The sequence below is a fragment of the Musca vetustissima genome, unplaced genomic scaffold, assembly GCF_032173495.1.
Source record: "Musca vetustissima isolate MV318-11 ecotype Yass unplaced genomic scaffold, APGP_CSIRO_Mvet_v1 utg38984, whole genome shotgun sequence".
Classification (NCBI taxonomy): domain Eukaryota; kingdom Metazoa; phylum Arthropoda; class Insecta; order Diptera; family Muscidae; genus Musca; species Musca vetustissima.
The window spans coordinates 27,836-99,924 of NW_026879887.1; the positions used below are offsets into that span (position 1 = coordinate 27,836).

Here is a 72,089-nt window from a genome sequence, read left to right on the forward strand (position 1 = left end):
TATGCCGTCCTTATCAATGATTTGACCAAGATACTTGATTGATGGTTTGAAAAATTGGCATTTTTCGAATTTGAGTTTAAAACTATAATCTTGTATTTTCTGTAATAACAGGTTAAGATTAGTCTTCTGATCATTTAGTGATGTACTCGCCAAGACTATGTCGTCTATGTATGCTCGAGCTCCTTGGATGCCTGTGCATAGCTCATCCATGATTCGCTGAAAGGCTCCTGGTGCGGATTTGATTCCTGGAGTGAGGCGATTAAATTTGTATAAACCCTTGTGGGTGTTTATTGTAAGTAAGTCCTTACTTTGATCGTCGATTTCCACTTGAAGGTATGCGTCGGAGATATCTAAATGTGTGAATATCATGCAATTGTGACAGTCGGCAAGAATTTCTTCGGCAGTGGGCAAAGGGTATTGGTTTGGTTCAATTGAATTGTTGAGGCCCGTAGAGTAGCCTGCACAAATTCTGATTTTACCGTTCTTTCTGCTCACGACTATTGACGCTGCGAATTTCGAAGAATTGACTGGTGTGAGGATATTTGCTTTTTCAAGTCTATCTAGCTCTGTTTCGATATCTGCTCGTACGGTGTATGGAACTGGACGTTTTGCAATGAAAACTTCTTTTGCATCTGGTAGAAGTTTAATGTGGACTTTAGTTTTGGTGCAGAGACCTAAACTGCTGTTGTCGAAAACTGTTTGATACTTGTTTCTCAGGTTAGATAAGTATTCGTCGGTTGATATTTGGCGACACCAAGCTGAAATTGGTGTGTCCCAAAGGTTAAAACTTTGTATCCAGTCGATGCCCATTATGTTTAGGTGATCGATGTCCGTTACGTAGCAGTGTAAAGTTAGCGTTTTGTCTGATACCGTTATGTTGCATTTCCGAGAATTCTGATGCTGTTTGAATTGACGTCGGTTTCTGTATCATTGGTTTCTGATAGGTGAGGCTGACCTATCGTTTCCCAAGTTGATTGTGATATTATTGAAATATCTGAAGCTGTGTCGATTTGTAATCGAACTTTCTTGTTGTTTATCTCAACGGTTGTGTATTTTCGCAATTGCTCCAATTTGAGTTGCTTCGATGAGAAAACTGCATTGGCGTTGTATTTTGCCTTGTCCGATTTGACAATGTTCTTGTCTGTGGATTTACCTCTTTTTGCACTGTGACAAAAGTTATCCTTGTGACCTGTCTGTTGACACTTTGAGCATTTGTGTGTTTTGAAGGTACAATATTTTGTGTAATGCATTTCTCCGCAAAACCAGCAGGGTGTTTTGAAGGTACAATATTTTGTGTGAAGGATTCTTATTCTTGGAGAATTTCTTGACTGCGCAAATTGATTGCGGCTGATGCTCGATCAGTGTGTTGTCTGTTTTGAGATCCATCCATGTCGTTGAGTTTCATCTACAAGTGTGTCGAGAGTTGTGGAGTCTTTTGCGTCGTCTAGCAGTTTAAGTATACGTAAGCGAATGTCGTTGTCTTTGCTGGATTTTAATCCTAAGACGTAGATTAGACACTTGAATTGATCCACTTGCATTTGATTTAACTTGAAGAGTTCGCACTGTAAGTTGACCCTTCCGGCGTATTCCTTATAGTCTTCTCCTTCAAGTTTCATCAATTGTAAACACTTGTAGCGTTGTGACACTTATGTTTCTACTTTACCGAATAATTTGTTAAGTTTCTCCAGGGTGTCTTTGAGACACATTTCTGTTGGATTATTGGGTAAAACATAGTTTCTGAATCTGTCGTGAACACTGTTTGACATTTTTCTTCAGAGTAACGCGACTTTGGGACTTAATGTTGCATCTTTGGAGTTTCCAGTGCTCTGTGCCTGTTGTAGGTTTGCTAGTTGTTGAAGTAACTGCGATTGAAGATGCATAGCTGCTTGTTGTTCAGCTAGTTATTTTACGATGTTCTCGCTTGATATTTCTGAGCAGTTGATTTTGCTTGGGATGAATTGAAATTAAAGAAATTTATTTCTTAATTCGCCGTTTTCGTCGCCTGTTGTTGGGATGAATTGGAATCAAAGAATTGTATTTCTTTATTCACCGTCCTCGTCGCCAGTTGTTGTGCTTTTGCGTGGAGAAAAATGCGATTTGATTGCTTTTATGTTGTGATTAAAAGACTTTTTTGTGATTTAACAAACTTAGGCAAGATTTATTCTGGAAACTAAAATACGTTACAAAATGTTGAACGTGCTACGACAGGACCAAGGTAGATATACAAGGTAGCCGCATCGGCGAATTTCTACAACAAACATCGGTTGTTGTATTTTGATATGTAAAAATATTTTGCCAAAACAAACAGATTGACAAGATTTTTTATACAAATTCTTGCTGAAAATGTTAATAAAAGTTTTGCCAAAAAAGCTCTTCGATATTCGGAGATTTTCATTTATAATTTTGTTCTTTAATTTTTTGGTTCAACATTACAGCTGGGCCGACGCGGCTACCTTATTAAATATACCTTAGACCAGACTGTAAGAGTCTAAACGCAACCATAGAGTCTAGAGTCAGCGAAAGTCGTTTGCCGTGTGTTTCTTATTGGCAACGGGAAATCGCGACGGCTGACGTTCGCGTCTAGTGGCATGACGCTAGAAAAGATTTTATTCATTTTTGCTCAGCGTCATACTCAAAATTTCTCTCTTGCTCTCAATTGAGTTGCCATATTTTATGTTAAAAATGAACAGTGCTACCAAATTTCAATGAGAATTTATATCAAAACATATGGCAGTGCTGTTAAAAAAACAATTATTTTAAGGATTGTGGACGTTTTTTTTAACGAATTAATAATAAAATGGAAGAAAATTAATTTTTTCAATAATATTATCCAAGTTCCTTGACATTATTGTTTATTAAATAATAAATTGATTTTGGTTTGCACAACGTAAAATTTTCTGTCGAAAAATGAAAACAAACAATTGACATTTTGTACCGCTAACGCTAACTCTTTCGTTTGGTTTTCACGCCGGCGAAAAAGTATGACGCTGACTCGTGACTCTCTGGTTGCGTTTAGACTCTAAGACAACTCGTACGCGAAGAGACTATGAGTCAGCGACGGTCGTTTACCGTGTATTTCTTATTGGCAACGGGAACGACGGCTGACGTTCGAGTCTAGCGGCTTGACACCAGAATAGATTTTATTCATTTTTGCTCAGCGTCATACTCAAATTTTCTCTCCTGCTCTCAATTGAGTTGCCATATTTTAGGAAAAATCAGCAGTGATACCAACATTTCAGTGGCAGTGCTGTTAAAAAAAAAAGAATATTTTCAAACATGTAGACGTTTTTTAACGAATTAATAATAAAATGGAAGAAAATTTTAAAAATAAAATGGAAAAAATAATTTTCCACAAGTTCATTGACATTATTGTTTATTAAATAATAAATTGAATTTGGTTTGCACAACGTAAAATTTTCTGTCAGAAAATGAAAACAAATAATTGACATTTTGTACCGCTAACGCTAAGAGTCTAAACGCAACCAGAGAGTCACGAGTCAGCGTCATACTTTTTCGCCGGCGTGAAAACCAAACGAAAGAGTTGGCGTTAGCGGCACAAAATGTCAATTATTTGTTTTTATTTTCTGACAGAAAATTTTACGTTGTGCAAACCAAAATCAATCTATTATTTAATAAACAATAATGTCAAGGATCTTGGATAAAATTATTGAAAAAATTATTTTTGTTCCATTTTATTATTAATTCGTTAAAAAACGTCCACAATCTTTGAAAATATTTGTTTTTTTTAACAGCACTGCCATATGTTTTGATAAAAATTCTCATTGAAATTTGGTAGCACTGTTGATTTTTACCTAAAATATGGCAACTCAATTGAGAGCAAGAGAGAAATTTTGAGTATGACGCTGAGCAAAAATGAATAAAATCTATTCTAGCGTCATGCCGCTAGACGCGAACGTCAGCCGTCGCGATTTCCCGTTGCCAATACGAAACACACGGCAAACGACTGTCGCTGACTCTAGACTCTATGGTTGCGTTTAGACTCTAACTCTTTCGTTTGGTTTTCACGCCGGCGAAAGAGTACCCCGCTGACTCCTGACTCTATGGTTGCGTTTAGACTCTATGTGAGTGAATGAATGAACAAGACTGAATGAGATGTGTTCTTGTATTAGTGTGTAGCACGAAACAATGATGCCAGATCTATGCTGATTGGCAGGGTTGCCCTAACATTAATAAAGAACAATTTCAAATTGTATGCATTCCCAATTTACCTGTTAGGTGTTTTTTAAAAACATAATTTGTCAAATTCATATTGACACTAGTATTACGTTGGAATCAAATCAGCTGGGGTTTGCTGTTGTTACGAGCGTGTCACTACTGGGGAATATACATGTTTAAAAGTTCATCGATAAATACCAGTCAAGGGCATGATTCAATTTTTGTCGGCTAGCTCTGCCGTGGAGAGGTTACTTGACCCGGGTTATCGACTCGAAACATTAGAGTTTCTCATACCAATAATCAATAAAACCACCTAATTATGTATAAGGAAACAAAAGCAATTTAGGCTAGGCATGAGAAAGAAAAAATATCAACAAATCTATAACTGACCGATAAAAGTGTCACTGGAGTGCATTTCTCCCGCCCTTTTTAACGCCTTTGGTAACCTGTACACTCTGAATTTCTTAGTTACCCCTAAAGAGAGAGACACTACTCACTTACATATCAGCTATAACGTTACCTTCTATTGCTGTAGAAATAATTAGAATATCATATTCATTTCTAGGCGCATTTATTATAATACATATCGTAATATCTAAATAATATTTATATTTTCAAAACTATAGTAGGTTAGTATATGATATTTGCAATAAAATAAGTGTATGAGAGGATGCACACCTAAGAGTCATTTTAAGAGAATGCAATGTTTCAGCTGTTTAATTCATTAGGTAGACACTCTTAAATGGCAACCTGCTCTGGGATCTTATTTCTACTAACGACTTATATAGGTACATAAAATGGATGAGTGGATGAAACAGCAACAATTTTGATAACGGGATGGAATACAGCAACGATGAATAATACAGCAACAACATTGGTGAATGAAGAATTACTGCAGCGACAATGATGAATGAAAGATTACAGCAGCAATAATGATGAGTAGTTAGAGCACCAAAAATTAATGAATGGAGAACAAATCATATAAACGGTTTTAAAGATTTTTTTCGGCTTCTTAATTTTGCGTTTATGTATTTTATCACAGTTCAATTTGTTTTTCTTTTTAATATTATTTTCTCATAACACTGTGCAGCACTAAAATCTTGAACCAATCGAGACCCCCAAAATCTTGAAGCTTGTGATGGTGGAAGAAAATCCCTAGCTGGGTTTTGCATTATTAGCTAAGTTTTTTTTTTTAATTAATTTTTAAAATATTCGACTGGGGGTGGATTTTAGCACAATTTTCGAATAATACTATATCTATATCTCGTAAACTATTCGAAATATTGCTTTTCTCTCTTAAGCAGTATTTTTCCTCTTAATTGGATCTAAAAATTTTCTTTTGAGATAAAATCAATAAAACAACACAATCATACTGAAAATAGCACAACTGCAAGAAAATTAAAATTTCGACTTACTTTTTCCATGTTTAATTTTTACTTCAATTTTGTACCTATTTATTGAAAAAAGCATAGCAATTTTTATTTCTATAAACATACAATTGGGAGTGAATTTCTTTGGTTCATTTTGATGAATTTGTGAGGCTATAACTATGTGAAGGAGTCAACCAATGAAATCGGGGTTTTAAGAAGAGTTGTTTGATTTGCTATTGGCTATCTTTTTGTCATATATTTTTTGTCCGAGTCAGTAGCAGTTTCTGAAATAAGTGTAAAAAACATGGAAAAAGTATGTCTAAATTTTAAATTTTTTTACAGTTGTGCTATTTTCAGTATGATGTTGTTGTTTTATTGATTTTATCTCAAGAGAAAATTTGTAGACCTAATTAAGAGGAAAAATATTGCTTAAGAGAGAAAAGCAATATTTCGAATAGTTCACGAGATATAGACTCAATAATAAGTACGTATTATTCGAAAATTGTGCTAAAATCGGCCCCAGTCGAATATTTTAAAAATTAATTTAAAAGAAATCCTTAGCTAATAATGCAAAACCCAGCTAGGGATTTTCTTCCACCATCACAAGCTTCAAGATTTTGGGGGTCTCGATTGGTTCAAGATTTTAAAGTTGAAAAATGTGTCACTGTGTAATTCCATAACCAATACTTCATTATATAATTAATTAATTTTTCATTTCTTATCGTGGTATAATAATAGAAGGTAACAGCAAGTGTTGTTGTACAAAAAACGATACAACAACCACATGGAAATTTGTTGTTGTAAGTTCTACTAGTGTCAACTCATTTGACAGAAAAATGTAAACAAACAAATTATCATCAAATTATTTTTATTTTGAAAATGGAATATTTTCGAATCCTCAAAATAAAAATTGAAAAACATGAATGAAAATCTATCAAATTTATATTTCTATCGCTTCCACATCTTTCCTATAATTGATTTTTAATTTTAGTTCATTTTTGAAGCCGATAATTAATTTTTAATAAAAATATTCAATGTCGGGTAATGTGGAACACTATAAAAAGTGGGACCTTTTCATGAGGACGAGTTCGAAACATGGACGCATTAATATGCGAGGAGGTATTCTATCCTCTGAAAACGTAAAGTTTTTTGAAATATAATGCAATAACATTTTTATAGACAAATATGTATAATGTTTGACCTGGAATATATTTAGCCAACAAGTGTTCTATGTTGTGAAAATAATTTGTTTTTATTTTTTACCGTTGTTACGCCCACAATATCAAAAAAAGAAAATGATGGTCCACATTACCCGAAGTTAATTAGAGTTCTGCACTCAAACTATATATGTTTTCATTTTATATACTGGCGATATGAAACGTGTAACATTGCTCTCTCTGTTGTTATATAATAACAACCATAAAGCCATCTATTGGAATTTTTCGACGTATCAACTGTCGTATCTTTATACTTTTATGTCTTTGCAAATGTATTTTTAATGTCTAAATATCGTTGTACATCCATAATCCACTAACAACATACATTATTTCAGTTTCTTTAATATTGAGCATATCGCGTGTGCTGTTTTTTATTTACAAAAATTTACGTTTAGAGGAATAAGTCTCCTTCCCATCGAATATAAAGTGCTATCCAGCGTGCTGTGTGAAAGACTGAAGCCAATGTTCAATGACATTATTGGACTATTCCAATGCGGCAATATATGCGAAAAGACCAAGCGCAAGACGTCCAGTAGACTCGGACCAACTGTGGAACTAGAAAACTACAGCTTCGAGGTTGTAAACGATTTGATATACCTCGGTACCGCCATAAACAAAACTAATAACATCTGCTTTGAAATCCGGAGGAGAATAGTGTTGACCAACAGATGCTACTATGGTCTGAGTAAGCAACTTAAAAGCAACGCCGCCTGTCGCCAGAACAAACTCACACTTTACAAGATGCTGATCTTATCCATGCTGTTGTATTGCAGCATTAGTACTTGCGCAGATGTGGCAGCGCCTGGAGTGTTTGAGAGAAAAATTCTCCGCAAGATCTATGGGCCAATCTGCGTCGACGGTGAATATTGCATTCGAGTGAACCATGAGCTATACCATATGTTCTCTGAGATCGACATAGTCAGACGTATCGAGCTGCAGCGACTACGTTGGCTAGGCCATGTTGTGCGAAATAATTTATCTTTCCACTTTTTGTCAGAGAGCGGTAAGGGCTCTTGTCCTCCCTTCGATTCTATATAGCTTTGAGATCTCAGATACGACACCATGTCACTTGAATTTGGTGCAGCTGTCGTTGAACCGAGATGTACGCTACATATATGGAATTAATCCTCTATCCCATATTTCGCCCCATATGCACACAAATTTCTGAGCTGTTCGATTCAGTCTTTTTGAAATTGTCGTTGTTTTTCAAAGTCCGCATGGTCAAAATTTTTCATTTATGGGCTTCGTGCCCCGTTCGCGCTCTTATCGACACGTTTTTAATTGTTCAAACATTGTTCATTGTTCTTTCTCGCCTGACAATCTTTGTTTAGCCAATGCTCACCGCTTGGATTTTGGTAATGAATCTCGGCACACAACACTACTCCGACTTCGGGTACTTCACCTTGTTTGAACAAATTGAAGAATCCTTCATCGTCGGAATCATCGTCATTTCGTCCGGTCAAAATCCATTTATTTTTTTAGACTTTAAGATAGATTTTTTCATTCTTGTTTACATAGATTTTTGTTACTAGATCAGTATCACTCCTCCCTAAAACTCCCAGTCTTCGATGCTATCATACTTTGAACGTCAACCATTTATATTCCTACTTTTTTGTCAATTTATTAATATTCTTGAAGAATTCGTTCAAGCGACTACAATTCAGAATGGAAATTAAATTAGCTTACGTATCACATATGTATTTCATTCTCCAAAATTATTCGTGTTCCTTGAGAAAATAAACTCAGTTCAGTTTATGGTTGTCATTCCTCGGAAAAATATAATAGTCGCACCTCCTCGATATCTAATCAATACATTTACTAACTAATAATATTTACTTGAATGGCCCAAACTAAGAACTACAACATATTCAAATTAGCTAACTCGTGGTATAATAGATCATCCAACAATTACTGTTTTCTTTTGTCAAAAATAGTTACTGAAAATTACGCAGTCTTATATTAAATTACACTAAAAAGTGCTCAAGAAAACTAAACAACTACACCTATCGTTGCTTTTAATTCACAATGCAACTACTAACCTAGGATAAGTCGCGAATTTAGTCTAACGCATTTTGCATGACAGGTCGGCGACAATGTTTTTGTTCGATACATTGTTTCCAACAATGAATATGTTCGATATGGTGTTTACCCCTTCCGTAGCATACCTATTATTTACATAAATTGAGTCAATGGGGGAATCTCCTCCACTTATCAGTTGTGTTCTGACCGTCAACGTGAATATACCTAAGCGGAAAAATGAAAAGTGTTTAAGTGAATAAAAAAGTGAAGTGGAAAAACCTCCCATGGAAGGCCAGCTACCTGGGAGGCACACACAAGAGGAGGATTCGTCGTGTAGCTCATCAGACGACGATAGTTACGCAAGCAGCAGCGAGCGGTTGAACGAAAACCGCAAGAGGAGGAATGTTACCTGCGGATGTGAGGAGGCCAACAACTTCCAAATATTCAGGTTAGTCAACACGGTAAAGAACCTAAATGGGACCATCGACATGCTCGAGGACAAGGTGGTGTCCCTGACGGAAAGCAATGCGCGCTTAATGGCGCAGTTGGAAGCGGCGAATCTGAGGGCGGCTGTATATGCAGCTTGTGACTTGGACTCGTCGATGGAGGTGGAAGTGTCGGACGGTCCTTCAACATCTGCGGCGGCGAAGACGGTTGCTAAGGTCCCGTCTATATCGACTGCAGCGAAGGCCGGAGCGAAGCCTGCTGCGAATGCTACTGGAGGGAAAGGACCGGGGAAGAAGGCGGCCCCGGCGAGTGGGACAATGGCTGGACTTGCATCTGGCCAGGCGAACGGCGGTAGAGTGGGCAGCTCGGCACTGCCGCCCATCACCACCTACGACGTTGGAGTGATGGAGATGACGGCGATGCTGCGGTCTACCATCGACTCCAGGGAGTTCACCCTTACGATTGTCCGTAAGGGAGTCATCTCCGTGAGGGTGCGGAATTTGGAGGCTTTCGACAAAGTGAAAGTCATGCTGGAGCAACGTGGGTATAAGCACCATACCCACACTACGAAGGACCGTCTGCCGTACAGCGTTATCCTCGATTAGAGCATTTGGGACCACCTTTAAGCGCATCTGCGCGGAGGAAGGAGAGGCCAAGGCTTGGTGGTCGCTGATTCTCCATGTGGCCCTAGCTTAAGTTTTCTCCCCATCAAAATTGTACATATCATAGTTTTAAGGTAGTTCTATGGTATTTCTAAGCTAGGTTAAGTCTTTCATCGCCCTTTTTTAATAAATCTATTTTTCGGGGCATAGTTTTAAAGATGATTTTTATGTATATTTAAGTAAGGAAGTTGTGTACACAGCACGCTGTTGCACTATTATGTTAAGATTTAAAGTAGGCTACTACACATTAAACATGTTTATTTATAGATTAATATAAGGTTTAGCTATTTATCCTAACATGTAAGTGATGTATATGATTAAATAAAATGGCATAACCAAAAAGACAAAGTGAAATCTTCTCTACATTTCTTCTAGGAGTCAACTACTGCTCGGATGTTACGCTCTCTCCTAGAAGGCACTTTTACTAAGTTCGTATGCATAGGGGACTTTCCAGATCTACAGCCGTCGATGTTGATCACGACTTTATTTACGCTACTTCACTTGTTATCTCGCTTTTGATAATCACACGCGTATTAATTTAAAATCACCCACTTTACAAATAAAGCATTGAAAATATGTTCTTACACAAAACTCTTTTTTTACGCCCATGTGCTGCATTTCGAGTTTGCTCGAATGTGAAACATTTTCCCAAATTTGGTGTGCTCCATTCCGAATTCCCAAAAAATATTGGGAATATAATTCGAGCACATATAGCCTTGTGGATTGAAAACGAAATGAGATCGTACGTGTTTTTCTGAGCACGTACCCATTAAAAAAGAACTCTGAAGTAATATTTAACGTGTTTTTACAATATTTATTTAAAAAATACAATACTTACATTAGTTTTATAGTAAAATTAAAGAAAATAAAAAAGGGCTCATTTTATCAAAAACAGCGCGTAACATTTTTGAGATCAATTTGGCAACTCAACCACCATATGATCAAAATAAAAATAGAATCTATAAAAAATCTACTTTTAAGATTTCCAATAGTCCTTTTAATAATGTTTCTTGCAGATGTGTGCCCTTTATTATATCGATGTTGACAAGATCCATGCTCCACTTGTTTATAGGGCGTCATCAAAAATGTTTCTAAGGCGTAACCACTGTCTCCTAGAAGCCAACTATTTTGCATACCATTTCCTCTTCTGCCTACCTGCACTCGTATGCCAAATAAAAGCATCATGCCTGGATCCTGGTCTGCAGCTGTCCACAGCTTGCACACACTTTGTCAGCTTGCACACACTTTTGTCTTCCAGGATTTTCATTACTCTCCACAATATTTTACACATTGTTCTGCGATCAACACCTATGTTTAAATCATTTGCCACTACCCTCTGAAACCCACCAACAGCCAGAAATCTTAAGGTAGCTGCTAACTGCAGGCTTTCGGGAATGGTACCCTTGTGTATAAAAGGACCAACTTCTCTCAAAATATCCATAAATGCTTATTTTAACACGTTCCAGTATCATTAGAGTTTTTCTGGTAGAAACCAGGACAATTAATAAGCCAGCAGCCATATTTTTTTTCTTAATTTTGTTGTTAAACAAATTGCAAATTCCAATGAAACATATTTTTTTTATTAAACACATTTCGTAACATATTGAACACAGCTATGTTTTCGAGCCGCACTTTCGCTCGAAATTGAGCACACCATTTTTCACAACATGGGGATTTAAAAAAGTATGGGAATTCAAAAACTCTCGGAACATGTCACATGGGCGTTAATTTTGTTTTTTGTTTTGTATTCCCTCTCGTCGGTATCACGCTAACACACCACATGTAGTGTGTTTGTGTGATACCGGTCATAAAATGCAAGATAGAAAATATTTTTTTTATTTTTTCTTCAGTTTTGTAATATTATAAATCAGAATAAAGTTATTTGGGCACATCAAGTCGAGAGAGAAGAAAAATCTTAAAATCACAACAATGATCTTCCGCCAACAGACAAAACATCAACAAATAGAGACCCTTTAACACAATCAAAAAAAACACATCTCATGTACGTTTAAATTTGAAAGATTGTTACTTTTATTAGTTTAATGAATTGATTGTAATTATAATTGAATTAGATTTATGTTATTCCATATTCAAAAGTTCTTGGTAAATTGATGATTAAATAATAGAAATTGTAATTCAATTGAATGCTTTTAATCATACATTCGTCCACTTTTTTTATAAATTCTAGTTTTGTATTATTATAATTGGTAATATTTATAATCCACTTTTCTTGTAATCTTTTAAATAGTTTTATATCGTAATTTCTATGCTAGCTCATCAATTAAACTAATTAAATTTTGTCTTGTTAATTATAATATTTTTTAATATAACGATAGCTTTCAAATGATAAAACCAAAGAAACTCAAAGGGAATAAGATAAAATGAAAATGTTGAATTGCAATCAACGCAATAACAAATTACAGCTAAGTATAAAATAAAATACTTATTGTATGCATATTTTAGAAACTAAAGAAACTTATAACTTACTTTTTCAACGAAGTTAATTTTACTAAAAAGAAATTTACTAAAATATTATTTTGAAGTTCAAACATAAATATATCTTCGTGAAATTCTATTTATTAAATTACAAGTATTGCACTTACATTAGGACAAAAATATAAATGTTGTTTCATAGTAAATTCAGCGTCCATCGACCACATACCGACAACATCCTGTCTCACGCTTTCTTCTCATGTGTTGTTTTAAAACGAAAATGAAGAGTAGTGACATGTTGGAAATATGTTGGCACATCATCAGTAGCAACATATGCAAGGTTTCGTCAAAGCTTATTGTGCGGTTGGTACACACGGTGATTAATATAGTTCGTAAATATACAAAGTTTCGAATATGATGGAATGTCTCTTTATACATATAGGTCGAATGCCAGATGTATTCAAAAGAACTTTTTAAAATAATTTTGAAAGTAGTAGGAAATTTCGTAAGTATGTATATTATTGGGAATCTAATGGCAGAAACTACTAACGATATAATATTCCTTACCAACACATCCGAATTTTATTCAACACATATTTTTCATCATTTTAACTGTCGAAAATGTATGCAACCATCAGGTGACTATGTAAAAAAAGAAATTAACTCTTTATATTTATGGTGGATGTTTGCTAATTTATAATTAATACATGAAGTTGTATAATATTCTACTAGCCATATACAATCAGAACTCAACTAACATACACATACTACGATAAAACAACCACGGCATCCATCGGACAGATACGCAATATCGTACATTAGATCTAAATATAATTTATCCCACATTCAAATCCGGCGAATGATTAAAAAAAATACTTATGCTGCACACACAATATATGTTTAGACTTCTACCGTAAAAGGATCTCGCGAATGGTGTATTTTTAAATGTTTGTTGTGATTTGTTTTTGTCGTGGAACTTTTGCCACAAATTGTACATTGGAATGGCCTTTCTCCAGTGTGTATTCGTCTGTGTTCTATTAGGTAGTAGTGACGATGGAAAGATTTCTTGCACAAATCACAGGTGTACTTTTTATTCCCATGGTGTTCTCGCCTGTGACGCATATAATTGTACTTGCGTATAAATTTGCACCCGCAAACTTCACAGGTATATGGTTTGATCTGTTTGTGTGAGTTCATGTGGTTTTTGAAGTCAACTTCGCGCACAAATGCTTTGGGGCAGTGTTCACACTTAAACGGTTTGGCGGTACGATTAGCGTGCACCCACGAATGAATTTTTAAATTCCATTTGGTGGAAAATGATTTATTGCAAATCGCACAATCATATTGGGTCTCAGTTGAATGGGTAGCCATGTGAGCCTTCATGGATGCTTTGGCGAAAATTTGTTTACAAATGGGACATTCCATGGGCTCAGTGTAATCGAATTTATCTGAATGTGCGAGACGAATATGACGTCTGAGCGAATTCACGTGTACAAAACGGTCGCAGCAATGGGGACAACATTTCGGTTTCGAATCGTGTGTTTCCTTGTGCCACAAGAATCGAGCTTTTGAGGGTAAAACCTCACCACAGTAACATACGTATTCCTTTCGACGTACTACCTGTTTTGTGTGCCGTTTACGATGCTGAGTAAGATTAGAGTACCGTTTGAAGTGTTTACCTGTAAATAATAGAAACAAATCAAAAAACCAGAATAAAATTCAAATATACGATATAATTTGTAGTAATGTTTTAAACATACATACATACATATATCCCGTAAGAACTTGCTACTTTTTACTACGTTGACAAATGAAAAATAGTAAAAACTAGTAGATTCTTGCAGTACGGGCACATCCCAATTATTATTTATTTTATGATCACAATTTAGATTTAATTTCACAAAGTTGTTCTATAATGAAGAAATATATATAATACGTCAGAATTGACCACAGATGCGAGTGGGTTAGCACCAGTGTTGCCAAAACTTTGTTGATAAAAAATGCTAGATTTTGTTTGTTTAATAGTGGTCCCCTTAATTTGATATTTTGTATTCTCATTAGGTAAAATGTCCCTACCAATAACACTGTGCTACAAAATAACAAACATTTTTTTTTCAGGGGTTCTAATGTACCAATTCTGTTTATTTGGAGTCTCTGGACCACGAAAATACCTTTGGTTTTTCTGGGTCACTTTGAAAATTTATTTTATAACGGTAAATATAGAGAAAAACGTGGTTTCATGGATTTTCAATTTAAAACTCGAATAACTTATTTACTTTTTAACAGATTTATATTGTTCTTTTTTTTCTTTCGAAGAGTACAATTTTTCCTTTCAAACAAGATATATACTTGGTAAATCGGTTGAGGATTGGCTGAGTTGCAGCGGTTGAAATGTGAAAAAATACGTATAAAATGACAAAATTTACTTTTCTTCGGGCTGTACGATGAAATTATGGCATCAAGCCATATAAGTATTATTGTATTTCGGGGAAGAAAATTAAATTAGCTTTCGAAGATGATAAAAATCAGAAAAATCGGTTAAAAAATGGATGACTTATACACATTTTTGTATTGAATCTATGCATATTCTCTAAAGGAAATATGGGTCTGTATCGTTTCCTGTTACAAACCGTTATGTTTGCAACAGGCAAAGGGAAACGAGATAGACCCATAGTTCCTTTAGAGAATATGCATAGAATCAATACAAAAATGTGTATAAGTCATACATTTTTTAACCGATTTTTTTGATTTTTATCATTTTCGAAAGCTAATTTAATTTTCTTCCCCGTAATAGAATAAAACTTATATGGCTTGATATCATAATTTCATCGTACAGCCCGAAGAAAGGTAAATTTTGTCATTTTATACGTATTTTTTCACATTTCAACCGCTGTAACTCAGCCAATCCTCAACCGATTTACAAAGTATATATCTTGTTTGAAAGGAAAAATTGTACTCTTCGAAAGAAAAAAAGAATAATATAAATCTGTTAAAAAGTAAACAAGTTATTCGAGTTTTAAATTGAAAATCCATGAAACCACGTTTTTCTCTATATTTACCGTTATAAAATAAATTTTCGAAGTGACCCAGAAAAACCAAAGGTATTTTCGTGGTCCAGGGACTCCAACTAAACATATTTGGTACATTAGAACCATTGAAAAATTTTCGTGTCGCACAGTGTAATTATCGATGTGATAATTAGAGAACGGCATTTGGGGTCGTCGAGCAAGTTTTTCATTAAATTGACTATAATTTGACTTTTTATCAGTTTTTATGGGGTTTCGGAGAATGGCATATATGCAGAAAATTGTTAAGGCACATAGTACAGATATTAAAGTACTGCTCTACCTTCTTTATGTGGAAGGTTTTAGACGCATTATCTGTTTTCTCGTAGGGTAGGATATATTTATGCGGACAATTTTCTACATAGGTCTACGTTTGGACATATCCCCCATATAAAGGTTCTATCCTATTTGTGTCCTTTAAGAATTAGAAGCTTTTCCGACGAAGTGTAGGTCCATCTTTTGACATAACACCATTATAACGTGGGACGCGACCCATTTTCTGTACTCTGAAATTGCTATAATTTGGCATTCGGGATTCCCGATGAATAAATAACTCCTTTCTCCTCTCTGATTTAGGTACATGATTTTTACATTGCTCTTAATTTTCATTTTACCTAATAAACAACTTAATATCAGGCGATGCTATAGTAAGCATATGAAGTACCCGACCATTTTTTGAGACAAAATTAATACACATGGTTCAGGGTAAAAACACTTCTTACCGCCCGAACTTTAATACTTATTTACTAATGTACTGGCACTTTTTTACATTGGAAAATTAAAATCATAGCGTGAAACATAAGGACATTTTAATCCGTCAATGTGAAATCGAAATAATACCCAAAATTTCAACTAATTCCAGAAAAAAATAAAAGTGCTAAAAAAGGTGCTAGGTGCTAGGATCAATTTTTTTGGTGCTAAACGAGTTTCAAAAGTGCTAAATGTAGCACTAAAAGTGCTAAATTGCAACACTGGTTAGCACACATACTATACGCTAAGTTAGGTAATGTTGGCAACATAATAGACCGTGAGTATTCGACATCCCATTGCTTCGATCGATGCTTTCCAATAAAAACTTTCGAGCAGAAAACCCAAACTAGAATGCCAGTAAAGAAAGGATCAATGCCGGACTGGGCTGACTGTATAACACAATAAACCACTTTGATGTTATCCTTTCCACGACAGAGGGGTCTACCAACCCGAAACGACCCGAGTCTTACTCGGCCAACGACTGTCACCTCAACCCATTGTGTAAAAGCAATAGGGCTGCTACAACAACAACAACTTTGGTTTTATTCAAGTAGATTATATGAAATAATAAATGGGTGATTCCAACGGAACGGGTGTGACATTGTTACTGACTATTTTCATTATTTTGGGATATTTAATTTATAATATCAATTCACAAAGAGTGATTTAAATAGATATATTTAGTTGTTACAGACCAACATAAAAGGAAATTTAATAATATTTTAAGTAAAAAAGATATGGCTCGAATATCAACGTAACGGGTGTGACCTTAAGTTTTCATTAAATCTTGAACCGCAGCTTTGTGTATTGCATACTGCAAACTTTTTGTATGGTCCGTTAACAAAGTATATTTTTCGTGGATTGTGGATAGTATCCTGTTTATTATATACATTATTCTAAATCTTTTCCACTATTATTTTGTTTGATATAAATATATTAATTAGTAACGGGTGTGACATGCAAATGTAACGGGTGTGACACAGTCTCAATCTTCATGTGTTTACTTATTACACATGAAGATTGAGACTGTGTTAGAAGAAAAACGGAATAATGATAGAGAGCGTCACCCTTAGTTTTTCTCGTTGGGATCACCCTTAGTTTTTCTCGAATATAAAGAAGATATGTGGTTTTCTGGGTTTCTTTAACAAAAATATACGTAATTTTTGAAGCCGATAATTATATTTAAATAAAAATATTCAATGTGACCTTTTCATGAGAACGAGTTCGGAACGTGGGGGCATTTAATATGCGAGGAGGTATTCTATCCTCTGAAAACTCGATATGCGAAATTGTAGGTGCTTCGGTTGGATAATGAAGCAAGGACATTCAAAATACAGCACATTCGGGCGGTACCCTTAAATTGGGGCTATTCCAAAACATGAACCCATAACATTTTTATAGACAAATATATAATATTTGACCTGGAATATATTTAGCCAACAAATCTACCATGTTGTGAAAACAATTTGTTTTTATTTCTTACCGTTGTTACGCACACAATATCAAAAAAAGAAAATGGTGGTCCACATTACCCGAAGTTACTCTATTATTTCTTTCATCTTAAGGGATATGCAATCAGACGAAGTACATTTCAAGATATGGGCCTACTATCCCACACATCCTGAGGATGTACACATACATTATACTAATCCTTCAACAAAATTGTGATTTTGAACTTACCACAGATTTTACATTTTAATGGCGATAGACCAGAGTGCATTCGCATATGCTCGACCAAGGCGCTGCGCACCACGAACTTTTTATCACAAACAGTACAGCCGAATTCTTTCCATCCAAGGTGTCGTTTCAAGTGCAGTGAGAAGTTTTTCCATCTTTGGAATTTTTTTCCACAGGTAAAACACTCGGCTGGATGTTCAGTTAAATGAGCATCATATAACTTTACAGAGTTGAAATTTTCACGACAAACATAGCAAAAGAATATGGAGGATTTAATAAGAGTTTCATCAAACTCGGACATTCTTTGACTTTGCTTGAGAGTGGTCATGTTGTATGTAACCAACATTCGATAGAGTGTCGTTAATTTATTGGAGGGTGTTGTTACTGACAATGTTTGACAATGGTTTACTGGTACCAAAGACAAATTATTCTTATCGTCCTCAACATATTCAGTTTTTGCACTCAAATCAGCAGTGATATGTTCATAAGCACCAGCGTCGCGTTGGATATTTTCATTTTCGATTTTTATGATGCCTTGCTTAAAATCGCCATCTGAATTTATACCTGATGCTACTGCCATCACATTGGTTCCTCTACTTGTGGTAGCAATGGAAACAGGATCTGCCATAGGTACGGCTACTCCATTAGTTAAACACACAAGTCGTCTGTTTTGACGTACATAATTGTGAGCGTCCACTAAATGAGCATTTCGGTCTTTAAGTTTTGAATATTTGGCATTACAGTGGCCGCACTCATATATTTTAGTACGAATTCTCTGCTGTTGTTGTGATCCATTCGAAGAAGGTGTTGCTTCGAGTGCCTCAGCGGTCGATGGTCCAGCCAAGAGCGCTGAGGATGTACTGGGTAAAGGCTCTTGTGGAATATTATAATCCATGGGCTGCATTTCCACATGTCCTTCCATAAGTTGTTGCGAAGTGATGGTTGACGTTGGCTGTAATCGTCTTGAACCAGTTGTCAAAGTTTTTCCATCTTGAGAATTACGTTTTCTGCGTTTTCTCACTTTGGCTGATGTCGAGGGCATAACATCCATATTGCAATTATCATTGGAATTTTGAGAGAACATGGTTAATCCGCTACTCGCACAGTTCCCAGCCACGACTGCACTATCATCCGTAGGTAGACGGAAATCAAAACTAGAATTTAAATGAAATACGTAGATAGAAACATGTTACTAAGTATAATGCAAACCAAATGAAGGATTAAACACCTTTTTGTTCTGTCCGTTTGAGAAGTCGTGGAGGCGCTTAAATCTTGAACAGTAAAGTATTCTTCGTGGTTCCAGCCATTATCCTGTTGAAAAATTCCGGGAAAAGTGGTTTTAAAGAATCGTGCTGAAATGTCTCCGTAAATCTGTGGAAAACATGTTTAAAAAAATTTAAGTAAGATGAAATGTTTGGCTGAAATACTTTAAAAACTTACCGGTTGGCTCCAAGAATTATCAATGTCACAATTGCTTTCCTGCTCGGAAATCTCGCCTTTAGCGGGCATTTTTTCATCAGTACGTATATTTAGGGTGCCTGCAGTCGAGCAGATACCAGCCATGCTATTTTCCGTGAACGAGCAAGATGTTGACGATGATGGGGGAGGCGGAGGTGGTACAATTGCTTTTTCACTACCCGTAGAACTTCCTGCAACGGCCTCAGCAGTTCGTTCACGCTTACATTCGTCCAGGTCCAAGTATTTTCCAACTTCATTTGCATTTGTTGCTGCATTGCATTCAGCAACAGGTATATGTACATTTGGTTGGTTTGATGAGGGTCCTGCTTCTGCAGTCGTTTGGTAATTATGGTACCATTGACTTTGATTCGTTGTTGCAGCTGTCTGCTGTTGGTTGTAATCTGAATAATTTTTGCTGGAAGATGAATCATCTAATACCATTGATGAACTTGCCGTATGGTTGCTCCCAGTAGAGTTGTAGTACATTGCACACATTTGCTGTGTTGAATTCTTTACGTCCCCTGTTTGATCATTTGAAACGTGGCTGTTATTATTGTTGTTACAGAGATAGTTAAAAGGAAAATCTGGAAATATTTCAGAACAATCATTATTTTCGCTAGACGGGTGAGAGTGGTGAGAAGTAGACGTGGAAGTTTTATTATTTTCTTCGATTTTGCCAATAGTTTCGACGTGCGATGAGTGTGCCGGCTGAGTCACAGCTGCCGAATGCAAGTTTTTACCATCAGAATCAACATTTTTTGCAGCGTTCACCTCGTTTATCCTCTGATTCTTCGAAAAGAGCGAAGACGATGATGGAAATGTTTGCGTATTTGCAGTTGTCAGCGCCTTTTTGGATGTTGCAAAATCATAAAGAACTCGGGCGTCCTCGTTTACGTTATTTTCAACTTTCATATCGGTTATAGCTGTCGAAACACTCGTTTCTTGAATGCACGGCTTCTCCGGTTTGCACAACATAATTGGCTCTTTAGAAGTAAGTTGTTGTTCCAAAATACTGCTATAACCAGTTTGTTGTTGACACTGATTATATTCAAAAGCTATCGAAGCTATGGGTTCGTTCTTCACCTGAACTTCAGTCTCGCTGACGGATTTTTCTTGAGTACGCATCATTATTTTATTATATTCTTCTAGAGCTTTGGCAGAAGTCGATGGTTGTTGATCGTCCATGTTCGATTCAGCGGATGAGGGCTTTGAGGATTTTGGTTTAATGACAAGCTTTTTTGGCCCCTTGCGTCCCAATCCGTTTAGTCCTAATGAATTATTTTTATTCTGTCCACTTGTAGGTGCATTCCTCTGATGTTGAGATAAATCTTCCGCCTCGGTTATATTTGTATTACAATCTGAAATATTTTCATTAGATCTATTCGTGGTCTCTTGTGAATTGTGTTTCGTTTGCTGAGGATTTTGTAGACTAGTTGTTGCCATACGTATAACACTGGTAACTTGACTGGAGTTTTGTATTAATGATGATGATTTTAATTTATTATCTGGAACATTTTCTAAAACCTGAGGCTTCTTTTCATCCTTTTCCAGTACTGTTTGATCGTCTAAGCTTATATTATTGCATTTACTACTTGTACTACTACAGCTAGGATTATCAGTTAAATCTTCAGTCTCTTGTTTGTTGGCCTTCAATGGTGTAGGTGGTAGTGGGTGTTGTTCTACAGTATCAGCTGTCGTCGAGGCATATTCGTCCATCGGCTCCTCTTTTTCAATTTTCACTAACGGTATGGGTGCAATGGCTGTGAAAGTTCTGCGCTGTGCTGCGACCTTGCTTGAAGCGATAATATTACCAACCAAATCTAAATACTCATTCAAGTTTAGCTGAACGTCGCTCAAAACGGTAATAGTATTTTTTGATGATTTTTTGCGTGTGGTGTTACTATTTTGGTGTACTGCCGAATTACTTGATGTATTAGAACTAGAGGTTGCCGAAACCGAATGTGTTTCGGAATTAACTGGAGAATGTTGGGCACGCGACGCAGATGCTGAAGTTGATGGAATTGGCGGCGGTGCTTGTTCATTTATCTTTGTCTTCTCGGTGGTATTTTTGTTCGATTGTCCATTTTTTTCGTGTGAAATAAATTCCTCCTCGTCGCTGTCGCTCGAAATACTAACAAAATCTTCAACCTCATTATCCGATGACGTTGAGTTTTCGCTCTTCGATTTCCTACTTTCCGACTTATTATCAATTGAAATTTTATTAGAATTTATTGTTTGTAGGTTGTTGTCGTTCTTCGTCATTTGAGAAGACGTGACTTTTTTCTTCGGACACGCCTTTGTATTGACGTCTTCTTTCGATTCTTCTTGATTAACTTCATTATTATTACAGCTATTCGCATTATTTCCATTTACAGAACTCTCTGCTTTGTCATCATCTTCGTCGTCATCGGCATCGTCGTGAATGTGTAAAACACTAGGTGGAGATTGGTATATGCGTTCAATTACTGAAAACTCGCCGTTATCTTTTTCAACACATTCAACAATATGCTTTGGTGTTTCCTGGACAATAAAATCACCGTTATCCCTTTCTAGGTAATGGGCCACTGGAGATTCCGCATATCTTAATACAGATGATGACGTGGAAGGCGATGCAGCAGCTAATAATGCCGCGAATGGAGAATTTGTAGGACGACTTAATGTTGAAGCTGCAACAGCAGCCATTGATGCAGATGCTACCGATGGTGAGATGCCCACATGGGTCTGTACAGAATGAGCAATTTGTACAGACGAGGCAGTAGAAGTCATTGTAGAAGCTTTGACCGTTTTATTTTGTTTGTCGTTAGCCGTAGTAGAATTGTTATACTGATTTGGATTTTCTTCAGTTAAAATAATTTGTTCTTGGTTCTGATGTTGCTGATGCGAGGCTAAAAAATATTTTCCTTGTTGATGTTGCTGTTGGGCATTACTAGTTTGTCTTGATGTATTTTGAGACGATATAGCTGAAGATGTTGTCGGTGGAATGTCATTTGTTTTTGAAAACAAATGCTTTGTGGCCATTGGCGGAGGTGGAGGCGGTACGTTGCCATGCATTCTAATATGTTGTTGGTGTGAAGATGCCTGCTGCTGATGTAAATTATGCTGCTGATGCAGAATTGTATCCGTATATGCGGTAATAGACGTGTGTTGATGTTGTCCAGCAAACTGACCACTTAATTGGTGCTTATTCTGAGATCTGATTTGACTAATGGCTGTTCCATAGGCCGGTGGGGGTTTCTGATGATGGTGTTGCAATTGCGATGGTGGTTGATAGTTATTGAAAAGCTGGAAAAAAATTAAAATATATTTTAGAAGAAAAAAAGCAGAATGAAAAAGGAAATCTTACCTGCAGGGGTGGTGGAGGTGGTAGACCTGAGGCATAAATGACTTTCATATCTTGTTGATGCTGAGGTGGGGGCTGATGATGTGCAGCATAAATATGTGTTTGCCGAGCGTGGGAATTATGATGTTGTTGAGAATTCGTCAACTGCTGCGTCTGTATTGTTTGAAATCCTGATTGTATTGACTGGGATGACATTGTCTGAGGTATAGGTGGAGGCGGTGGTAAAATTGTGCGTGAAATATCTGCGTGTTGTCCATGGGGAGCTGGTGGAGGCGGCATTTGCTGATGTTGCTGACTCCCTGCAGAACGCTGTTGGTTTTGAAAACGATGATTCCCAAATATACCGAAATTTGGATCGGTGTTTGTTGTAATCTCATTCGAGTTTGTATATGACCGATGTGTTTGAACGTACACTTCATTAACACTTTCCTTTGCAATTTGTTCTTTACTCACGGCTGATAAATCTTCTAATTTCAAACCTGGTTTAGAAGGAGCCATGGAATCATTTCTACTATTTTCTGTGATGTGTGCATTCGAAAAATTTAAAACGTTGTTTGAATTCTGGCTTGTGCTGCTACTTTGGTTGGAAAGCGAACAAATGCTTGCGGAACTGCTTATACTTGCGTTGCAGCTGTTACTGGTGCTTATTATATTCGAATCATTAATTTTCTCAGTCGATGTTAAAGATTTATCTTCCTGTTCTGTTGGCACCTTCTTCGACTCAGCACTGCTACTTGTACCCTTCAACATGGATGCTAATGCTGCTGTACCTCCTCCTCCACCGCCAGATATGGTCATTTGTACTAATGCTCTTATCACCTGCTCCTTTGGATGTGTCTCTAAATGATCTGAGAGATTCATACCTGCATGCAGGTATAATGTGCATACTGGACACTGAACGTTCTCCCCCATTTTTAAATTGTGTGTGGTTTTCTTTGCTTACTTGAAGAATGTATTACTCTGGTCACACTGAGTATATCATTAGATACGATTGGCTACTGTCTATCATAACCACTCATGTTCAGTGACTAACATGATTTTTTGTTGAACACAAAATGTCTGTAAAATAAAAAATCCATTTATTGTTAAAAATATATGCAAAATTTATTGCTAAAGGATTGATGATATTGTTCAGAATATCTTTCTAGAATAGTCTTTAATTCTATATTTTGAAAATTTGTAGTTAGTCGCGAAGAGATGACTGGGACAGTACCAATCAGACCCTATCAATTTGGAAGAACGGAATTCACAAATGATTATAATTGGCATTGTAGACTCAGGATATCTTTTTAATCTTGCGAATCTACAACAACAACAAAATACATAGAAGTTTAGTTTACAACAAGATTCACATTTACTCTACAAAAAATTATTAAAAACTAAAATTATTAAAAACTAAAATTATTAAAAACTAAAATTATTAAAAACTGTTAGTTTCATGTCTTGCTAAGTTTCATGGCTTTGCTAAGTATAGTATTCTTAAAAGGGTGTGGAACAGCTGATTGTTGTGAGTTTTATTTTGCGTATATTTTAGAAAGTAGGAATAATGAAACTGAAAATAAAAGAGGGAGTGACGTTAAAGTCTAGATTTTGTTAGATTATTTGTAGGAGCATCTCCATTTTAAGGTATGTAATTGCTTACATCAATGCAGAGAATTGGAGGAAGACCCAAGACGAACATTACGTGCTTAAAACTTACATGTCCCATTTAGGAGATTTTGAAACCCACCTGATTTTAGTTTTTTACGTACCGAATCTAATGATCCCAGTCATGTTCAGATTCGCGCAACAAAACGGCGTATGTAGGTACTTTGAATGTAGGAAAATCTGCAAAATCATATTCTGACAATTTCGCGTATATAATGACATTTTCTTGGAATTGTTTTTACACACATACAATCCTTTATAAATATATTTGAGAAACCGCGAAACGTGAATATTATGCGTAGTTTATCCAAAATACAGTGAGTCACAGTCAAAAGTATGCACTTGGGTTTTTCATTATACGAAAATAGCCAATATTTATATAAATTCTTCTTAACCCTTTGTGGCCCAATGTTGCCCACAGGCAACAAAATGTTTTAGAGAAGAGGGTAAATTTGTGTACAGTACTAATTTGTGTATACAGTCCAAATTATTTAAATCGCTTCGTATTCAAATTGTACAAATTCTACCCTCAGAATTATTTTTGATTCTTGTAAAATTGAATATAGAGAATAATTTAAAATGATTTTTCTGACAATTTTGCATTTGGTTTTCTTGATATTGGACTTTATTTTTTCCGAAAGAATGTACTGTATCTCCCGAATGCAAGGATATATCGATGTCAAATTTTGTGCATATTCTATTTAGGATAGTTGCATTAAATCTGTGAACAGAAATTTGTTCTAAGTTTGCGGAAAAAAATTCGGGGCTCAAAGGGTTAAAAAATTATTGTTGCACAAAAACAATTTTAACATCACAGAAGTATAACCGGTTTTATTTAAAACCTAATAATGGTTAAAAGTCAATCTTCTCATGGAATATCAAGTTAAACATTGCATCAGACATTTTTACACTTTACGCGTGAGTTTGCATATTTGGATAGCCATCGTAAGAATTTGATACCATGGAAGGTCACACAACTATTGCCGAGAGAAATTTAGTTCTTCGCCATGCTAAATTAGGAACATTTCAACGGAAAATAGCGGAAATACTAAATAGGCACAAAACAGAGAATCGAATTTGCAACAAACCGAAAACCAGCAAGAAAAAAATATTCAATATATGAGACGAAAAGTGAGTAATTTTGGTTTTTCAGAGTTGCACCGAAAAACCCCCTAATAGGTAAATAAAATAGGTAAATTTGAAAACGAAAAGAAGGAATTTTTATGTTTGAAATCTGTTATTATTATTTATTTTTAAAGACAATTTACCCATCTTTCTAGCCCATTTTGTATTGGTACAAGAAAACAACATGGAAAAAGTACATAAATTAAATATTAACAATTAAATTAAAATCCCAATAGCGTTCTCTCTTAGGAACACTTATTATCAGTTAATAAAAACCTATAGAAGTATAGATATCTAAAAAAGAACAACATACAAAACATATTAACTTTTTATACATCACTTACCGTTAAGTAAATATTAAATATTATAATATTTATTAAAGTGATTAACTTTATAATAATGCTCTAATAGCTTTATTATAACTTTTAGTACTTAACGGAAATTTCTTTAACCCTTTGAGCCCCGAATTCTTAGAACAAATTTCTGTTCACAGATTTAATACAACTATCCTAAATAGGATATGCACAAAATTTGACATCGCTACATCCTTGCATTCGGGAGACACAGTACATTCTTTCGGGAAAATTAAAGCCTAATATCAAGAAAACCAAATGCAAAATCGACAGAAAAATCATTTTAAATTATTCTCTATATTCATTTTTACAAGAATCGAAAATAATTCTGATGGCAGAATTCATACAATTTGAACACGAAGCGATTTAAATAATTTGGACTGTATACTCAAATTAGTACTGTACACAAATTTACCCTCTTCTCTATATTGAAAAGCTCATAACTTTACCATGGTACAATTATAAAAGGTAACAGCAAATCCCAGCTGATTTGATTCCAACGTAATACTAGTGTCAATATGAAGTTGACAAATTATGTTTTTAAAAATCACCCAACGGGAAAATTGGGAACGCATACAATTTGAAATTGTTCTTCTTTAAATATGCTCCCGTATTTAATTTACTCAATCTGCCTGCTGGGAAAGTTTGAGGAACCTAATCTTTCTTCATTGAATAACTCGCAATTCCCTGCATTTTCATATGTGTTACACATATAAGTGGCAATAGCTCAATTATAGGAAGGATGTGGAAGCGACAGAAATATAAATTTGATAGATTTTCATTCATGTGTTTCAAATTTTATTTTGAGGATTCGAAAATATTTCATTTTCAAAATAAATATAATTTATTTGATTGTTTACATTTTTCTGTCAAATGATGTTGACACTAGTACAACTTACAAAAACAAATTTCCATGTGGTTGTTGTATCGTTTCTTGTACAACAACACTTGCTGTTACCTTCTATTATTATACCATGTAACTTTACCAAAATTTTGAATTTCTTTGATTTTTCTTTTGATATGTGTCGTCCATAATCAGGTCTTGGCATATAAAATCCAAATAATATATATCTACTAGATCCATATTAAATATAGATACATATTAAAGCTCTAAACCTTTTGTTGCCTGTGGGCAACAATGGGCCACTAAGGGTTAATGAAGGTAGCAAACATTCATAAAGACGTGCAACTCTGACATGAAACAATTGACTTACATAATAGCTTTGGCGTGGAAATGGTGAAAAAATTTAACGTGTTTACGTCGGATGGACCAAGTAAGGTATGACGCAGGGCGTATAAATCCGTTGACCCTAAGCACACAATTCCGACAGTAAAGCACGAAGGAGGCTCTGAAATGGTATAGGGCTGTATAAGCGCTGCCGGAGTAGTAAATTTCGTTTTTATTGAATAGAATTATGTATAAGATTTATTATTTAACACTAGAAAGCCGAAGTCGGTCATTTTGACCGCTTTCCAATTTCAAGTACAAAAGCAACTGTACATTTAATGACACTTTTTTTTAAATTTGGTGACTTTTTGTACCTCATAGAATTACGTTTATTATAAAAAATTCACCAAATTTTAAAAAAAGTGTCATTAAATGCACAGTTGCTTTTGTACTTGAAATTGGAAAGCGGTCAAAATTACCGCCTTCGGCGTTCTAGTGCTATACATTCTAAAAGATAATTTGAAATTTAGTGCTAAAAAATGGGATTGGAAACAACATTTAATTTTTTTCAAGATAAAACCCCAAACACAAGTCCCAAGGTTTATTCATAGCCGGCAAGCTCAGCTGAAGCTTTCATTGACTGTAAAAATCAATTGCTTGAGGAATAAATGAACAAAAATATATTTATTCGTACCAAAATATACATGCAAAATATAACGTTTTTGTGAAAAATATTTTGAGTTTATCCTGTTCTGGTTGGTATGTCGCGGTTAAAAAGTTGACAACAAGAGAAGTCTAAGGCATGAATTCACCACCCTGTAAGCTATGTTTATCATTGAGGGTCGTACCTAATTTCTTAAGTATGCGTACGATTTATTCACCTTAAAAAATAAATACATGTATTTCAATGAATGTTACCCAAATACGCATTGCGTATCAAAATATAAAGTTGAAAATGTTCAATATTGACAATGCGTATTTTGGATTTTTTGTTTTTTGAAAATAGAATTCCAGTCATTGAAAATTTAGTTTATCTATAAATGTAAACATTTTTCGGTTAATTAAGAAAATATTTTCATCCATTTTTCGCTATTTTCAATTGACACACAAGCAAATATGGTCCTTGCGTATTTGGGTAATACGGACGTTCAACAAACCCTATAAAGGTGAGAAGGTGGGTATTTTAGTACGCAACGCACTGAATTAGGTACGGGCCTACTAACTACTACTAACTACGTTACCTAAATTCCAACGAGGCGTATAGAAATATTCAACTTCCCCACTATGGTAAAATGTTTATAAAATGATTTGTTTCCCTTTTACTAAATTTACTATTAAAATAGTATTGGAACAAACCAATATTTTTGTTAAAGAAAACAGGAAAACCACATTTTGTGCTAAAAATGTTCAAATCACACATTTACAATCAGAGCTTAACTAGATTTACAACATTGTAATTATTTATTCAAAACCATGTTTGATATCGGGGTAATTTTTATACCCTTCACCACACTGTGGTACAGGGTATTATGTCTTTGTGCATATGTTTGTAACAGGCAAAAGGAAACGAGATAGACCCATGGTTCCTTTTGAGAATATGCATAGAATCACTTTCTAAGTCGATTTAAGCATGTCCGTCCGTCCGTCTGTCTGTCTGTCCATGTATTTTTGTGAGCAAAGTACAGGTCGCATTTATGATCCGAATTGGATGAAATTTGGCACAGCTCATTTGTTTGGCCCAAGGACGAACCCTATTGAAATTGGGAAAAATCGGTTCAGATTTAGATATAGCTCCCATATATATTTTCGTCCGATTTAATGTAAATGGTGTACCAAAGTCCATATATATCTTTCGATTTGGACGAAATTTGGTACAACGTACTGGATTGGGCCTAGAGTGATGTCTGCCAAGTTTCGTGAAAATCGGTCCAGATTTAGATATAGCTCCCATATATAGTTTCGTCCGATTTCATGTAAATGGTGTACCAAAGTCCCTATATATATTTTGATAGGCACGAAATTTTGCATAACGTACTGAATTGAGCCTAAAGTGATGTCTGCCAAGTTTCGTGAAAATCGGTCTAGATTTAGATATAGCTCACATATATAGTTTCGCCCGATTTCATGTAAATGGTGCACCAAAGTCCCTATATATATTTCGATATGCACGAAATTTTGCATAACGTACAGAATTGAGCCTAAAGTGATGTCTGCAAAATTTCGTGAAAATCGGTCCAGATTTAGATATAGCTACCATATATATTTTCGTCCGATTTCATGTAAATTGTGCACCAAAGTCCCTATATATCTTTCGATTTGCACGAAATTTGACATAACGTACTGAATGGGGCCTAGAGTGATGTCTACCAAATTTTGTGAAAATCGGTCCAGATTTAGATATAGCTCCTATATATAGTTTCGTCCGATTTACTGTAAATAGTGTACCAAAGTCCCTATATATCTCTCGATTTGCACGAAATTTGGTATAACGTACTGAATTGGGCCTAGAGTGATGACTGCCAAATTTCGTGAAAATCGGTCTAGATTTAGGTATAGTTCCCATATATAGTTTCGTCCGATTTCATGTAAATGGTGCACCAAAATCCCTATATATCTTTCGAATGGCACGAAATTTGACATAACGTACTGAATTGAGCCTAGAATTATGTCTGACAAGTTTCGAGAAAATCGGTATAGATTTAGATATAGCTCCCATATATAATTTCGTCCGATTTCATGTAAATGCTGCACCAAAGTCCCTGTATATCTTCAGATTTTCACGAAATTTGGTATAACGTACTGAATTGAGCCTAGAATGATGTCTGATATGTTTCGTGAAAATCGGTCCAGATTTAGATATAGCTCCCATATATAGTTTCGTCCGATTTCATGTAAATGGTGCACCAAAGTCCCATATATCTTTCGATTTGCACGAAATTTGGCATAACTTACTGAATTGATGCTGGAATGATGTGTGCTGAGTTTCGTGAAAATCGATTCAGATTTCGACATATATATTTTCGTCCGATTTAATCTAAATAATGTACCAAGTTCCTACGTTGCATAGCGTTTTGAATTTAATCCAGAATAATGTGTGCCATGTTTAGTGAAAATCGGTTGAGATTTAGATGTAGCTCCCTTATATTATAGATTGATTTTAAGTAATTGACGCACCAAGGAACCAATATATGGTTGATAAGAACTAAATGTACTGAAATCAGTATAGCCTAACCTGTGACAAGTTTCGTTGAAATCGGTTCATATTTGGATATAGAATCCATATATAAGTAAATTGTGCATAAAACTCCTCATATTTGTTAGATTGACATCAAATTTTGCACAACGTACAAAATTGATTATAGAATAACGTAGTTGGTTTTTCTAGAAGTACAGACCTAGCCCAACAGATGACCTTTAGATATTTGTTTGAAGTCGATTTACATACTTTTGTTCCATTGTAACAAACGAATGATAGCATGGTACAATCATAAAAGGTAACAGCAAATCCCAGCTGATTTGATTCCAACGTAATACTAGTGTCAATATGAATTTGACAAATTATGTTTTTAAAAATCACCCAACAGGAAAATTGGGAACGCATACAATTTGAAATTGTTCTTTATTAAATGTGCAGCTGTATTCAATTTACTCAATCTGCCTGCTGGGAAAGTTTGAGGAAGCAAATCTTTCTTCAAGGAATAACTCGCTATTCCCAGCATTTTCATATGTGTTACACATATATATGGCAATGGCTCAATTGTAGGATAGAAATATAAATTTGATAGATTTTCATTCATGTTTTTCAATTTTTATTTTGATGATAATTTGTTTGTTTGTTTACATTTTTCTGTCAAATGAGTTGACACTAGTAGAACTTACAACAACAAATTTCCATGTGGTTGTTGTATCGTTTTTTGTACAACAACACTTGCTGTTACCTTCTATTATTATACCATGGAATGATAGATAGATAGAATGATAGTTTATGGATAGATCTAGGTCGTTTCACATGTAGATAAATATCACATATTTTATTTCATACAATTTCATGATAATAGTCCTGTTTAATATAGTGGTGAAGGGTATCATATAGTCGGCCCCGTCCGACTTTACTACTTTCCTTACTGGTTTTAGATATGGGGGTGGTCCACATTAAACGCATAGTCCACATTACCCGAAGTAACTCTATGGACTTCTCGGAAATTATTCACGTATTAGGAGTTTTTGGGTACTTCAATTTAACATTTAGTACATCTTAGCCGTCATGGCATAATTGCACAAGGTAGTCTCATATGATTCCAATTTTTTCATAATTTTAATTTTGACAACACTACAAACAAAATACACAAAACGAATTGCCAGACAATTGCCTTTACGAGCAATTTTTTTTCCATTTCTGTACCCCTGAAATAAAATTGGGACCAATTTAGATTAGGCGAGTTTACTTGCAGCAAGTCTTTGTTTGTAGGAGAAAGGGGCAAGGGGTATAGAAATGAAAAAAAAAATTGCTCGTACCGACAATTTTCTGGCAATTCGTTTTGTGTATTTCGTATTTGTTGACATTTTATATATATTTAAATGTGAAAAAAAACAACAAATAAAAAAATATTTTGGAAACCGAATTGCCTTGTATAGACGCATGGAGCAAGTTCAAAAGAGAACAATAAAAATTGCCGCAAGTAAACTCGCCTAATATAAATCAGGACTTGGGCTTAGATTAGGCGAGTTTACTTACGGCAAGTCTTTGTTTGCAGGTGAGAGGGGCAAGGGTAACAGAAATTGAAAAAAAAATTGTTCGTACCGGCAATTCTCTGGCAATTCGTATTGTGTATTTATTTTGTAGTGTCAGTAATTTGACACGTATTTGGGTAATACGGACGTTCAACAAACCCTATAATGGTGAGAAGGTGGGTATTTTAGTACGCAACGCACTGAATTAGGTACGGGCCTGACAGCGTTACCTAAATTCCAACGAGGCGTACAGAAATATTCAACTTCCCCACTATGGCAAAATGTTTTTAAATTGATTTGTACGGCCGTATTACCCAAATACGCCGAATCCATTTCTCTTAGCGAACTAAACAATATCACGAAACAAAATTCAAAAATTATTGTTTTCAAATATTTTACATTCTTATTGCAAATTTTATATTATATGTGTCTGTTTACTTTATATTTGGTAAGAATTGTTACTAAATGTTGTCTGTTTACCCAAAAATCGAGTAAAAGAGTCAAGTGAGAAAGTTTGACAGTTCAACAACAACTTACTGGAATTTACTGAAAGAATTTTATGCAGTAAGATTTTCCAAACTCAGCCATTTTTAAAGGCGGGAAAGTTTTTGAAAATATCGCGGATTTAACTGCGTTTTCTGTGGATCATTTCCGTTTCATCAAATGACCTGATATGAATTTTGAACTTTTGCGAAAACAGAACTTTAAAAACATTAGCCGAAGAAGAGATGTACCCAATTTATCTCAAAAACAATGTGAGCTGGGTCATCCATGGTTCTTAATGGATGCATTGTAATAGGTATAGATCGATGTATTTTTTAGGGCGCATACCGAAATTGGATGCGCGTTAAAAGCATGGAGTAACTTCGCGTAATGTGAACCACCATTTTCTCTTTTTGGTGGGCATAATAACCGTAAAAAATAAAAACAAATTGTTTTCACAATATATTAGGTTTGTTGACTAAAATTATTCCAAATCAAACATTATATATTTGTCCATTAAAATGTTATTGCATTGTATTTCAAAAAAAGTCAAAACTGCGAATAAAAATCCCTGTGCAGGTAATGTGGACCAGTATATGTGAGTAATGTGGATCAGTAAGTTAAAGGTAGGTTGTGACAAATTTCAATTTATTGCAATCTTGGGTAACAATGAATGCAAAAATATATGGGTTCATGTTTTGGAATATTTTTATAATATAACTCAGGTTTAAATTGTCATGAGATACACTAAATTACATGAATCTTTAATAAATAAATAAAACTGATAAAACATTGACTCAAATTTAAGAGGGCACAAAACAAAATGTCGTTCTCTTTGTAAACTTTTTACTCGAAAAATTTGGTCAAGTAAAAATGGCAAACAGGAATGCCTACTTCTGATTGGCTGTTATGTTGATTTTGCAGTATTGCCATCTAATTTTGGCATATTTACTAGATTTGCGTTCCCGAACTTTTCAAATTATTTTATACTCTGAGAGCAATTTTGAAATGTTTCCCTTTTACTAAATTTACTATTAAAATAGTATTGATACAAACCAATATTTTTGTTAAAGAAAACAGGAAAACCAAATTTTGTGCTAAAAATGTTCAAATCACACTTTTACAATCAGAGCTTAACTAGATTTACAACATTGTAATTATTTATTCAAAACCATGTTTGATATCGGGGTATTTTTTTTAGATATGGGGGTGGTCCACATTACCCGAAGTAACTCTATGGACTTCTCGGAAATTATTCACGTATTAAGAGTTTTTGGGTACTTCAATTTAACATTTAGTACATCTTAGCCGTCATGGCATAATTGCACAAGGTAGTCTCATATGATTCCAATTTTTTCATAATTTTAATTTTGACAACACTACAAACAAAATATTGCCAGACAATTGCCGGTACGAGCAATTTTTTTCCATTTCTGTTCCCCTAAATTCGCCTAATCTAAATTGGGACTTAGATTAGGCGAGTTTACTTACGGCAAGTCTTTGTTTGCAGGTGAGAGGGGCAATGGTAACAGAAATTGAAAAATTTTACATTACTTTTTTGTTTTTTTTTTAGATATTTTTTTATCCTGTTTTGGTTGTTATTTCACGGCTAAAAAGTTGACAGTAAGAAAAGACTAAGGCACGAATACCCCTGCCGGTTAAACTTATTAAAAAACCTTGGTAAAGAACAATTGTCTTCTAAAATGTACATGTCGAGGCGAAAAAATTTAAAGTCGACACATGATATTCCCAATTCGCAGATGCAGCTAACTGGTATATCTAACATGCATACAAGCCTGTATAAATATATTCGAGAACCCGCGAAAAAATGTTTCATTATATACGCAATAATCTGCGAATAATACGCATACCAAACTAAATTATGGTGGGCATAAAATCATATACATGTTGCGTAATCGTAAGCCCTTTTTATACATATTTTCATTAACCTATGTACCAAAAATCTTTTATGCTCGCAAAAATGGATTTTGAAAATTGCCATATATTGCTCTGTTCACGAACCTGTAAGAATCTTGAACTAATCAAAATTGTTTACAATTTTCTCCTAATCTATTTTAAAAGCTTTACGACTTTTCGAGTACATAATGAGTTTTATGCCTTTTTAGGCCGAAGGATCATTCATGTAAATGTTTTTATTAAATAAACATACATTTAATTCTACTTATAAATATTTAAAATAATAAATAAACTAAACTTGAACATTCAATGCACTAACTTTGAACGATATTCCATTAAAAATCGATCGATATTTTGCAACAGTATGTATAGAATTTTGTTTTTTTTACCCATAAATTCAGTAAATAGTTATGAATTTAGAAAAATATTTTGAATTTAGCGTTACTGAGTATTTAAATAAAAGTAACATTTTATTTATATAAAGAAAAAATTTTGTCTTTATACTTTTTGTAATATAATTTATTTATTTATTTATTCAATTCATTCCATAATACTAAAGCCTTCAAGGCCAATAAATAGTATTAACAATCATAACATTCCAAGTAGAACTTATAAATAAACAACTATATAGATATAACCTAATTACATATAATATGTTATAAAATAATATAATTGGCTCCCCAGCCATAACAAAAAAAAAAAAATATATACAGCTAAATAGATGCAAATACTGACCACGATAGCAACAAATATAAACAAGATTTAGTTAAAGAAACAAGACAGACTTAGAATATATATTGAATATTATGTGATTCAAAAGAAGAAAAAAATATGAATGCTGAAAATATTCATCATTGAATAATCACCGCTGAAGTTTAAAGTGGTTCATTAGTTTTACTCTGAAAGAATTATTGGAGTGTGAAAAAAGTCACTTCTTCATTGAAGAAGAATCTGTATTATCCTCACAAAAGAACTTATTGAATAATTATTACTGGAAAAGAACGTAGGCAAACCTTATATTTTTAAAAATGACCCAGCAGGAAAATTGAATACGCATTCTTTTAATTTATTCGATCAATCTACTCGACTTGCCTGCTGGGAAAGTTTGAAGCAGAGCATATGTGTATGTCATTGTCTCGCCTACGGGGAGCAGAGCTGAATACTAACGTTGGGTAACTGTGAATAACAAATAAACTGTTGCGGACAATCAGCGGGCTCAGGGGGAGAGTCTCGGAGGAAATTACCGAGTGCCTATGATCCTTGGGCGACGGCGCCCCTATATAACCATCTCAAAAGGTCTGGGGCACTACCTTTTTAAAGTGTCCCCCATGAGGTCCTCGGAGGAACAACAACCTGCTGCAAAGAGACACACGCAGTCGTCGGTTGTACAAAGCTCTGCTTCGTTTCCGTCGGTTGTAGCGTCGAAGGAGAAACCTGCCAAGAGCGGTGATTGTGTGGTGAAAGCCAAACACGCTGTCTCGAAGCAGATAGCCCAGCCACCTACAACGATGCAAAGCGACTCTGCTGATCCATAAGAGGTTCCGGAAAATCTGCGAGTAGCGATAATCGGCCGAGCTGACCCTGACGGATAAATGGTTGCTGGTCGACATTCATCTGAAGGACCTCTTCCTATCCGACGAGGTTGATCGACATAGCACTAAGGAGACTTCGGAATTCCTTAAGAAGACAATTAACAACCTGGACCTTCTTTGGGAAGGCAGTAGTCTGGCAGCTGTAGCGGTCCGAGAGATACCAAACGGTATGGTACACTAAGATTATTGGAGAAGCAGAACAACGGCCTTCAGATGAGGAGAATCCTCGCCTCATTTGAAAGTAACGGCGGTGTCGTCACAGAGTTCGCTACGAATTCTGCGGGAGAGTAATATTTGAGGAGGAATAAGGGTGAGCTTTGTTATTGAATGGGGAAACTCTGTTTCCGCCTCCCATCTCCAAAACAATAAGCGGACAGCAGCAAGTGCTGAACGTGGTGCAGATCAATCTGCATCAATGTAGAGCAGCAGCTGCTGAACTGCTACTCAGCCTCTCTTCCTCAAATACAGAAGTCGCGCTCATCCAGGAACCTTACCTATATAAAGGTAAGATGACTGGCCTGGGCGATAAAAATACACGGTTTTGACCGCCTCCAATGGAGGGATTAAGACCCGAAATTATACACTGGCTGTATACGATCGTCTTACCCATTCTTACTTATGGCTGTCTTGTTTGGTGGCAGGGGGTTAACAAAAATATGCTACTGACAAAATTGAGTTTAGTACAGCGAACGGCTTCAATCCTGATCACCGGAGCGTTAAAGAAGTACACCACAGGCAGCCTGATTCTGATTAAATTCCAGGCGGCCAGGTTTGCCCAGAGGCTCCGGGAAACGGATGCCTTGAAATCGCTGAACTATGGACATGCCAGCATCCTAATCATAACGCCAGGTGGTGACCTCTTTAGGGGGAATAGACATATTAGTGACTATGTTCCTCTCATTGGGACTTTAATGACATCAAAGTTGAGTTTCCTAGTAGGGAATTCTGGACTAGTGGCTCCTTTCCTCTGCCAGGTCTGTCATTCTTTACAGACGGGTCAAAGATGGAGGAAGGCACTGGCGCAGGCATTTATTTTAGGGAATTAGGAACATATAACTCATATAAACTCAACAATCTCTGTAGCGTTTTTCAAGCAGAGATTCTTGCAATCACGAAAGCTGCCGAGATAGTAAAATCACTTAATGCCGACATTACGTGACCGGTGACTATATATGTCGATAGTCAGGCTCTTAAAGCGGTGAAGTCGCATACTATTAACTCAAAAGCAGTTCATGAAGGGAATGAAATAGCCGACGAGCTTGCTCGAGGGGGCTCACAGTCGTCCAATCTTCCGATTGAGAGATCAGCGAAGCCTCCCATCGGCTATTTCATTGGCAGAATCCGTGCGTTCTACTGCGAGGTAGTCGGCAACAGATGGCTAAGAGCACCTGCTTGCAGAATCTCAAGATCTATCTGGCCTGAATTCTCTCGTAAAAGAACGTCTTCGCTGCTGACACACAATAAGAGGGAGATCAAAATCGTTGAGGGGATCATAACAGGTCACTGCAAGATGAGATCTCTCACTTCGAAGTGGGACTCCAGTGGAGAGGATTACTGTCGTCTATGTGAGGACGAAGAAGAACTGGAAACAATTGAACACATCCTCTGTAAATGCCCATCGCTGATGAGCAGAAGGCATAAACAGTTCTTTACAGGTAGCATAAAAGGATGATCACAATGGACATAGTCTCCGAGTAGACGGTTGTTATTAACAACCGTACATCCCTAACCTAACCTATGTCCTTGTTGTTGAATTGTATTTGTTGTGGTTTTGCCGTTACCTTGTATAATAGTGACATGGTGCCGAATTTAGGAAAGACTCAACTTTTTGTTGAATTATCGTGGTAAATGTCATTGAAAAAAGAAACATTAACAATACTCTTCTGAACTTAACTTGATGAAATTTTACACAAAAATACACACCTTCTCGCCATTATAGGTTAGACGTCCGTATTACGCCAATTGAAAACGGCGAAAATGGATGAAATTATTTTTTTTAATTGATTGAAAAATGTTTACTTTTATAGAAACACAAATTTTTCATTGACTGAAATTCTATTTAAAAAAAAAAAAAACAAAAAAATCCAAAATACGCATTGTCAATGTTTAAAATGTTCAACTTTATATTTTTATACGCAATGCGTATTTGGGTAACATTCATTGAAATACATGTATTTAACTTTTGAGGTGAATAAATTCGTACGCATACGCATGAATTTAGGTACGACCCTAATAGAAATGGTGACGACTGGTAAGTGTCGATATTAATGCTATGTACTACCCTAAGCGCTAAAAGCTCGTACCACATGTTTAAATATTAGGTTGGGGAAAAAGAAATCCATTATTATATGAAGTATAGAACGTTTTATAACATGCTTCGGAATGTCCGATTTGGGCGAAATATGCACCATTTTGTTGTATGATTTGTTGCCATTTTAAAGGTAATTTCATAATGCCTCTCATCTAGTAGGCGATTTTTACAATCCCACTAGATACCAAAGTTTTATCATTATAGAAATTTTGCAATGCAAGAAAAATATTATAATCGTTTGGTGCCAAGTCCGGACTGTATGGCGGATGCATTAAAACTTCCCAAACAAGCTCCCGAAGTTTCTGGTGAGTCACTGCAGATGTGTGTGACCTAGCGTTGTCCTGGTGGAACGCGACACCTCTCCTGTTGGCCAATTCTGGCCGTTTCTGGTCAATTGTAAATGGTTTAAAACAGTTTTAAAACAGATTTTTAGCTCCTGGGCGATGCTACGACTGCTAACATGCCGGTCACCTTCGATTACTTCTACGATTTTATCGACGACTGGGCTACCAGTGCGAGATACATCTTTAACATCAAAAATTCCTAAACGGAATCTACGAAACCAAAATTGCACAATTGGCTGTTACAGTATCGGAACCAATCACAATTTTAGCCGCTTGGCTTCATTTTCGCTTTGTCAAAGCAAAACTGTAAAATGTACCGGATTTTCTCCTTTTTCACTTCCATTTTTAACAGCTTTTAACTCACAACTGAATTCAAAAAATAGCAAAATATTTTTTTTTTTACTGCGAAATATCACCCTTCCAACGAGTATAAATCTGAAATTGTTTGACCAATACTTTACGGGAAATCTATCAGTACAGCCATCTTCCGAAAAAAAAATGGATTTCTTTTTCCCCAAACTAATACTAAAATTTGAATTTTAAATCTCTCCAACTCCTACAAAAGTATTCAAAATTAAACATACCATGAATAAAATCGACTATTTTAAATTTCATTATTGTTAATAAAAAGGATTCAGGTACTTAAAAATGTTCAGTTGTCTAGCAGCTGTTTCACTCGGAGACACTATACCAGGAAAATAAAATATGGAAGAAATCGAAAGGGGGATAGTAAAAAGTGGAAGAGTGGAGATTTTGTTAATATAGTCATATCAAAATCTTGACAAAGCTAACAATCTTATTGAGATGTATTCAGTAGAAGGATGCAAGAGCATATATTAGGTATATTTACCAACAGTCGATGTCTTCTGTTACTTGGCGATGGACATCTACATAGTATATGTTCATTTGTTTCCAATTGAAAGCAGCAAAGTAGTTCAACGAGGTAAAAAATCCTAGCCTTTGAAATACTACATCCAGGTTCCTTTGATCATTTGTTGCCGTCTTCCTCGCAGAAGCTCTTACGTATTCCGTCAATGAGGAGTTTGTCTGAGTGCTCCAGTTATAGGAATGATGCTGATCGTTGTACACAAGTTATTTTGGCCAAAAGTGTTATTTTTCTAACCTGCTGCCACCACGCAAAAACTCCATTAGTTAGTATGGGGAGAAACGCCGTTACATCATCCAGTGTATGAATTCCAGTTTTAGTCCACAGCTCGTACCTATGCAGTTCATGCAAGAGTGCTATTATAACTTTCTTAGAACGCTCCTCAACATTCCTTTTTTACGTTAGCTGTGATCACTATTCCTAGATATTTAGCTTCGAAGAATAGGTTTTCGTCTTCCTAGAGACCACATGTCTTTATAAAGACCAATTGGCCCGTATTGAACGTGTTTAATATTTCAACATGTGGTATGAATAAAAATTATTGATTCAATGAATGTTACCCAAATACGCATTGCGTATCAAAATATAAAGTTGAATATTTTGAACATTGTGAATTTTTTGTTTTTTGAACTTTATTTTCAAATGTTTTTCTTTTATAATTGTGTGTGTGACAAATTTCATGGGACCTATATTGGCACTGCATATTGGCATAGTTCAATGAGTGGACTATATTTGTTCCTGTGTTATAACCAAAAGTAATACATTAAATTCCATAATAATTATTGTCATTTAGGAATAGTGTAAAATATTCCTCATTCCAAGCCTATGGAAGGAAGTAAAGTTGACTTTCATTATCAAAGTTGGTAGACCTAGTCACACTTTCTACAAACCGATTAAACATTCTTCATTTCTATTAAAAACAATGGAAATGTTACTGAACCTATACATAAAATCATCAAACCACAGAAGTGCATTTAGGTTGAAGAAAATCGGGACGCATCATATGTGCATAAACCTAACCCCTATATCTTCCTTCTTAGTCCCCTGTCATTCTCAACGTCTTTTACGATGGTCCCAAAAGACCACAGATATTCGAGTAGATTTACTGTCATCCGGCTGCCAGAAATCCTCTAATCTAACAATTTTGTATTTCCGAATGGTTTAATTATTAAGTAGTTTTGTTTTGACATGGTCGGTTTGTCACCTTTCCAAAATAAACATGAAACACCTTTCTATGGTCTGTTCCCGTACTACAAAAATGTAATAATTTGTATTATTTTTCCGTAAAGGAAAAAAGTGTTATCGTAGAAGAAATAGTAAAGTCTTGCAGTGCAGAAACAGACCATTTTGAGATATCATTTCGGTATATGTATTCCTTTTTATTAATATATATATATATGAAAATGTATATGGTTTCAGAGGTATGATTAACATTGATTCTGTAATTCCACATTTAAATGTCCTGTAATTCCACATTCCTGTAATTCCACATTCCTGTAATTCCACATTTAAACTACGTATGGAAGTCACGCTATAGAATGTGTTATTGTAAAAATTTATAATAAATCTGTTAATTGGTTTCCGAGACTAAAAATAAAATTTATTTTAATGCTACGAGGATACATTTTCGCTCATTTTAAGGATGGAGTATATTTACACCTATGTTACTCAGACAAATTAAAGATTTTTAGAAGTTTATATCGGCTATGTTACATCCCCTGTATGCAATTACGAACTGTGTGAATCTGACAAAAATAAATTGTTTCTTGCTTTATATATAGAACAAACTATAATTTGCTCCAAAATTTCTCCCTCATGCAAGTCTTCAATACTACTTATTTCTTTCGTATCGTTTTTTTTTTTCTTTAAATAAAAAAATGAAATTAAATGGATGGTACACAAATTACATTGTGATCATATTATAAAATGGATGACATTTTGGAATGCTATGTACATTTTAAGTGTCTGTAATTAACAATTACAAAACTCTCCCAGCTACTCTGCATATATATCCCTTAATTTTTTCATCTTCATTGCTCTTCATGTGTGCCCTCACCATTTATCGTATTATCTTTGTTTTTGCATTGATGTGCTAAGTGAAATTACTTTAAAGATTTTGTAACATTTAGACACAAAAATCCACCACATTTTGGAATATATTAAATTTAACAGTATATTATTCAATTATCTCATTTTTATCGTCCAGTTCTCTATATATATTTTATACTCAGTTGAACGCTTTTTAGTGGTACACCTACCTATTGCCTCCATATAACTCCTCACACATTCAAAATGTATAATTATGACAACAACAATGGCTGTAGATATATCCCCAACAAACCAAAAGTATTGAGAATAATATTATATTAAGCTTACCAACACAAGCATAAGCTTGAAAAAGTCTTGAGATAATCTTGAGAAATGTTTATTAATAATTGTAGAAAAATCAAAACGGAACCCTTATGATACAATTACTTGTGTAATATTTCTAAAAGCTTATTCTTGCAATTGTAGAATAAGCACAAATGTAATTTTTCTTAACTAGTGTGTATATAAGCTTACTCATCTCATTTACAACTCTTGAGAAACATTTGTGTACAACAATAGTTTATCAAGCATAGTTGAAAACTGTTTGTGAATTCAAATTTTAACAACGCTTAAGAACAACTATTATTATAAGCTTGTTCTCAAGTGGTATTGAGATTTGATTACTGAATGGTATGTTGGGTCCACCTTTGTGATTGGTACGAGACGAGGCCACACAAAAGAATTTTCACTTGCGATTAAAACACTTTATTATGCAGAAATCCATTGTATATTTATACTCCAGTAAAATTTTACTTATTTTCCTACTTTTTCACACTGTTTTTTAATATTTTCTGGACCATTATTGAACCTTTTTTCTCTATTTAATTTTTCACTTGATAAATTACGACAATGGATTCGTCGTCTGGTTTAGGGATATTTAAGTCGAATTACGACTTATCGATACATTTTAGTAGAGAAGAACTGAAAGGTCTCTATAGTTCGTTTAAAAGTCTTATAATCGATTATTGCATTATCAATAGACCTCGGATTTTGCATATTTGCATATTTTTTAATAATGAAGATATCGAAATTCTGATTGGACACAAATTCGTTTCAAAGGATTTAGAATTATTTGAAGGGTTCATATTTTTTAATTTTTTGCATATTTGCATATTTTGCATATGCACGAGATATGCAAAAAATATGCAAAATATGCAAAAAATATGCAAAATATGCAAAAAATATGCAAAATATGCAAAATATATGCAAAATATGCAAAAAATATGCAAAATATGCAAAATATGCTAGGTCGATATGCAATAAATATGCAAAATATATGCATAAAATATGCAAAATATAGGCCAAATATGCAAAATATATGCTAAAATATGCAAAAATATGCAAAAATATGCAAAAATATGCAAAAAATATGCACGGTATGCTAGGTCGATATGCAATAAATATGCAAACATATGCAAAATATGCAAACATATGCAAAATATGCAAAATATATGCGAAATATATGCAAAATATGCAAAAATATGCAAAATATATGCACAATATGCAAACATATGCAAAATATGCAAAAATATGCAAAATATGCATAATATGCAAAAATATGCAAACATATGCAAAATATATGCAAAATATGCAAAATATATGCAAAATATATGCAAAATATGCAAACTATGCAAACATATGCAAAAATATGCAAAATATATGCACAATATGCAAACATATGCAAAATATATGCAAAATATGCAAACATATGCAAAATATGCAAAAATATGCAAAATATGCAAAAATATGAAAAATATGCAAAAATATGCAAAAAATCTAATTTTGTATGTATGCGTTTCATGATTCAACTGTTAGATTTTTGGGGCATTATGAAAAATTTGCTAAATATATGTATAAAACATGCAAACATATATAACCGTTATATGGCGATATACTAAAACGTGGACCGATATATCCCATTTCCAATACCAAACATCCTAGGAGTAATAATAATATATGTGCAAAATTTCAAAGTTCTATCTTTAATAGTGCGACCTAGCATACCGTGCATATTTTGAATATTTTTGCATATTTTTGCATATTTTGCATATGTTTGCATATATTTTGCATATGTTTGCATATTTTGCATATTTTTGCATATTTTGCATATGTTTGCATATTTTGCATATATTTTGCATATTTTTGCATATTTTGCATATGTTTGCATATTTTGCATATTTTGCATATTTTTGCATATTTTGCATATGTTTGCATATTTTGCATATTTTGCATATTTTTGCATATTTTGCATATTTTTGCATATTTTGCATATTTTGCATATTTTTGCATATTTTGCATATTTTTGCATATTTTGCATATTTTTGCATATTTTTGAATATTTTGCATATCGACAATGCATATTTTGTATATTTTTTGCATATATTTAACGCATATCGACCTAGCATACCGTGCATGTTTTTTGCATATTTTGCATATTTTTGCATATTTTGCATATTTTTTGCATATTTTGCATATTTTTTGCATATTTTTTGCATATTTTGCATATTTTTTGCATATTTTTTGCATATATTTTGCATATTTTTTGCATATTTTTGACATGACCCCAAATATCGATCAATTAAAGCATGAAACGCCTAAATACAAAATTTGAGTCCAATCGGATAAAGCATAAAAAATATGCAAAAATCCGAGGTCTAATTATCAAACAGTTAAGCTGTGTACACACTATCATTTTTGACTGTCAACTTTTTTATCGATTACTGACTGTCCAACGACCATAAATATTTCTGTGGTTGCCTGATGAATGACAAACATGTGAGGCCACACTATCAAACAAGCAAAATTTGGGCAAGAGTGCCATTCAAAAATGCTAGTGTGTACACCGCGTTAAGGGAACGATGATGTTGATGTACGTTGTACGTCAGAGTTAAATATATTCGTCCATGTGCTGCATTTCGAGTTTGCTCGAATGTGAAACATTTTCCCAAATTTGGTGTGCCCCATTCCAAATTCCCAAAAAATATTGGGAATATAATTCGAGCACATATAGCGTTGTAGCCATTAAAAAAGAACTCTGAAGTAATATTTAACGTGTTTTTACAATATTTATTTAAAAAATAAAGTATTTACATTATTTTTATAGTAAATTTAAAGAAAATAAAAAAAGGCTCATTTTATCAAAAAGAGCGCGTAACATTTTTGAGATTAATCTGGAAACTCAACCACCATATGATCAAAATAAAAATAGAATCTATAAAAAATCTACTTTTGAGATTTCCAATAATCCTTTTAATAAAGTTTCTTGCAGATGTGTGCCCTTTATTATATTGATGTTGACAAGATCCATGCTCCACTTGTTTATAGGGCGTCATCAAAAATGTTTCTAAAGCTTAACCACTGTCTCCTAGAAGCCAACTATTTTGCATACCATTTCCTCTTTTGTTAATGCTGCCTAGCTGCACTCATATGCCAAATAAAAGCGTCATGGCTGGATCCTGGTCTGCAGCTTGGACACACTTTGTCATCCAGAACTTTCATTATTCTCCATAATATTTTACACATTGTTGTACGATCAACACTTATATTTAAATCATTTGCCACTACCCTCTGAAACCCACCAACAGCCAGAAATCTTTGCTGCTAACTGCAGGCTTTCGGGAATGGTACCCTTGTGTATGAAAGGACCAACATCTCTCAAAATATCCATAAATGCTTATTTTAATAGGTTCCAGTATCATTAGACTTTTTCTGGTAGAAACCAGGGCAATTAATAAGCCAGCAGGCATATTTTTTCTTAATTTTGTTGTTAAACAAATTGCAAATTCCAATGAAACATATGTTTTTTTTATTGAACACATTTCGTAACATATTGAACACAGCTATGCTTTCGAGCTCGAAATTGAGCACACCATTTTGCACAACATGAAAATTTAAAAAAGTATGGGAATTCAAAAATTCTCGGAACATGTCACATGGGCGATTTTAACTTTTTGCGTACGTTAACGTGATAACAAAAAAATCTCAACGCGAACATTCTGCTTAGCTCTTACCGCACGCAAAGAGTTAAAATATATTTAACATCAACATAAACGGATCTATTTTGCTTACCCCTTTAAAGAGCTGAGCAGAATATTCGCGTTGAGCCGTCCGTCGCGTTATGTGTTATCGAAAATACAACAACCACAAGTGAACGATAACACAAACGCTCGAAGTTGATGTGCGTTGCGAACATTCTCCTTAGCCCTTCACATGATGCAATAATAAAGTGATATATCAAAAAAAACCTTTGTTTTTGTCTCGACCATCTGCCAAATAATATTTAAGATGGTTGGCAACATTGCACTTTGACAGATAATCTAGACATCAGCTGCGGTAAATAGACTACCATTTATTGTGCCATGGCCCTTCATAAACAGTTGCGCTCAAGGTATATTTACTAAGGTAGCCGCTTCAGCCAAGCTTTTGGTGCAAATAAATGTCAAAAATGTTGTTGTAATTTTGAACCAAAAAATTAAAAAACAAAATTATAAATGAAAAGCTCCGAATTTTGTAGAGCTTGTTTGGCAATACTTTTATTCACATTTTTTCTACAAGAATTTCTGTAAAAAAAATCTTATGGATCTATTTGTTTTGGACGGCTCAACCCGAGCATTCTGCTTAGCCCTTTAGTCTGCTTTTCCACAGGCAAATACTGAGTTTGTAGGCGAGAGGGGTGCGAGGAAGAAAAAAAAAATTTGCCTGTTCAGAGTTTGTGGTACACGCAAATTCTGCTTTGCTCTGTTCGTTGAAAAAAATTTTGTTGACATTACCTTTTGAACCTATTCGCTTTACTGACACACAGCCGGCTTTTGTTTACAAACCTGTTGTTTTAATTTGTGCAAGTGAAATTTAATTTTTAATTTTTGCAATTTATATAATAAAATATATAAAAAATAAATAAAATTTTAAAAAATCTTTAAAATGCAAACACTTTTTACGTTTTTTTTCTTTCTTTTGTATTTTGATTCGCAAATTTGGCAAAGAAAAAATTGCTAATGGAAAAGCAAGCGAAAATTTCAAAAGAGAAAACAAATAATTTGCCAAATAAAAATCTGCCTGTGGAAAAGCGGACTTACTGAATATACCATGGTTGCGCTATTTATTGCGAACGAGCGGGAAAATGAATGACACGAGCAAAAGGAACGAGGGTAAAAATAAACGATTGGATCAAAATGAACTAGATGAACGAGAACAAAAATGAACGACTGAAGCAAAAATAATTAGTTGTACGAGATTGCCGGACTTAGTACCGATGGTTCCTTTTGCGGAATATTTTCTTTGAATTAGTTCATTCCGGAACGATACAATTCTACCTGGAGCCCGGTTAGCATCATACCTTGTCAGATACGATGTCTCAAAGAAGTGATGGGCATGTCCCAGCTGAGGAAAGCGACTTGCTGCTGATAAAACCGCTGTACGTTAACAACGTTTAGTATAGAATTACTAATAAATGTAAATATTTTTTTTATATTTTTGTCAGTGGTGCTGGACAGGAAGTTGGCCGGTCGTGCATTATGTTGGAATTTAAGGGAAAAAAGATAATGGTAAGAAACATTGTTTATTGCAAAATCGCTATTAATTTTGTTCTTTGGATCGTAATTTCTAACAGTTAGATTGTGGTATTCATCCTGGATTATCAGGAATGGATGCATTGCCTTATGTGGATTTGATAGAGGCTGATGAAGTAGATTTATTATTTATTTCGCAGTGAGTATTACTTTAAATTGTTTGTAGAATATTAGAACAATCTAAATTCAGTACTTGGTTCTGATCGTTCTGAAATACCATTCGATTCGTAGAACTATATGCGTTTCACAACAATCTGATCTTGACACTTAATTAAAAAAAAATACTTATGTTCGATGTTAGTTTCCATTTAGATCACTGTGGAGCACTGCCATGGTTTCTTATGAAAACCAGTTTCCGTGGGCGTTGTTTCATGACACATGCTACCAAGGCGATATACAGATGGATGTTATCGGATTATATTAAAATCAGTAACATATCCACTGAACAAATGCTTTATACGGAAGCTGACTTAGAGGCATCCATGGAAAAGATAGAAACTATTAATTTCCACGAAGAACGCGACGTCATGGGTGTTCGATTTTGTGCTTATAATGCTGGGCATGTCTTGGGTGCTGCAATGTTTATGATTGAAATTGCAGGTGTAAAGATTCTGTACACTGGCGACTTTTCTAGGCAAGAAGATCGACATTTAATGGCTGCTGAAATACCTAATATGAAACCAGATGTTTTAATAACCGAATCAACGTATGGCACACACATTCATGAGAAACGAGAAGATAGAGAAAATCGATTTACATCTCTAGTGCAGAAAATTGTTACCCAAGGTGGTCGATGTTTAATTCCCGTATTTGCTTTGGGAAGGGCCCAGGAACTTTTATTAATACTAGATGAATACTGGTCACAGAATCCTGAGCTTCATGACATACCAATTTACTATGCATCGTCGCTGGCTAAGAAATGTATGGCTGTATATCAGACATATATTAATGCTATGAACGACAAAATTCGACGTCAGATTGCAGTGAATAATCCATTTGTATTTCGTCACATATCAAATCTAAAGGGTATCGATCATTTTGAAGATATTGGCCCATGTGTAGTAATGGCATCCCCGGGTATGATGCAAAGTGGTCTATCAAGAGAACTATTTGAAAATTGGTGTACAGACCCGAAAAATGGTGTAATAATCGCTGGTTATTGTGTTGAAGGAACATTGGCAAAGACTATACTTTCAGAGCCGGAGGAGATAACAACTTTGTCAGGACAAAAATTGCCCCTAAATATGTCTGTTGACTATATTTCTTTTTCGGCGCACACAGATTACCAACAAACGAGTGAATTTATACGTCTCCTGAAACCGCAACATGTGGTAAGTCAATAACAGTTCGTATAAAATGAAATGATGCTACTTTATCTAAGGATATTAAATATGTAAAACCTTTGGTACACGGTATGTAAAATAACATCACGGCTACAACTGCTAATGGAGAATAGCGACACTATTACTGCTAATCCGTAGTTTTCAGCCATTAAAAATAGCATTTCGTTTTAAGTTCAGAACTGTCTATTAAGGTTAGGGATGTACGGTTCTCTTGTTCAGAGAAAAAAATGTATTGTTGCGGGGTGTCCTTAAGGATCCTGTCTTTCACCTGTACTGTACAACATTTACACTTCGGACTTTCCTGTCGTACGGGGATGCACGACTTCTATTTTTCAGTTTAAAAATAGGTTGTTTCTAAATAAACTTTTTTGTTTTTTTTTCTCGAACGTTCCTACGCCCCACTTTCCCTCCCCTGTCGATCGAGGGGGCGACCTCCCCTTTCGAAGTGATCGAGTACACTCCATAATCCGCATCATGGTGGAATATGAGAAGGGAATAGAAAACCAGCTACAGAATCTACTCCAACAGCCAGTTTATTATTAAGTTGCACTACTCATTTAAAAATACAATTATATTAGATTTTATAAGTTCAACATTCTTGCAAAAATCTACATTAGAGTAAACAGAATTGAAATCAATTCAAAATTTACTGAGTGGATCTCCCATAGAATAATTTTTGCGATGAAAATCTACATATATGTAATAGTTGATAATATCTTCTAGATCGAAAAGAAACATTTATTATACTAGATGAAATTAGGAAATCAGTGGGTATATTACCATTTAATATTTTTAGTACCATCATAGTGTTCCGAATTAACCGAATTAATTTTAACCTGCTAGTGTAAGAAGGCAATACAAAATCACTATTCCAATGTAAACCTCTCAGTGCAAAAATTAAGAATTGTTTCTGCACTGACTCGATTTTATAGGAATATATTACATATTGAGGATCCCATACAACAGAACCATATTCTAATATAGGTCTAACAAGAAACGTGTATAGTTGTTTTGTTATATAAGGATCCGAAAATTCTTTGGCCATCGTTATATAAAACTTAATACACCATATGCTTTATTTACCATAGAAATAACATGATTGTTAAAGTTTAACTTTGGATCCATAAAATACCAAGATCCACGAATGTTTCAACTGTTGATAAAACCGAACCGTTAATAATGTATTGTATACTAAAACCCATATTATCTAATTTATATAATAAGAGTTCATGGTTAACCCTATCAAAAGCTTTACTAAAATCTGTATAAATGGTATCTGTTTGATTGCGCTGAACAAATCCCTTTATTACAATTGAAGTAAACTCTATAAGATTTCCGCCACTTCGAAAAAAGCTCAAAACTTGGAAAATACTTTTATATATGAGCTATATCAAAAAGTGAACCGATGAAGTTTAAATAGTCGAATGTTAATTCTGCATATTAAACCATTAAATTTTCAAGAAAAAATTAAACAAACTCCATGAATTAATCAATGAAATCGTATTTTCATTTTTTGTTTGGTTATGTGACAACGAAAAATATGTAATCGACAAAAACTACCGTTACATTGCAAAAATTGTATTTCAAATCATAAATACGGTTCCGTAAAATTCAGGTTAATAAGCTATTTTTTAACCCATCATGTTTTAGATGGTCATCATCAGCAAAATATCACCAGATTGACAAATCATTTTGTCTCAATATCTGCTTTTTAAAGATTTAATATCATAATTTTTATCAATAACCATATTTTATATCCATATATTACCCAATAAAGAAAATTGAAATAATCTTTTTAAGCAATAATTAGAACATATTTCACTTATGCGTATAACAAAAATATATAGATATATCCCAATTATTTTTGTGTACAGTACACCCAATTAATTCTACTGAATTTCAGGTTTTAGTTCACGGCGAGCAAAACGAAATGTCAAGACTAAAAATGGCCCTACAACGAGAATATGAAGCAGATCCTAATATAGACATTAAATTCTACAATCCACGAAACACGCACTCTGTGGAATTATATTTCCGAGGAGAAAAAACAGCTAAAGTTATGGGCACATTAGCTGCATCTAAACCAGAAATAGGAAATAAATTATCCGGTGTTTTGGTTAAACGGGATTTTAAATATCACCTACTCTCCGCTTCGGACTTGTCAAGTAAGTTTTTAAAGCTTTTTTTTAATTTAGTAGCTACCCAGTTGAAAGTGTCCTGCAAACAACATTAACAAATCGTGTAAGACAATGGCAAATCCTTAAGGTGTTACGCCTAGTTAAAAAAAAAAATTAATTTTTTGCAATTTTTTTCTTTTTCATAAAACTAGTAAAAAATAATTTACAACTAAAAAAATATTTCAAAATACTGGACTTGCAATAGGTTTGGAAAACTGCATATTTTAAAATTTGTTTTGCGGTGGACATCTTTTATCGAAAACAGTTCACCTAAAATCCAAAACTTTTCTGTTAGTGCATTGGTATACACAGTTCGTGAATGAAGGGTTTTAAAAATTTTGAATTTTAGACAAAATGGCCGCAATTTTTTTTAATCAAAAAATTGTCAACCACACTTCTTGAAAAACCGCGTGACCAAATTAATCAGATTGGCTTGAAACTTATCGCTCAGCCGTCCTTGAGCTCGCTGCTTACGTTTCAGAAGTCAGTTTTTTAAAAATTTGAATTTTGAAAAACTGACTTCAGACTTTTGTAAAATTTTGTCGGCCATATTGGATCCGCCGAAAAATGCCGAAACCCAAAAATCTTATTTTTTTTAACCAGAACAACTAGACGTAACCCCTCAACAACAATGTGAAATCTTTGGCGAATATTCCGTCAACGACAGATTTTATTATATATATATATATATATATATTTCTTTAATTCATATATAATTTCGAGTTCCTACATCTAGCTCAGATCCGTATAGGCTAATTTATAAAAAAAACGCATGATAGTCTAATTTTTGGAAAAAGTTGCAACGCTAAATATGGATGGCAACAAATGTAATGGTTATTGACCTAGCGTTAATACAAGAGTAAAGTGATTGTCTGACTTAACGATCCGACGAAACGTCTGCAGCTAAAATCTTGAAATGTTAGGTAATAGTCACTGTTAGTCCTGTTTCAGAAATGGAAAATCCTAAAAAATTCCAATAGAGCTGAAATATATATATAATAATAAAAAACACAATGCCTAAGAAGTAGACGCGCCATGTCGTGAGGACTTTCTGCATTTTAACATCTCCTGTATAGAAACAAAATCAAAATTGATTGAATTAATAAACAATTAATAAACTTGCCTGCCTATGAATAAAACAATGTATTTAAATTATAATCTATAAGAAATAGTTATACATTCAGTTTTACTTTACCCTCTTTTAATCAAGAAAACACCTCTATTTTGTCTTCATATACACAGAAAGAAATATCTATTTTTCTATCAATATTTCATAGAATACTCCAGCCAGACAATTTTGGATTTGTTTTCATATTTTGTTTTTCAGCAATACAAGACAAGTTGGTCTTCTAGTTTATCATTAAAGTAAAAAAATTAAAATTTCCCCTAAGGATCTTTGATAAAAATGTCTTAACGACTTCATTTTCTATTGTATAAAAAAGAGAATACATTTTTATATTGTTTTGTATCCTGGTAGTATGTCTTTGCTCTCTGCTCTCTCAGAAACGTTACCTACTATACATAACTAAAAAGTGCGATTACAAAATTATTTATTAATAAAAAAATGAACGTTGCTTTTTGCAGAATATACAGATATGAGTATGTCTGTTGTGACTCAACGCCAATCCATACCATGGAGTAGCTCCTTGAGTACTTTGCAATTACTTTTGGACCGCATTGGTGGTGCTGGCACTGTTCAGGTATTGGAGGTTGATAAACGAATTCGAGCATTTAACTGTATAGACCTTATCGTGGATGCAAAAATTATTGTAATGGAATGGCAAGCGACACCAGTTAACGATATGTTCGCTGATTCTGTTCTTGCATGTATTATGCAAACGGAAATGGGGGGAACCAACATTAAGGGCACCACTGGTCAATCAACATCCGAGCGAACACATTTCAAGGAATGTCTTTTAGAAACACTGCAGGATACATTTGGCGATAATTGTGTTCCAAAAATGTTCAAAGGTGATGTATTACCTGTTACCGTTTCTGATAAACACGTGGAAGTCAATCTGGAAACTCTGGTAAGTAAGAATGTAATGGTAAATTTAATAGTATATATTTCAAATGTTTCTATCTTTGGTTTTCTTCGCAGGCTGTAACTAGCAACGATGATGAGAATTTACGGCAAATTGTTAATACTACTGTTCAAAAGTTATATCAAGCGCTAGTATCCAATACGTAACATAAACAAAATATCGAATAATAAAGAACTCCAAACATATTCTTGTAATGGTTTTATTATTATTTATCCTTATTTGGGTTGACCTTGTATGCCAACTGTCTTAGTCGATGTTGTCGGTATTTTTTGAAACATTTTACGGCTACGGTTTTTATCATGGCATGACCATGGGTTTTTATTTACTCTGTTTCCAAATCAAAAAAAAAAATCTCTATAAACTCAATTTATATAGTACAAATTTATAATGTGGGATAATTATGTTAATACTTAATTTAATGCGTACGATTTCCTCAAATTTAAATACATCAAATGATTGTTACTCAAATATATAGTTATACTTTTCGGTATGCTCCCTATATTATCCAATGTTCAGCCCGGCCGAACTTAACGCATTTTTCACTTGTTTACGCTGTTCTCAACAGAGTCTCTAACCACATATATGCCGTACAAATACGACAGTGCACTTTTTTCGACACAATAACGGCAACCATGATAAAGGTTAATTCAACTCTATGGAAAATTATCTAAAGAGTTATTGTAATTGAAATATATGATAAAATTGTTTTATTATATTATTTGAAAATACAAAGCAAAAAAATTAACGCTGAGTACTTTTAGCAATTTGTTCTTTTAAAACAAGAATGCTTGCTCTTTGTTCTGGAGGTAATTGTGAAATTTGTTCATCTGTCAGCTGTAGTACCTGCATAATTAATGCGGCTTTCTCTTGGTCTGACGCATCATTAGGTAAGCCGCAATTGGAAGCCAATCGATTTTGCAGTTGTTGTTGAGCAGTTTGCTGAGCACTCGGTGGTACACCAGAGGCGCCGGCAGATCTTAAGCGAGGATCCATGGGTCTTTGTCTAGGATCAGATGGGAATGGCACTGTCGGAGTATTAATTGGCTGTTGCTGAATTTGCCTCTGATTACGGAGATCCATATGAGGAGGGGGGACGGGGTTTGGCATACCTCTCAAATCTTGGTCAATATTTCGAACCATACGAGGATCAATTGGCGGTTGAGACCCCATGTTTACGCTTGACATCGCTCTGAGATCAATGTCGTTTCCTTGCATGGAGTTGAAACTAGGACCAGCCAATGGGATAGATGATGCACTTACTTGAGCAGGAGGAATAACAGGTGTATTTTGCATAGTATTTACAGAAGGTGCGCTTCCACCTAATGGCTTGGCGCCCAAAACTGGAGGCATTTGATTTGCCTTAAATAACATTCCCTAAAAATAGACTTTTTATATGAGAGTACTAAGGCACAAATGCAACATCTTACCAATGCTGTGGGTGGATCGACAATGCGCATTACGACCATTGCTTGTAGTAATGCATATGCTAATTGAGGGTTTAGCATTAGCATTTGGCGAGCCTCTGACGGGTTATTTTGTATACACAGTTTCATTTGTTTCATCAACTCAAACATTTGTTCCGGTGGCAACGATGCTACAGTTTTCGTTATAATTTCCGGAGCTTGGTCTGGGTCACAATGCTCTCCATATGGATTTTCTACTTGAGGGCCTTGCAATAATTGCTGCATTTCCATTCTTGACTTCTCCGTACACGCGTTGTCGACTCTTAATGTTCTTCCTCCGATTTCATATCCGTTTAGGTTTCGCATAGCACTTAAAGCGGTTTCCTGATCTTTATATTCACAAAATCCGAAGCCCTTTGGTTTGCCACTCTCTCGATCAAAAACCAATCTGAAGTAGAGGATATTACAGGTGTAGTATACATAAAATTGATAATATATTATACTATTTACTTTAATGAGACAACTGGTCCAACCTCGCTGAAAATCTCCTTAAGCTTTTCTTCAGTTGCTTCGTATGGAATGTTCCCAACTGAAACCAATATTATTAATTATAAAATATGAATTTTATTACAATTGGTACTACTAACCGAATACTGAACGCATGGATTTATCCATAATACTCTGGTCAGAGCTTTTGTCTCCCATTTTAATTTTTATTTCTTAGACGCTTCAACTGTTTTATAAATAAAATTTTACAAACGCGTTTTGTTTTTTTGTTTTGTGCTCTCTTAAATTTGATTCAATGCTTTACCAGTTTTATTGGGTTCAGGAACGGCTTTCGAGTAAAAAGTTGCTGTAAAATTACTAGATTCTTTTAGGTTTTGGAACTGAAAAAATTGAAAAACGTTCCACCTGCTAACGAATGGGAGGAGAAGACAAAATGGCCGATAAAGATGAACTCAAAATGGTATAACCGAAAGTTTACGAATGAGGTGGGATAGAGACTAAGAGTCTAAACGCAACCAGAGAGTCACGAGTCAGCGTCATACTTTTTCGCCGGCGTGAAAACCAAACGAAAGAATTAGCGTTAGAGTCTAAACGCAACCATAGAGTCTAGAGTCAGCGATAGTCGTTTGCCGTGTGTTTCTTGTAGGCAACGGGAAATCGCGACGGCTGACGTTCGCGTCTAGCGGCATGACGCTAGAATAGATTTTATTCATTTTTGCTCAGCGTCATACTCAAAATTTCTCACTTGCTCTCAATTGAGTTGCCATATTTTAGGTAAAAATCAACAGTGCTGCCAAATTTTAATGATAATTTATATCAAAACATATGGCAGTACTGTTAAAAAAACAAATATTTTCAAAGATTGTGGATGTTTTTTAATGAATTATTAATAAAATGGAAGAAAAATATTTTTTTCAATAATTTTATCCAAATTCCTTGACATTATTGTTTATTAAATAATAAATTGATTTTGGTTTGCACAACGTAAAATTTTCTGTCAGAAAATGAAAACAAATAATTGACATTTTGTGCCGCTAACGCTAACTCTTTCGTTTGGTTTTCACGCCGGCGAAAAAGTATGACGCTGACTCGTGACTCTCTGGTTGCGTTTAGACTCTTAGCGGCACAAAATGTCAATTATTTGTTTTCATTTTCTGACAGAAAATTTTACGTTGTACAAACCAAAATCAATTTATTATTTAATAAACAATAATGTCAATGAATTTGGATAAAATTATTGAAAAAAATAGTTTTCTTCCATTTTATTAATAATTCATTAAAAAACATCCACAATCTTTGAAAATATTTGTTTTTTTAACAGTACTGCCATATGTTTTGATATAAATTCTCATAGAAATTTGGTAGCACTGTTGATTTTAACCTAAAATATGGCAACTCTATTGAGAGCAAGAGAGAAATTTTGAGTATGACGCTGAGCAAAAATGAATAAGAGTCTAAACGCAACCAGAGAGTCACGAGTCAGCGTCATACTTTTTCGCCGGCGTGAAAACCAAACGGAAGAGTTGGCGTTAGCGGCACAAAATGTCAATTATTTGTTTTGATTTTCTGACAGAAAATTTTACGTTGCGCAAACCAAAATCAATTTATTATTTAATAAACAATAATGTCAAGGAATTTGGATAAAATTATTGAAAAAATTATTTTTCTTCCATTTTATTAATAATTCATTAAAAGACATCCACAATCTTTGAAAATATTTGTTTTTTTTAACAGTACTGTCATATGTTTTGATATAAATTCTCATTGAAATTTGGTAGCACTGTTGATTTTTACCTAAAATATGGCAACTCAATTGAGAGCAAGAGAGAAATTTTGAGTATGACGCTGAGCAAAAATGAATAAAATCTATTATAGCGTCATGCCGCTAGACGCGAACGTCAGCCGTCGCGATTTCCCGTTGCCTATAAGAAACACACGGCAAACGACTGTCGCTGACTCTAGACTCTATGGTTGCGTTTAGAGTCTAAACGCAACCAGAGAGTCACGAGTCAGCGTCATACTTTTTCGCCGGCGTGAAAACCAAACGAAAGAGTTAGCGTTAGCGGCACAAAATGTCAATTATTTGTTTTCATTTTCTGACAGAAAATTTTACGTTGTGCAAACCAAAATCAATTTATTATTTAATAAACAATAATGTCAATGAATTTGGATAAAATTATTGAAAAAAAAAACAGTTTTCTTCAATTTTATTAATAATTCATTAAAAAACATCCACAATCTTTGAAAATATTTGTTTTTTAACAGTACTGCCATATGTTTTGATATAATTCTCATAGAAATTTGGTAGCACTGTTGATTTTAACCTAAAATATGGCAACTCTATTGAGAGCAAGAGAGAAATTTTGAGTATGACGCTGAGCAAAAATGAATAAAATCTATTCTAGCGTCATGCCGCTAGACGCGAACGTCAGCCGTCGCGATTTCCCACGGCAAACGGCTGTCGCTGACTCTAGACTCTATGGTTGCGTTTAGACTCTAAATGGAAACCGTGTTGTTTACGAATGAGGTTTAGGCAAATTATGATTAGGGATAAGTAAATCGACTTTCGACTAATCGAATATTTGTATTGAAAAGACCATGGCACAATGAATAGGTAGTCCATTTAGCACAGCTGATGTCTTGATTAACTGTCAAAGTGGGTAATTTCTACTTGAATTCGATGTGCAGTGTTGCCAACCATTTGAAATATATGGAAAAATTTGACAGATAATCGAGACAAAAACAAAGGTTTTTGTTTTGATACATCACCTTATTATTGCATCATGGGTAGTCCATTTAGCGCAGCTGATGTCTCGATTAACTGTCTAAGTGGGTAATTTCTACTTGAATTCGATGTGCAGTATTGCCAACCATTTGGAATATTATAAAGAAAATTTGACAGATAATCGAGACAAAAACAAATGTTTTTTTATTACATCACCTTATTATTGCATCATGCCATGATCCAATAAACAGGTCGTGTCAGAAGCAATCGTTATCGAAAATTTTGGATTAAAATCCCTCCAGCTTTGAAAATTTAAGACAAAATTGAAAGCATTTTACAGCTCGAGTGAAATCATCTGGCCTTATCGGATGACCCTATTAGGTGTGTCTTGTTACATTTCCAGTAACGTTTACTCAGTAAGTTCTAGTTCAGAGTGTAAGCCGTTTTTACTCTCTTTTGAGATAATACTGAGAAAAGTAAACTGACAACATTTAGTAAGATGCAGGAAATAAACAGATGATTCAAGAAAACATTTTTATTTTCGCCAAAATAAACAAACAAAGGACGAACACAATTATTTGTATTGAATTTTATATTGAAAATAAAATTAACAATAAAATAAAAATTGATTTGGTATGTTCTCCGGGAACACTTAACCCTTTCAGTGTAAAAAAAAAAAAACAATTTTGTCGGAATAAAAATCTAAAATTTTGTACTTAAAATCATATAAAGGCATAGAGTTTAGAAAAAAAGGAATTTTCATTTTAACCCTCGGACAGTTTCGTCTGTTTTTCCGCAAAAACAAAAACATCAATGTTAACGGTACATAGGATAACCGAAAACTCGCAAAGAAAGAGAGAATTTTTAAATGTCGAATATATTCGACAAAAACACTGAAAGGGTTAAGCTTCCTGCATCAAAACATTGCCCTCTTTTTGGAACTTGCCTAAAAATAAAAAGAATTATTTTCTAATTTAAGGGAACCCCCACCATTCTCGATTTTAATTTTTCAAGATTTTCAATGGGCTGGTAAATCAATACCAATGCTTGTTAAGGTTTGTAACTTTACACATATATAATTGAAGATTTAAAATAGAAGAAAAATAATTTACAAAAAATGTTTGTTGTTGTTTTGTTGATGTTTTTTGTAATTAAAGAAAAGTCCTTATTTTTGATGGCGGGCATGATAACTCCTCACTGGAACATCGGAATCCGAAAAATCCAACGGTGTTAGAAAGAGTACATGTCTGGCTCTGGTATGAACTAGGATTATTGACTTCGCTCTAAAATTGACAAAATGGCGGAACTTTGACAAAATATTTTTGGAAAATCGCCGATTTTTTACTAAAAACCAAGTTAAAAAATAAAGAAGATGTTCACCGATTGGCTTTATCCTAGTTCATACGAGAGCTATACACTCACAGAGAAACGTGTAAAAATTTGAAATCGATTGGGTTATTAGTTTTTGAGTTATCGTGCCCGCCATTCGCAAAAGAGAAAAACGCGTTTAAAGTTTGAGAAGCCCTTCAGCCGTCACTTGATGCTGACACAATAAATCGGCTATATCTTCAAGAGTTCTTGAGATTTTCACTTGAAATTTTGTAGGGACAATATTTGATTAGTGTAGATTCGAATTATGTCCAAAAAAATTTGACCCCAAGAATGGGGGGGGGAGGTCCCCTTAATGAAACTTTGCATTACTTACGACTTTTCTTCTATTTTCTGTAATTTTTATACAACCTTATTTCAATTTCAACTTTGCAAATTAAAAAAATGTTCTGAATAATTTTTGTGTTTAGTCATAAAACATCTGATCCAAAAATGGCTGAGTTTGCAAAATCTTACTGCATAAAATTAGCTCTGTCTGTTTACTCGATATTTGGTAACAATTGTTACCAAATGTTACTAAATGTTGTCTGTTTACCCAAAAAGCCAGTAAAAGAGAGTCAAGTGAGAGAGCAAGTTTGACAGTTCAACAACAACAAACTTACTGGAGTTTACTGAAAGAATTTTATGCAGTAAGATTTTGCCAAACACAAAAATTATTCAAGACATTTTTTTAATTTGCAAAGTTCAATTTGAAGTTAAGTTGTATACAAATTACTGAAAATGGAAGAAATTTCGTAAGTAATGCAAAGTTTCATTAAATTAGAAACTAATTCCTTATATATTTTTAGCAAGTTCCAGATAGAGGGCAATGTATTGGTGCATAAAGCTTAAATGTTCTCGGGAAACATACCAAATCAAATTTTCTTTTATTATTCATTTTATTTTTAATATTAAATGTTGTGTTTTAATATTAGCTCTGTCTGTTAACTCGATATTTGGTAACAATTGTTACCAAATGTTACTAAATGTTGTCTGTTTACACAAAAATCCAGTAAAAGAGAGTCAAGTGAGACAGCAAGTTTGACAGTTGAACAACAACAAAGTTGCTGGAGTTTACTGAAAGAATTTTATTCAGTAAGATTTTGCAACTCAGCCATTTTCTGATCAGCTGTTTTCTGACCAAACACAAAAATTATTTAAAACATTTTTTTAATTTGCAAAGTTCAATTTGAAGTTAATTACAGAAAATGGAAGAAAATTCGTAAGTAATGCAAAGTTTCATTAAATTAGAAACTAATTCCTTATATATTTTTAGGCAAGTTCCAGATAGAGGGCAATGTATTGATGCAGGGAGCTTAAATGTTCCCGGGGAACACACCAGATCAATTTTTCTTTTATTATTCATTTGCAATACATGCAATACAAATAATTGTGTTCGTCCTTTGTTTGTTGTTGTTGTAGCAACAGAATACATGTCGTTTTGTCATGCTTCGTTTGGTTCTGCATCTTCTACCTCCAAATTCAGGAATGCTGCAACTTCAGCGGGTTGCGTCCAAAGTGAATTCGGCGTTAGGTGAGTAGGCTTAGCTGGGTAATTGAAGAGGTGCAACGTGTCGTGTGGTCCTAGTCCACATGCCAGACATGTGTTAGGTATCGAGCCGTCAATTCTTGCCCAATTTGAATTGAGGCGGTTGCACCATCCTGATCTTAGTTGAGCTAAGACTCGTGTTTGCCTTGGCAGCTGCTTCTCCTCAGCTGCGATGGATGGGGGGTGGTCTCCAATTATGGTATTCACTCGATATTGCTCTACTGCCTGAGCGACTGCATCCGTGTGAATACCATTCAGACCTGCTTGATAGGCTTCTTGATCTAGAGGTTCACGCTTGTACGTGCCTGGGTGGGGGAGTCCTGTCCATAAGGCTATGGCAGGGATGTTCCTGACGATAACACCCAAGCAGGTACTGCATCGACAACATATAGTTGTGACGATGGACGGTAAGATCTTCGTCTCCTTATGAAGATGGTCCACTGGAGTCAGAAGGAGACACCCTGTTGCAGTTCTCAGGGCAGCGTTCTGGCAGGTCTGAATATTCTTCACTGCGTATCACTGACATTCGCGAACCACACTGGCGCCGCATAGCTTACACTGACCGGCCTATTGCTTTACAAGAGGTCAATACGGTTTCTTTGTCAGCGCCCCAAGTGCTGCCGGCTAGCGACTTGAGGACCTTGTTCCTACTTCTCAGCTTATCGCATAAAGCAGTGGCATGCGCGGACGACTTGAAAAGGCTGTCGAACGTTACTCCCAATATCTTGGGGTAGTTGGTGGTCGGAATCAATTCTCCATCGACCATTATGTTCAGTGGGAGCTTCATTTCAGCCGTCCATGTGAACAGTGTGGCTGTTGATTTGGTGGTGGATATTTTCATATTCCTCAGATGGAAGTAGTTAACAATATCGGCTATGTAGACGTTTAGCCTCTCACATATACCATCAATAATAGGACCCGACGCCATGATCGTGCAATTATCCGCATACATTACGATCTCTATGCCGTCCGGTGGTTGTGGAATATCAGAAAGGTAGAGGTTAAACAGTTCCGGAGAACTCCCTGTTTCACTCTACGGGGTTTAGACTTCCTGTTTCTGAATTCCACATACGACTGGCGTCCCCACATATAGTTGATTATCCAACGTTTCAAACACGGTCGGAGATTTGTCCTCTCTATATCCTCAAACAGCTTGGCATGGTTGACGGTATCGAAGGCCTTCGATAGGTCAAGTGCCACCATAACTGTTCGGTTGCACGGCCTGTTCTGGTTGAGTCCTCTGCTAATATGTGTGGTTTCTCCTCAGCTCGGAGTGCCCTTATGCGACGTAGCACACTCCTTTTCGCCCTGTCACTCTCGGGGTGCTCAATGAACTGACGGTTAAAATAACTCGCGAGTTACGAGTTTGTTTCCATTGATTCAAATAAAAAAAATTGATTTGTTGGGACTTCTGTCCTCTTTTCGGTTTATTGTCAGCATGTTTGAGTGAAACGCGTGTGGACGGTAATTGTTGTGTATGAGTGTGTTGTGTCAGCATGTCTGAGTGAAACGCGTGTGGACAATATATGTTGTATCAGCATGTTGCGTCAGCCTGTGGGGTTGGTGGCCAACGTAATTTGTGTGGACAATATATGTTGTATCAGCATTTTGCGTCAGCCTGTGGGGTTGGTGGCCAACGTAACTCCTCCCCCCTTAGAGTAGAGTGACGGCCATAAAGAACTGGAGGTTGGTATGGCCGGAACGACGACGTTCGGTGTTGCTTGTGTTGTTCTCCTTGAGAAGAATAGAATGATCATCATGACTGCTAGGATTAATAGGGCCAAGTGGGTAAATTTCATAGTGTCTTCCGTTTCGTTTTCCAGAGTTAGGACAGCTTCCTTATTTTCGACATAAAATTCTTCCAGCTTCTTCAAGTTTAAAGTTTCTATTGTCGCCTCTTCTTCAATTTGGGAGTATGTTGGTGGTGCTATGTGGGTGTGTTCCCAGAACATACTATGGTTGTCCGAGTAAGGAGTTCCATTGATGACGACTTCGCAGGACTTGTATCGCAGGAGTGCGGTTCCTTTTACTTCATGGGGGTTTTTACTACAAGTAGATTTTTTTAGTGCATGTTTAATATTAATAAAAAGTATATAATTCTCTTCAAGTGGTATTATTGACTCCACTGGTCCGGCATCGTTAAATATGCATTTGCGGGGTTTGTGATTCAGCAGGTTTCCAACACAAGATGAGTTGTTCACGTCTTCTTTATACAGCGGGGAGCGACAATAAAAGGTGCTTTCAATCCTGGGACAGGCTTTTGTAAAGTATTGAACACTCTTTTCGTTGTGGGCTATGTATGGTTGTGTTACGATTATTTTGGTAAAGTTAATTGGTAAAGGAATAATGTGACTGAATTGGTATGTCATTTCCGAAAGGACAGGTATTCTAACGTTGAATATTATGTTGCTATGATTGTAATAAACTTGAAGCCCAAGAAGTTCATAGACATGTTCGTCTGAGATAATCTCAATAGACTGCTGTGTAAATAAATCGTAAATTAATTTCATTTCATTTTGGTCAAGAATCAATTTAGAAATGACATTTAATTTGGCTAAAACTTGGGCTAGGCTAGTTAAATGGTCGCTAAACAAGTCGATATTGTAATTTATTTCTTCCAAATATTGCATTTCGTGTAGGATGCTTTTTTCTTATGAATTGTGATAAATGTGGTAAATATGATTCGATTTTTCTTGCTTGTCCGAGATTTACCTGCACTATCGCTTGGTCCGGTCTGATAGGTAGTATTTCTATAAGTTTGGTCAGTACTAATGGAAATATAATTACGTTTTCTTTTTAGCTTTTAATCTAGATTTATGTATTTTTTGGTTTCTTGTTGTAATTATTGTTACTCTATTGTTATTTTGAATTTTGAAAATCTTGGTGTCATGTTATTTCTCCTGCATTCTTTTCTATAAATGTCTTCGTGGATTTCAAAATTTTCGGGTTCATGTCTGTCTGTATTTAGTTTTTCAAGTCGATTCTGTGTTTTTCTTTCCAGTTTTTCTTGAATATAAGGGTAAAGTGTTTTCTGAAACTCATTAAGTTTACGTAAGTAGTCATGTTCGTTATTGAATTGAACGTCCCTGTCAAATTTATAAGTTCGTCCATGAAAAAGTTCGTAATGTGTAAGATTAGTTGCAGATTGAATAGCGTTGTTGTATGTAATCAACGCTTCCTATAATGTTTCTTCGTGATCTTGTTCTAGTCTAAGTTCTCTTCGTTAAGATATAATACGATATATTTCTGTTATAGTAGAATGCAGTCTTTCAACTGGACCATTGCTACTTGTTTGTTGAAAAGAAGTCGAGTGCAATACTATATTGTATTGTTTTTTAGGAATTCCGTATTGTCTGAGAAATGTTTGTGATTTTGTTACGGTTAAACTTGTTCTGTTTGGAATTGAGTATGCGGCGGCAAATTTAATATTGTAAGAACATGTTTATAGAATAAAGATCAATGTGTATTATGTCAAGTGGTTTTTGGGTGTTTCTGGTATTTCATATTTAATCTTTGGAGGACTTCTATTGTATTTAAGTGTCTGGCATTTTTCACAATGGTTAATTGTTTTGAATTGATTTAATTTTTTAAAAATGGGAAGTAATATTCCCTTTTTAAATGAGAATATTTTTCATTTATTCCTCGATGGTTATTGTTTATGTCGTATTCTCTGATGAGGTTTTCCTATTCGTCGTCATGTCTTACGTCGGTCAATTTTACTGTGCAATGTATCACCTTGAATAATTTATTATTTGAGAAATGTTTGGAATATGTTTGTTGTCTGTAGTTGTGATATTATGCTTTATTTCATTTGTAAAAGATTGTGTTTGGCCTTCTTTAAAAAAGATATCGTTATATTGTTTTCATATTTTTTTCTGAATTTAAGTGGTTTATTCGAATTGATTCGGCAATGGTGCTAAAAGAAGATGCTGAATGAAGGACTCTCCAAATTATTTATTTCAACAAAGTCGTCCTATTTATATTGTGCTACTTTAATGGGTTGGTCTAGGAATAATATCTGTTCTGTGTTTGAATTATTTTGGATTTCTACTTCGCTAAACCAGTTTTTGGAAGTATAAAGGCTTTCGGAAACAAGTAGATGTGGTGTTAACATTGTAGAGTTTATATATATGTCACCGTCTTGGATATCTACGGGGAGTTTAATAATGATTTTTGAACTAGGAGGAATTATGTGTTTGTCTGAAGTAAAATTAGGTTTTATTTTTAGAACTAAGGTAGTCTCCGGTGTCGTTAAGGTTAAGTTGTGTAAATCTAGGTAAGCTTTTGGTTGTATTAAAGCGTCTATCCCAAGTACTCCGTCAAAATAATTATGGAATCTAAATACTAGAAACGTTAAGTTCCCAGATTTTTTTGAATTCCTTGAATATGGGAATAATAGCTTTTTTTGGTTATTTTATATTTGTTTAGAACTGTAGTAATAGTGATTGGTTGGCAATCGATTAATGATTTTTGTTCCGTATGTTCCGGATTTATAAAAGATGCTGACGCACCAGTTTCAATTAAAAATTTTAGTGATTTCCCATACGGAGATGATATATTAATATATGGTAATGTGTTTCCATGTTTGTTTATTTCTACGTATCCGGTGGATTTTGGGAGGCTAATGTAAAAAATTTTGTGAGTCGTTTATCATATCGTCATTGTTACCCTGTATTTCTTCATGATCGTTTTGAGAGCTTATGTTGTACATTTCTTTGTTTTTCGGCTGAGATAATTTTGGATTTTGTGCGCGGAATGTTGTATTGGTGTTCCTAGTTGTTGTATATCTGAAGTTAGTGTGTCCCGAATCGACATCCATTGGTTCAGGTCTACTTGAATGTGAAAATCTACTCATTCTAGAGTTTAAATCTGAATTTTGATATTTATTGAAATTATTATTTGGTCTGTAATTTTGGAAGTTAGCTCCTGAATTATTGGAATTTTGATTTTGGTAAGAGTACATTTGTTGTTTAAAATATCCATTATTATAGGGTTGTTGACGATTATCTGTTTTCCTGAAGTTAGGCCCAAAATTGTCTCTTTTTTGATAAAAAATATTTTGTTCTTTTAGACAAAGTGACGAAGCTGAGGGCAAAGAGTCGGGTCTCATTGCTCTAATTGTTGCTCCTAATGGTTCTTTGAATCCGGTGAGGAATGTGTTCAAACACATTTCTCCATAGAGGTCTTTTTTGCTTTTATAACGCTTTGATCTTTTTCATGAATCAATACATTGTTGTGGAGTGTTGATTGTATTTCTACAGTTTGACTGTAAAATTTTTCAACATTCGCGAATTGTTTTAGATTATGCAAATCCTTTATAAGGGAAGTTTCGGTTCTCTTGTCCAAATAATGTAAGATCAAATTTTCTTTTATTTCATCCCAAACTAACGGTGTTCCGTGCATATTAAGTACTTCGTTTGCTTCTCCTTCTATTTTATTTCTTATAGCTCTTAACAAAATTTTAGCACAAGGTGTGCCATCAATATCCCTAAGGTGTAATAAAATTTCTTCGACATTATTAATGAATTCATATAGAAGCCTATGGTTTCCATCGAATCGTGGAAGGTCTTTAATAGCGTCGGGTATACGCAAAGAATTGAAAACGTCCACACTATTTGCACTTGGAGTATTCATTATGGATGTATTATCAGAAGTCGGTATTTTATAGGGCAAGTATTTTATTGAATTTTTTTCAGTTTTCGGCATTTAATTTTCAATCAAGAATCCTTTTCCTCTTTCTTTTTTATATATGGCTTACTTTGAATTTTTTTATATATTCTGTGCATATATTATTTCCTTTTCATTCTTTTCTTCTTTATATTTTATATTTCCTTTATATTTTCCATAAATATCTTCTTTTTCAATATATATCTTCTTTTTTGTTTTTAATATATTTCTTATATATTTTTCTATATTATTTTCTGTTCATTCTTTTCTTTTGTTTATATATATATTTTATATTTCCTTTATATTTTTCATAAATATCTTATTTTTCAAATATATCTTCTCTTTTTTATATTTCTTATATATTTTCTATATTATTTTCTTTTCATTTTATATTTCATAAATATCGTCATCTGCTTTTTCAAATATATCTTTTTCTTTAATATTTCTTTTATATTTTTATATCTTTTATTATTTATTTTATTATTATTTTAGGTGTGAAGATTATCTATGATATTCCTTCATGGATGTTTTATCTTCCTTTTTTCTAAATCCTAACTATGATGTTCATTCATAGTTTTAAAGGATTCTTTTCTTTATTTAATTATTTAATATAATTTTTATTCTTTATTTAATTCAATTACGAAAAGTGTTCTTGTACTTACAGCCATACCCAGAAATAGATGTGCACCATGATGATTACGATGTTGTCTGCCTATGAGGCGTTGAAACGCTACGACGTATAGGGTGTTTGTATCACTTAAGGGTCCTTTTCAGTTTTCCACTTCCTTTTGTTTTTAAAGTTTTCATAGTTTTTTTAGCATTTTCCTTGTAAATTTTTGAATTATCCTTTTTTCACTTCTTCATTTATTTATTTATTTTTATCAAAAGGGTTTTTTTAGATTTTGAATGTAACTTTTGCTCTTTTCACTTTTGTCATTTATTTTTATCAAAATGTTTTTTTTTAATGTAACTTTTTCTCTTTTGTCATTTATTTTTATCAAAATGTTCATTTTGTTTTTTTATTTTATAACTTTTCCTTTTTTATCGAGTCCTATACGCGTTAGGCAGGACTACCGACTGCGCCAGTTACGAGTTTGTTTCCATTGATTCAAATAAAAAAAAATTGATTTGTTGGGACTTCTGTCCTCTTTTCGGTTTATTGTCAGCATGTTTGAGTGAAACGCGTGTGAACGGTAATTGTTGTGTATGAGTGTGTTGTGTCAGCATGTCTGAGTGAAACGCGTGTGGACAATATATGTTGTATCAGCATGTTGCGTCAGCCTGTGGGGTTGGTGGCCAACGTAACTCGTGTGGACAATATATGTTGTATCAGCATGTTGCGTCAGCCTGTGGGGTTGGTGGCCAACGTAACTCGCGCACCTCTTCGGGTCTGTTACAGTTACGTCGTTAAATGTAACAGCCGTTTCCTTCTAGGATTCGAGAGTGACTTAACCGTTGCCCACAATTCACTTGTTCCGGTGGCAATGTTGCATTGCTTCAGGTGGTCTAGCCACTTTTTCCTTTTGTGCTCGCATACTAATCTGTTGACTTCAAGGGTAAGCTCTCGCACCCTTGGGTCTTCAGGAGTAGTACGACGGAGCTCAACACGCTCATTAGCCAATACCGTTGCTTCTGCTGGGAAGTTAGGACTTACTTCGGGTATTCGACCAGCAGGTATGAAGCGAGGGGCAGCAGTAGCGATGATTTTACGGAAATTCCTCTCAGCTACCCGTGGATCTGAGGTAGTGGGCAGCTCTCTGAAGTGGGCAACTCTCTGAAGCCAGGCCAATCAGCTTTCCCATGGTTCAGGAAAGTACGGCTTTCAGAGGTTATGAAGTCTGGTGGTCTGTTTACGGAGACGATGATCGGAAGGTGGTCTGAGCCTAGTGAAACGACGGGTTGCCAGGTTACGTCATTTATCAGACCCGGTGCCACAATGGTGATGTCTGGCGAGCTGTGGCAATCTCCTCTTATCCTCGTGGGGGCATCCTCATTAACCGTGCAAAATGTTGAGCTATCAATTTGCTCAGCCAGCGCTGTATCCCTCTGGTCATTACCTAGGACGGAATGCCATAATTCATTGTGGGCATTAAAATCCCCCAGTACCAGGCGGTTATTACCTTCTAAAAGCGGACTGATATCCGGTAAATAACGTGGTGTACAGCTATTCATCGGCGGTATATACACATTGAGCACCTTTACCTCGGCAGTTCCACACATGACTGCTACCCCCATACATTCCATGTATGGGTCACTAGAGTCTAGCTCAAATGAAATAGGTCTGTACTGGACAGAATGGTGTAATAAGAATGCGAGTCCCCCACCTCCGCTTCTGGTTCGGTCCTTCCGCACAACGTTGTAACCATCGCAACGCTGCAAGCTACAGTTCTCAGTTAGCTTGGTTTCTTGGATCGCACCGACCATTATTCTCTTTCGACTCATAAATTCTACAATTTCGCTGATTTTGTTGCGAAGACCGTCGCAGTTAAACTGCAAAAACGATGCATTTTCAAGGCGCGGAACAGCAATATGTGGTGTTAAATGCTGTGCATTTTGCTGTTGGGGAGACTGCGGGGGTGTCTCGTACTCCGACGATGACGATTCGGATGATGAATCGGAAGACGACTCTTGAGACCCACTGGGAGACGTGCTAGCGCAGCATGAAGCGACGTAACTCCTGGATCTTGTTCAGTCCAGAGCAGCCTCGAAAATGCCCCCATTCTCCACATCCATTGCATCTCACCGAGACAGATCTGTGGTGGATGCGGTTTCTGCAAACACTGCAGAACCAAGGTCCGGGGTTACTTTCAATCCCGGCACGCACCAGTAGGGTTCGGAGCAGGCATTCCGGGATATAATGCCGCTCCCATGACAAAAATTACGAACATGTAATTGTTGAGGTGGCAGCCTCTGGTCGGAGTCCATCTCCAAGTCAATCTGGTACAAAGAACCAGCCGCCGTGCGATTGCCTAAGTTTGTTGTTTATTTTGGCGCAAATCAAATGTTTTCTTGAATCAGTTGTTTATTTGCTAAATCTTACTAAATTTTGTCTGTTTACTTTTTTCAGTTTTATCGCAAAAGAGAGTAAGAAAGGCTTACTCTCTGAACTAGAACTTACCGGGTTAACCTACTTCATAAGGATTTATTTGACATATATGTAAAGGAATTGACTATTGAAACCCACTGGGTTAATGCCATGTTCTGACGGGCATTCGAACAACGTAGTTCGCTCTCAGAATTACGTACATGAATTAACCCGTTCATACAACACTATTCTTAATTCATGTCATCAGAGTTTATTTTTTTCAAACTTTTTGTTTCTGGTTGTACACCAAAATTGTAACATATTTAAATGAAGCACATGTTGATCTAAATAGAAAAAATAATTCTCTTAATAATTCTCTTAATAATTCCTGACTATAGTATGAACCCATATCTATTAACTTTTAATTAATGTTTTCCATTTTTTCTGAAAATATTGTTGTTTTCATACATTTTTATATTTTCTCAATTCAAATGTCAAATATAAAAAATTGGAGAATTTTTTTTTTTTTGGGTGGCCCCACATTTGTTTCTTGTTTTGTACGCTAATTAGAACAAAAGGGAAAGAAATGCATATTGCATTATGTACACAACTAAATTTAGATCCTTCTGCATACAATTTTCATAGACAATTTTTTACTTTTCATTCATCATTTTCAATTTGACTGAAAAAGTTTGAAAATTTGATAAATATTTTCAAGCTGTCAAAATTAATTTATTTTCGATAAATACTCTCAATTGTTAGGGATGGGACAAATTTCTTCGTTATTCAGAGAGTGATTCGAATTGAACAACGTGCAAAAGTAGGTGTTCGCTCAGAACATTTTGTATGGGGAACTAAGTAATTACTTCATAATTAAGGGTCGAACAACGAATGAGAGAGCGAACAACGCTCGTCTGTACATGGCATAACGAAATCCGGTTAAATGTAAACGTAATATAAGTCCCAATTTAGATTAAGCGAGTTTACTTGCGCAAGTATTTGTTTGTAGGAGAGGGGCAAGGGGAATAGAAATGGAAAAAAATTGCTCGTACCGACAATTTTCTGGCAATTCGTTTTGTGTATTTCGTATTTTATGACATTTTATATTTATTTAAATGTGAAAAAACTATTTGCAACAAATATGGTCTGTTCCCTTACTACAAGAATCTACTACTTTTTACTACGATAAAAAATTTTCCTTTATGTTATCGAAGAAAATAGTAAAATCTAGTAGATTTTTGCAGTACGGGAACAGACCAATAAAAAATATTTTTGAAACCGAATTGCCTTGTATAGACGCATGAAGCAAGTTCAAAAGAAAACGATAAGAATTGCCGCAAGTAAACTCGCCTTATCTAAATCAAGACTAAAGTTCTACTAGTGTCAAAGTCGATTTTGGCATTAGCTGTGTCTGGTTACTTTTCCAGTAACATTTATTCAGTAAGTTCTAGCTCAGAGAGTAAGCCGTTTTTACTCTCTTTTGCGAAAGTACTGAGAAAAGTAAACAGACAACATTTAGTAAAATTTAGCAAATAAACAGCTGATTCAAGAAAACATTTGATTTGCGCCAAAATAAACAAACAAAGGACAAACACCATTATGTGTTATGCATTTAATATTAAAAAAATAAAATGAACAATGAAAGATGTTCCCCGGGAACATTTTAGCTTCCTGCATCAATACATTGCCCTCTTTCTGGAACTTGCCTAAAAATATATAAGCAATTAGTTTCTAATTTAATGAAACTTTTCATTACTTACGAATGTTCTTCCATTTTCAGTAATTTTTATACAACTTAACTTCAAATTGAACTTTGCAAATTAAAAAAAAATGTTTTGAATAATTTTTGTGTTTGGTCAGAAAATGGCTGAGTTGCAAAATCTTACTGAATAAAATTCTTTCAGTAAACTCCACCATCTTTGTTGTTGTTCAACTGTCAAACTTGCTCTCTCACTTGACTCTCTTTTACTGGATTTTTGTGTAAACAGACAACATTTAGTAACATATGGTAACAATTGTTACCAAATATCGAGTAAACAGACACAGCCATTCTGTTTTTATATTGTGTTTGTGTCAATCGTTGTGTTGAATTATGTTTTTGAAAAAATATGAACTATGTGCATACATAAAATAAAAAAATAACCAAATTAATATTTGAGTATAAATCTGTAAGTAAGATAAAATATGTGATAAAGAATTTATGATATTCTCCAATCACCGAGTGACTGTAATATTTGGAGAAAATGCTTGACCTATTTTCAATATTATGATGGTTTTGGTGCGGTTTCTTGTTAAATACCACGATTTTAAATATGTATGCAGCAAAGATGGTGTTATGTACAACATTTATTAAATTAACTTTTTATATATTTTTTCCAATGGCCTTAGTTACAGATTCTCAAATGGATACCGTGAAAAAACCTACGACATTCAAGGCCTCACCATACCCCAAAACAAAGCATAGCCAAAAATGAAGTCAATTTTAAGTCGTCGATATATCCCCTCCTACAAATGTCTGGATAATGCATCAAATATCAAATCCTCAAAATGCATGTTCAACCTTCATGCAGACAAGAAACACGAAAGCTTCCATATTGAATAGTTTAGGATTTAATTGCTAAAAACGAAATCGCAAAATATGCTAGTTACTAAATTATATTTAATAAAATGCATAGCAAAACCTCAATTTATTTCGGCTTTTGCGAATAACCATTATGTCATATTCCCCTTTTCTTATTTATAGTTTCTTCCACAAAATGATTCCTTTTGAATTTTATTGCATATCTCACTGCCATGTACAATATATAAATTGGGCATGTTGGTCTAATTGTACGAAGCATGATTATGTTTTTTTCCTAAATTCGAAATGCCGTGTAATGATGTAGGCCACTTATCAGGGTCTCCGTGTAGACACGTCCTGTACACTGGAAATCCTTAAATGGAAACATTTCTAACGATAGGTACTGCTGACCAATGATTTGCTATGCAAACGACAGACACAACCGTGAACAGCAATCATGTGGCAACCTTCGGCTGTCTTTAACGGTAGAAGTACCGCCACCTGTGCCTACTCCAGCTGTAGATGCCTGTTATATATATATTTCTCCTCCAAAGAAGCACTTTTTCCGATAATACTTTCCTCAATGTAACCATCAGCATCATCATTTTTCTACGATTCACAGCATTCAGGGAACGTGGCAGAACCGTTTCATCTGCTTCCAAGATTAAAAAGATTTTTAACAAGAAGTCTATAAAAAATTATGAAACTTCAAAATATATATGGGCAAACTGTTCATGATATTGACCTCCAACCTTTATTTTGGTGGAAGCTATGTCTACTTTAATGTAAAAAAATGTGTAAAAACAGGATGAGGCGAACCAGTTTTTTTTTATATTCTCAATCGATATGTGATTAAGCCACTCATTTCACGGCCTTCGTGTCAAAGTAAAACGA

General features: G+C 34.7%; 4 protein-coding genes across 4 annotated transcripts in view; 1 reads left to right on the forward strand and 3 right to left on the reverse strand.

Annotated features, from left to right (window-relative positions):
* LOC133325043 (uncharacterized protein K02A2.6-like) overlaps positions 1-810 on the reverse strand; it is a 1,011-nt gene extending 201 nt beyond the window's left edge. The window contains exon 1 of the mRNA XM_061533871.1: positions 1-810. This exon is cut by the window's left edge and continues 201 nt beyond it. Within this exon, the coding sequence (XP_061389855.1) occupies positions 1-810 (810 nt within the window).
* A 12,414-nt stretch (positions 811-13,224) lies between these two features.
* On the reverse strand, positions 13,225-23,539 carry LOC133325044 (uncharacterized). The gene is made up of 6 exons (XM_061533872.1): positions 22,618-23,539; positions 21,552-22,556; positions 19,257-21,473; positions 19,045-19,187; positions 17,820-18,970; positions 13,225-14,003 (listed from the first exon to the last, which is right to left on the reverse strand). The coding sequence occupies exons 1-6, from the start codon at positions 23,524-23,526 to the stop codon at positions 13,225-13,227; spliced, it is 6,204 nt and encodes a 2,067-aa protein (XP_061389856.1). The 5' UTR covers positions 23,527-23,539.
* Positions 23,540-46,607: 23,068 nt separating this feature from the next.
* LOC133325045 (cleavage and polyadenylation specificity factor 73) lies at positions 46,608-52,548 on the forward strand. Its single transcript, XM_061533873.1, has 7 exons — positions 46,608-46,672; positions 46,739-46,802; positions 46,868-46,965; positions 47,128-48,157; positions 50,073-50,334; positions 51,931-52,376; positions 52,448-52,548. The coding sequence occupies exons 1-7, from the start codon at positions 46,608-46,610 to the stop codon at positions 52,535-52,537; spliced, it is 2,055 nt and encodes a 684-aa protein (XP_061389857.1). The 3' UTR covers positions 52,538-52,548.
* Positions 52,549-53,132: 584 nt separating this feature from the next.
* On the reverse strand, positions 53,133-54,514 carry LOC133325051 (cleavage stimulation factor subunit 2). The gene is made up of 4 exons (XM_061533878.1): positions 54,442-54,514; positions 54,305-54,383; positions 53,819-54,242; positions 53,133-53,765 (listed from the first exon to the last, which is right to left on the reverse strand). Exons 1-4 carry the CDS (start codon positions 54,497-54,499, stop codon positions 53,133-53,135), a joined length of 1,194 nt encoding a protein of 397 aa, XP_061389862.1. The 5' UTR covers positions 54,500-54,514.
* Positions 54,515-72,089: the final 17,575 nt, after the last annotated feature.

Coding starts and splice junctions, on each gene's coding strand:
- LOC133325044 (XM_061533872.1), bottom strand. CDS start 23,526: ATGGGGGAGAACGTTCAGTGTCCAGTATGCACATTATACCTGCATGCA. Junction 21,474..21,551: donor AGGCGTGTCCGAAGAAAAAA/GTCACGTCTTCT, acceptor ATTGATAATAAG/TCGGAAAGTAGGAAATCGAA. Junction 18,971..19,044: donor CAAACGGACAGAACAAAAAG/GTGTTTAATCCT, acceptor TTTAAATTCTAG/TTTTGATTTCCGTCTACCTA.
- LOC133325045 (XM_061533873.1), top strand. CDS start 46,608: ATGTCTCAAAGAAGTGATGGGCATGTCCCAGCTGAGGAAAGCGACTTG. Junction 46,673..46,738: donor TTGCTGCTGATAAAACCGCT/GTACGTTAACAA, acceptor TATTTTTGTCAG/TGGTGCTGGACAGGAAGTTG. Junction 48,158..50,072: donor TCCTGAAACCGCAACATGTG/GTAAGTCAATAA, acceptor ACTGAATTTCAG/GTTTTAGTTCACGGCGAGCA.
- LOC133325051 (XM_061533878.1), bottom strand. CDS start 54,499: ATGGGAGACAAAAGCTCTGACCAGAGTATTATGGATAAATCCATGCGT. Junction 54,384..54,441: donor ATCCATGCGTTCAGTATTCG/GTTAGTAGTACC, acceptor TATTGGTTTCAG/TTGGGAACATTCCATACGAA. Junction 54,243..54,304: donor GGACCAGTTGTCTCATTAAA/GTAAATAGTATA, acceptor CCTCTACTTCAG/ATTGGTTTTTGATCGAGAGA.